This window comes from Lolium perenne, chromosome 3, assembly GCF_019359855.2.
Source record: "Lolium perenne isolate Kyuss_39 chromosome 3, Kyuss_2.0, whole genome shotgun sequence".
In the NCBI taxonomy this organism is placed as follows: domain Eukaryota; kingdom Viridiplantae; phylum Streptophyta; class Magnoliopsida; order Poales; family Poaceae; genus Lolium; species Lolium perenne.
The window spans coordinates 45289687-45357014 of record NC_067246.2 but is presented as its reverse complement, the minus strand read 5'-3'; the positions used below and the strand labels follow the sequence as shown (position 1 = coordinate 45357014).

The 67328-nt window shown below is 45.5% G+C and overlaps 2 protein-coding genes and 2 long non-coding RNA genes across 4 annotated transcripts in view; all 4 read right to left on the bottom strand.

Annotated features, from left to right (window-relative positions):
- Window positions 1-63, bottom strand: part of LOC127341402 (E3 ubiquitin-protein ligase SINA-like 7) — a 3078-nt gene extending 3015 nt beyond the window's left edge. The window contains exon 1 of the mRNA XM_051367235.1: window positions 1-63. This exon is cut by the window's left edge and continues 321 nt beyond it. The gene's annotated coding sequence lies outside the window, so the exon portion shown is untranslated.
- A 22506-nt stretch (window positions 64-22569) lies between these two features.
- On the bottom strand, window positions 22570-25161 carry LOC127341404 (uncharacterized). Its single transcript, XR_007875494.2, has 2 exons — window positions 24098-25161; window positions 22570-23119 (listed from the first exon to the last, which is right to left on the bottom strand). It is a non-coding gene; the product is annotated as an uncharacterized lncRNA (long non-coding RNA).
- A 5782-nt stretch (window positions 25162-30943) lies between these two features.
- Window positions 30944-34020, bottom strand: LOC139838411 (uncharacterized). The gene is made up of 2 exons (XR_011754818.1): window positions 33018-34020; window positions 30944-31082 (listed from the first exon to the last, which is right to left on the bottom strand). It is a non-coding gene; the product is annotated as an uncharacterized lncRNA (long non-coding RNA).
- A 16918-nt stretch (window positions 34021-50938) lies between these two features.
- On the bottom strand, window positions 50939-52744 carry LOC127341405 (E3 ubiquitin-protein ligase SINA-like 7). The gene is made up of 3 exons (XM_051367236.2): window positions 52648-52744; window positions 51998-52186; window positions 50939-51874 (listed from the first exon to the last, which is right to left on the bottom strand). Exons 2-3 carry the CDS (start codon window positions 52154-52156, stop codon window positions 50939-50941), a joined length of 1095 nt encoding a protein of 364 aa, XP_051223196.1. The 5' UTR covers window positions 52157-52186; window positions 52648-52744.
- Window positions 52745-67328: the final 14584 nt, after the last annotated feature.

Genomic DNA, 67328 nt, shown 5'->3' with positions numbered 1-67328 from the left:
GGGTTCGGCGACGGATATGGAGGCAGGCAGTGTGGTGCCGGAGCCTCGGAGGGGACGGGAAGCCGGTGGGCTGGATATGGGCCTGGGTATTGGAAGACTTTGCATTGACCAAATTCACCAGCTTCGCGCAGGGTGAGTTGGCCGTTGGGCTCCCAGGCCCGAAATCTGGCGCTATTTAGCGTTGGATGGATCAGTTTAGCTTAAGGAGGTCCATGAAAATTTTGGACAAATGCTGACAAATTCAGACAAAACAAGACGAAATTCGTTCAAACATAGGAGCATATATAGGCCAAATTCGTAATATATTTGAATTCGGATAGAGGGACATATTAACTAAAATTTAAAAACGGCAATCTACATGCCGAAATATCGGTAGAAGGTAGAAGGCCGTGTAGTCGTCGTCGTCGTTGCTGGAGTTGCCGGCATCCTCGAGCGGCGACGCCTCGTACCAACGGCTTGAACCCTGGCCAGGATCGCCGCGTGGCGGCGTCGCCGATAGAAGTCGTCGCCGCGTGGCGGTGTCGGCCGATAGAAGTCGTCGCCGCTGCTCTCCTCGAGCTTGATGAGCGGCATGGGCGCGACGGGTGCGATCGGTGTGGCGCGGACGGCGCGACGGGTGCGGTCGGTGTGGCGCAGACGGCGCGGCGCCGTGCGGCATCCAAGTCCAGTAGGCGCCTCTACTTCTCCACCTCCTGCCGCTCCCAGTCCCGCCTGGACCAGTCGAGCGCAGCATCCATGGGGAGGGCGTTGTCAGCGGGGACGAGGTCGTTCAGCGACCTGGCGATCGCCTCCGCCACCGCAGCGTCCTCGGCACGCTTGTCCTCCTCCTCGACGAGCTGGGGCGCGGCGGCGTCCGCTGCGGCCTCCTTCTTCGAGGTCTTCCTATTGCGGCCGCGCGAGGGAGACGACGAGCGATGCCCCCTGGCCGCGGATGACGAGGGCGTCACTGCTGCGCCCTCTGGTCGGCGGTGGAGAGGTCGGCTCCTTCTTGATGACGGTCGGCGTCGCAGGTGGAGGAGCCGACCGGCCGGACCTCGACGCGGACCTCAACCCAGACGAGGAGGAGGACGGCGCCATCCGTCATGGCCTCCAGGAGCTACCGTGCCGGCGCGACACGGTAGGCACCACCGGCGGCGGCATCCCCAGAACGGGGGAGTTGCCACCCTCGATGTGCGCGAGCACGTTCTCGAGGGTGCGGCCAGGCCCGCTCCACCAGCGGCGGCGGCCGGCGGCATTGTTTCGCGCGGGATGAGGAGGAGGGCCATCGTACGCGGCTAGTTCTCGCTCGTACCTTTGCCGGAAGAACTCCGTCCAGGCGTTCTAGTTGTCCGGGAAGAAGCGTTCCTCCGCGCGCTACTCATCACCCTTAGTGACGAGCACCGTGTCGATCTCCGCCTCCAGCGCGGCGCGACCGATTGGCGGCGGCGGGATCGGGACGCCGCCCGCGCTTAGGCGCCAGCCTCCGGACGCGCGAAAGTCCGGCGGCGGCATTAACTCGCCGCGTGGAAGCTACGTGTCCAGCAAAGACTGACCGGCGGCAGGCTTTTACAACACGCGGAAGACGATGCGATGAGGACGACGATCGGCCTTTCTCACCGACAAGTCGGGGCCACCAGCCGCGCGGGAAGTTTTCTTGGCGTTTCCCGCGCTTTCGTTTTCTTCGGACTCCCGAGCGCTCCTGGGGGTCGGGGATGACCTGGGCTTCCCGAATGGATGAAAGCCTAAATCCGGACGAAAACGAGGATCCGAAGGCACGACTAGACCGTTTTCGTCCATCCGGATGAAAAAAAAGGCGTTCTAGGAGTCTTCCCGGGGAGACGCTGGAGATGCTCTTAGGCATTCTTTTGGATATATTTAGTATTGCGATTTCTGAAGAAAAAACTATAATTTTAAATACTCTGAGGATTTGTTGGTACAACAAGGTGCTTCCATGGCCGTGATGATTCAGTTATTAATTAAAAAAACGCAATGCAGCATCAGTCACTCGCACATCTGGGCTGCCACAGCGAAAACTCCTTTACAATTCCCTCTTAAATACACGATGAACTAGCAAGATTTTCAGATAAATCTCTGCGGGGCCAAGAGTTAATTGTTCTTAAGAACATCCTTGAGGTCCTCCTCCTAAACTGCTTGACAACGTGACTGTAGCTGTCACGACCCCAGCCACGGGACTCACTCGCCGCCAACGCCGCCACGCTATCGACGAACACCTCAAGTTCTGCCCGGTGCCTGAAGCAAACGAATTGAGGCGATCCAGGAGGGAACGGCGAGTGAACCACCGGATCAACGGTCCAGAATGGACGACGTGAATCGGACGAAGCAGATGGAAAGCGAAGAAGTGGCGCTGCAGGTGGGACCTACGGCCAGCCCGTCCTGGCGTGTCTTAAGCCGTGGAGTTCCTTCTTTTCGTTTTGCTGTTGAGCCAACCCTGTAAAGAACTCTCGATCCCGATCTTGTTCTCATTCCCTCTCTAAGAATTCCTCTATCTCCCTACCCTCCTGCTGTGAATTTGTATCCCGTGCTGTTGAATCGTGTGATCTGGAGATATATCTGAGTGTGGTATAGAGAGGGCGTATCAATTGGTATCAGATTGCCAGGGTTCGAGAGTTCGTGGCTGATCTATGTCGTGATCCCTCAGGATCTCTAGTCGCAGGCGCGGATCTTGAATCTGCACAAAGTTTCACCCTCGAGGGTGGACGCCTCTTCTAGATCGACGAGATTTGGCGAATTTTCTTCCCTTCCAGTGACAGAGCACGGAAGGTGTTCGACACTTGTCCGCACTGGCGACGAAGAAACCACAGACACGGTGGGATACATCGGGGCGCATCGACACCATGGAAGAGCAACTTGAGAAGATGATGAAGATGTTGGAGGCCCAAGAGAAGCGCATGTCATCAGAGATGCAAGAGTTGAAGGCTGGGTTTGAGGATTTCAAACCGGACATCAGGGCGATCAAGGGATCGATGGGCACCATGGGTACGGAGGTGCAAGAAATCAAGGCCAATCTCGAGCTATGGAAGCCTGAGATCGAGTCCAAGGTGAGCGATCTCGGGGCAGCGGTCAAGGACCTGCGCCGGCAAGTGGATCAAATCGCTCGTGGAGAAGGGGTCAGCTTGTTGGGTCGTCCTCCTACTTCACCGGCTGCAGCTCCACCACCGGCAGGTTCATCCCTGTCGGGTGCAATCTCCGGGCCAGATGGCCACCGCGTCGACAACATCACCCGGGGTTCGGAATCGAAAGAACTAACTCTTTCGTTTCCCTCCCCGGTCACAGGTCAGCATGATTTGATCGATCCCTCTCTGGTTGAATTGACTATGAGTGATAAGTATGGCACTGGCAAACCACCACCACAAGCAGAATTTCCTAAATTTGATGGCCTGAACCCACAGTTATGGATCAAAGCTTGTGATAAATATTTTAGGGTCTATTCAGTGTGTCAAGAGTTTTGGGTTGAATACGCCACTATGCATTTTATAGGAAACGCAGCACTCTGGTTTCAAAGTGCTGAAGAAAAATTAGGGAATATTACTTGGGAACAACTGTGTGATACTCTCATTAAAAGATTTGATAGGGGACAGTACCAATTACTATATAGGCAAGTCTTCAAAATTAGACAAGAAACTACAGTGACTGAATATATAGAGAGGTTTGATAGCTTAATGCATCACATGCTAGCTTATAAACCGGATTTAGATCCAACATTCTTTACCACTAGATTTGTGGATGGCTTGCATAGAGACATCAAGGCTGTAGTTTTAATTCAAATGCCCAGCGATTTGGAGACTGCTGTTTCTCTGGCCCTCTTGCAGGAGGAAATTGGCGAGGATGTGGAAATTACTCCTTCACCATACTCTAAAGGTGTCCAAGGTTTTCGCTCCAACTATAAAGCGAACAGCCCTCAGCAGATCTCCAATAATATGGGATCTAAGCAAATTATGATCCCGAGAAAGCGAAGCGCTGATACATCTCGCAATGTTGGTACTGCACAGAAATTGGCTGCTCTCAAAGCCTATAGAAGAGCTAAGAATCTCTGTTTCACGTGTGGTGATAAATACAGTGCAACTCACAAGTGCGCGCAAACAGTGCAACTTCATGTCGTTGAGGAGCTGATGGAACTGCTGGAAGGTAATGAGAGTCCTGAATCATTCACCACAGCAGTGGATGCAGAGGAACAACAGGAAGAATTTTTCTCTCTGTCCCAACATGCATTATTTGGCACAGAAGACAATTCTTGCTTCAGGTTACAAGGTTGTATACAAGACATAGAAGTGATGATCCTTATTGATTACGGATCCTCACGGAAATTTCCTCAACTCGATGACAGCAAGTAAACCCAAGGGGGTTATTAAGTTACCGAACACAGTGAAAGTCAAAATTGCTAATGGTGAGATTTTGCAAGGCAATGAAGCTTTACCTCAATGTCAGTGGTCCTGTCAAGACACACAGTTTGTCACAGATTTAAAGGTGATTCCACTTCAATGTTATGACATGATCTTGGGTATTGAGTGGTTGAAATCCAACAGCCCAATGAATGTGGATTGGCAAGAAAAATGGATGGAAGTGAACCAAGAAGGACACAAGCACGTGTTGCATGGGCTCAAAGCAGATACTTCTTCGTGCTTACCCGTGTCTCTCGTCCCGGATGGAAATGTTGGAATGTCTGGACGCTATCTTATTTCTGGTTCATGTTTGTGCGGTGCAGAAGAAACAGACACCCCCATACCAGGCACCATCCAAAAATTGATTGACAAGTTCGAGGGATTGTTCACGGAACCTAAAGGGTTGCCTCCCAAACGTTTGTATGATCATAAGATCCCCTGTTACCGGAGCGTCACCGGTCAAACAGAGGCCGTACGGATATAACCCAATGCGAGAAAAATGAGATTGAGAAACAAATCAAAGAACTCCTAGCTCAAGGTGTCATTCAGCTCGGTGCAAGCCCTTTCGCCTCCCCGCCTTACTGGTTAAAAAGAAGGATTTATCGTGGCGATTGGTACAGGACTTTCGACACTCAATTCAATCACTGTGAAGAACACTTATCCTCTGCCGATTATTGATGAACTCGTTAGACGAGCTGGCAGGTGCCAAATGGTTCACCAGTCTGGACTTGCGTTCGGGATATCATCAAATCCGGATGGCCGACGAAGACATTCCGAAAACAGCGTTCCAAACGCATCATGGACATTTTGAATACAAGGTGATGCCCTATGGTTTAAGCTGGAGCACCTGCAACTTTTCAAGGGATTATGAATGCCATTTTGGAACCAGGGCTCGGAAAATTCATCTTAGTATTCATTGATGACATTTTGATTTACAGTCCTACTTTGCAACAACACTTGCAACATATGGAGATTGTATTCTCTCTTTTAGAGGAAAATCAGCTAAAAGTGAAGAAAAGCAAGTGTCATTTTGCACAAGCAACAACTCTCTTACTTGGGACACATCATTGGTGCATCTGGTGTCACAGTGGATCCTAGCAAGGTGGCGCCTATAGTTAAATGGCAAGCACCTACCGATGTGAAGCGCTTGCGCAGCTTCTTAGGCATGGCTGGATACTACCGTAAATTCATCAAAGGATACGGTTTTATCGGCAAAAGCATGACTGACTTATTAAAGAAAGGAGTGCCCTTTGTGTGGACATCTGAAACTGAAGCATCCTTCCAAGCTATTAAGAAAGCTTTGGCATCGGCTCCGGTTTTGGCACTACCGGACTTCAAGAAACAATTTGTGATTGAAACAGATGCATCCGATAAAGGGATTGGAGCAGTTTTGTTGCAAAATGATCATCCTCTAGCTTTCATCAGCAAAGCCGTAGGCCCAATGCACCAGACCCTATCCACCTATGAAAAGGAATGCTTGGCCATATGGATGGCAGTGGACAAATGGCGCTCGTATTTCCCACATGCTCAATTTTGCATTAAAACGGATCAGCAGCTTGGTGAATTTGACTGATCAACGTTTGACTACTCCTTGGCAGCATAAGGCCCTTACCAAGTTACTAGGGCTGCAATTCAGATCCAGTATAAGCAAGGGCTGGATAATAGAGTTGCCGATGCTCTCGTCCGAGAAATCCTTCGTTGCAAACCGATCGTATGATGGTGATTGTGCACAAGCAAGCCCGGTGGTTGGAAGCAGTGGCAAAAGGGTATCTAGAAGATGAGCAAGCCAAGAAACTACTCACCAAACTATCTACAACCACGAGACTTTGGCCATTTTACTTATAGAGATGGCATTATTCGATTCAAGGGCCGAGTGTGGATTGGCAATAACAAACCAATGCAACGAAAGTTTTGCAAACCTTGCATGATGGCGTAATGGGTGGTCACTCGGGTTTCTTGGTCACATATCACGAAATCAAAAAGTTATTCTCATGGCCGGGGATGAAGAAGATGGTCAGGGCATGGACAGATAGTTGTGATATCTGTAAAAAGGCTAAGCACGAAAGAGTCGCTTATCCAGGACTCCTACAGCCTCTAAAAGTGCCAAACGGAGCATGGGAAACTATCTCTATGGACTTTGTTGATGGATTGCCGAAATCAGGAGGCTTCAACTGCATCATGGTGGTAGTGGACAAATTCTCAAAATACGCCCATTTTGTTCCATTAGCCCACCCTTACACAGCACAATCCGTGGCTCTGGCTTTTATGAAGGAAATTCACAAATTACATTCCATGCCATTGGCTATTGTATCTGACAGGGATCCTATCTTCACAAGCAAGGTGTGGCAGGAGTTATTCCGATTATCGGGCACACAACTGTGTATGAGCACTGCCCACCATCCAGAAACGGATGGGCAAACGGAAAGAGTAAATCAATGTATGGAGGGCTACTTGCGATGCTTTGTGCACTCATGTCAGACTAAGTGGATTCAATGGCTACCATTGGCGGAATTTTGGTACAACACCAGCTTTCACTCAAGTCTGCAGAAAAGCCCCTTTGAAGCACTGTATGGTCATGCACCCAGATTCTTTGGTGTGGAGGGTGTAGATTCTTGTGCCATACCAAACTTGGCTGAATGGCTACAGGAACGGGACCTAATGAAGAAGCTTTTGAAAATGCACCTGGAGCGTGTGCGTCTACGAATGAAGCATCAAGCCGATAAAGGTCGAACTGAGCGTCACTTTGAGGAAGGGGATTGGGTTTATCTTAAACTTCAGCCGTACCTGCAGTCGTCAGTTGAGAGAAGAGCTAATCATAAACTCTCTTTCAAGTATTTTGGACCATTCCAAATTGAGAAGAAAGTGGGTCAAGTGGCTTATAAACTCATCCTGCCCGAGCACAGTTTGGTGCACCCTGTATTCCACGTTTCCCTACTCAAAAAGTCACTGCCAAGGGAGATTATGGCAGAGGCAACACTTCCTCCTGATGCATCAACAGAGCAAGTTCCAGAGCGTGTCCTAGCTCGGCGTCGCAGAATATTGGGAAACACAACCTTACTGGAAGGGAAGGTGGTCCAGTCGGAGTATGTCGGATAACCTGGCCACCTGGGAGAATTTGCAGGAACTGAAGAAGAGATTCCCGGAAGCACCTGCTTGGGGACAAGCAGGCTCTCAAGGAGAAGGGGATGTCACGACCCCAGCCACGGGACTCACTCGCCGCCAACGCCGCCACGCTATCGACGAACACCTCAAGTTCTGCCCGGTGCCTGAAGCAAACGAATTGAGGCGATCCAGGAGGGAACGGCGAGTGAACCACCGGATCAACGGTCCAGAATGGACGACGTGAATCGGACGAAGCAGATGGAAAGCGAAGAAGTGGCGCTGCAGGTGGGACCTACGGCCAGCCCGTCCTGGCGTGTCTTAAGCCGTGGAGTTCCTTCTTTTCGTTTTGCTGTTGAGCCAACCCTGTAAAGAACTCTCGATCCCGATCTTGTTCTCATTCCCTCTCTAAGAATTCCTCTATCTCCCTACCCTCCTGCTGTGAATTTGTATCCCGTGCTGTTGAATCGTGTGATCTGGAGATATATCTGAGTGTGGTATAGAGAGGGCGTATCAGTAGCTCCTGTCGACATCGGTGTTGTGCATCCCTTTGAATGCTCCTTCGTTTGCTTCCACGTCGCACTGGCTCCCTCATGTGGCTACTCTTCGTTGCCCGAGGTTGTCTCATGAGCACATGGGTCGCCTCTCCGCTGCCCCAGCTTCCCATCCAAGTTAAGTGTAGTAAGAGCATCTCTAGCAGAGCCTCTAAAAGTGCAAATCGAAAAACTCAAGTTCAGTCTTTCGAAAACGTGTTTACGGGTCACAAAACTGCTGGCGCAGAACAGAGCCCGTAAATTAAAACTGAAAAATGGTAAGTCATCATCTTCTTCACAAGAACTGTCCAGATGGCTGCCTAGGTACGTCTCCCCGCGCGACCGCCGCCCGCGCCCCTGGCTGCAACCGCGAGATTGGGGTTCAGGCGGAGACAATCGCGTACACGGAAGAGCCGAGCGCGAGAAGCTGAAGATTCGGGCGGCGCAGCCGAATTTATGCGGCCGGAGGCAGCTAAGATTGATCCGGCCAGAGCGGCCGTGATGCTGCTAGCTAGCTGCCCGCGCGCCTAGCCGCTGCTAGCTGGGCTGCTGCTCATGCGATAGTTGCTATTGCTTGGCTAGCTGCCCACGCGCATAGATGCTATTGCTTAGCTAGCAGCGCGCGCATGTCGGCCGCCGCACTCTTGCCGGCCACCGCTTCGCGCCATGGTCTGGCATGTCCGCCCGCCGCACGCTCCGCCTGTAGCCGTGAGCTGTGTCGTGGTCGCATAATTTTAACAAAGTAGCTAGAAATCGGCGGCTAGAGGTGATTGTACGGACGGCGGCGCGGGTGGCGCGGTGAGAAATCTGTTCAGTTTTGGGCCTGTAAACCACTCTTCGGTCTGTATTAATAGAGGTCGAGTGTGAAATTTTTCGGGCCCCTGAAAAAGTTTTTCAGGCCGGACGGCGAGTTCAGTCTCTATTCTGCGCCACTTTTGACCCGAACCCGTAAATCGGCCGGAAAAATACGGTTTCAGCGTGATTTACGGGCTCTGTTAGAGATGCTCTAAAATAAAGTAAGGTAAAGTGGAGTAACTCAAGGGAGTACGTGTTCAGAAAAAATTCTATTTCATTTATGTGGTTGTCACAATTAGTGAAGCTCAGTATAGTATTTTTAGTGTTTCTTCTAGAGAAGAGCCATAGATAGGTGCATCCATTGATACGAGGAAATACACCTCTAGTGGTTGATCCTAAGACCATATGTATGCGCAAACAAAGGAATTATTAAGACATAAAGTCCAACCACCTATGTAAGTTTAAAGATCCTTATAGTAATACCCCTATTGATTAACCATGAATTAATATAACATGAATATCTAAGAACTGGGACGTGGTTTCTATCAAACTCCATCTGGCGCTCCTCCTATTATCATGCAACAATGACAACCTCATGCATTCCCCAATATATGTGTGCACTCATATATCAGTGCAAGAGATCATCATAGAAGATAACAAATACGTGTATGCAACCAACAACAAACTATATCACAATTGTCATAAACAAGTCACTACTCAAACAAAGACATAAAGACACAATAAATTATGGGAAAACAATAGATTGCATCACACATCATGTTTGCCAAGAGATTATAGTAGGGAGATGATGGAGAGGTGATATGGATGTTGATGAAGAGGTGCAACCCATGGTGGAGATGGCGATGAAGATCCTTGTGGCGGTGGCCCTAGGGAGCAGCTACCCCTTGCCCCTTCTTCTTCTTGGACTTGGTGCTGGTGTAGAGGAGGTTCTCCCCCTCCTTGGCGGCTTCCAAAGAGAGGGATTTTCGTCACAATGGACGGGTGCCTACAAAGTAGGGTTTCCCTCAATATATAGAGGTGGAGATGCAATCTTGGCCATAGGATGGATGCCCTTTGATCCAAGGGTTCTTGGGCGCCTGTAAAACCTCCCAAGGACTCCCCTCTATCCTTTGTTAGTCCATAAAGTTTTGCCTTGGCCGAAATCCCCAAATATGGAAGGAGTTTGAGCCAATCACGTCACATATTATCGGAGTCCCGAAACTGCCTATGTCCTCCGCAGTAATATGGCTGCCCTGGGGGCATCCAGAATCAGATTGGGGCGAATTTCATGTATAAAAGCAACCGCATAAAATTCCCACAACTTTGTCAATTGGCACTTTTGATTTGACGATGTTTTCGGGGCATCGCAGCCATCTTTGAAAAATGTAATTTTTAATGATGAGCAATACAATCTCTTAGGTGAGGTTGAATCAAAGAAAGGTATGCTCTTTATAACCCCTGAACTTATGCATGAAGTAAGAAAATCAATGGAGGAAAAAGATATACCAACTAAGCTGGCAATTGAAGGCAAGTCTAATGAACTACATGCCATGGTAGTTGAAAATGATCTTAACATGGAATGAAAAAAATGTTGGTATCAACAAACTGAGTTCAATGAGTTAATGTTTAGACAATTCACACTCCATAAGAGCGATATAAATGCTTTAGTAGGGATACTAGAAGATTTGAGTCACGCAACTAAGCACTTAAGTAAACATTTTGACATGGTTCAAGTACAATGTGACAAAATAGCTAAGGCTCAAGTTTTAATTTTGAATCAAAAAGATTTTAATAAAGCTATTTCTACTAATGTGGTTACAAGACGATGTACAGAAATGCAGGAACCTACAGGTCCAGTTTGGTATCAAGAAGAGCAAGCTCGTAAAGCTAAAGAACTGGAAAGAATGACTCAAGAGAAGAACGACCTCATCGATCCACAAGATGATATTGATCTTGAAGAACGAAGAAAGAAGAAGAAGCCTCGAGAGAGAACCTGGAAGAAGATATTGAGAATCAAGATGAGGTGTATGATTATGACGCTAAGACGGTAGACCCCAGAGAAGAAGATGTGGTAAGCTGTGAAAAGGAGGAAGAAGAAATAATATAAAAAAAGAAGATAGAAAGGCAGAAGGCCAAGCAGAAGCCGAGAGCGAAGGAGCCGGAACCAGCACCAAAGGTAAGACCAAAGGTACATACTAAGGATCTTCCCTATCCTGATAGAATGAAGGTTGATCATAGTCAACACCTTTATGATGCTTTTGCTGATGCTCTTGGTAAACTTCGTTTAGAACTTCCGTTAGCAGATGCTATATTAGTTCATACCTATATTAAATTCCTTCGAGATATTATTAATAGAAAAAAAGTAACTGCAACTGTCGCCGTAATGACTAGCTATGGAGATAAACTCCCACCTAAACTAGGTGATCCTGGCATACCTACCATTACTTGTGCAATAGGAAAAAAAAAGTATACATAATGCTCTATGTGATCTAGGTGCAGGTGTTAGTGTTATGCCGCATGATCTTTATAAGAAACTAGGACTAGGAGAGTATTATCCTACATCCATTACTTTGCAAATGGCGGATAAGAAAACTAAGAAACCCGTGGGGATGATAGAAGATGTTTTGCTAAGAATTGATAAACACGTCATACCCATTGACTTCATAATCCTCACGATGATAAACTATCTATTATACTAGGGAGACGCTTTTTGAGTACTGCAGGAGCAGATGTTGATTGCACTGGCGAGAAGATAGTCTTTAATTATATGATGATCAGAATACTCGATACTTCCCAAAGAAACTAGAAGAAGGAAAGTATTTGCCACCCGGTAAACGCACACAAGAGGTAAATGTATTTGATAGTGGACAATTTACAAGAAGTTCCACTAATCGAAAGTATACTTGAAACAATGGGTGAGTTTTGAATAAAATGCTTGATGCGAGTCAACCCATCGTTTTCTTTCAACTTAATTTTAGTTCTTATAGTATTTTGTTTATTTCTTTTTAGTCATTAGGTTTTCGCTAATAAAATCTGCTTAGCTTTGAGGTTCTGCAGAAACTCTCGATGAAAAAGACTAAAACTGGAGATTAGAAGGTACACGGACATCGCCGACGTACGTGGCCTCGTCTCCGTCTTCAAACGTCTTCGACCGCCGCCGCCCCGCGTGAAACCTCCTCTTCATGCGCTCGCCCGGCACGTCGTCCTGGTCCCGTCGCCTCGCCAAGGTCTCCGTCCTCGTTTCCGCCCGTGTACCTTCGGCGGCAGTGCTGCGTCTCCGTCGTCGCTCTACAACCATGTCCGCCCTCAGCAGCCGTGAGCGCTCGCTTTTTCTCTCGGCGTCTTCGTCTCCAATTCCCTCCGGTTTCTCCAGGACGTGGCGCTCCACGCCATCCTTCACAGTGAGCAGCTCTTGCCCAATCCAGCTTTATCCCTCCGTTTGTTTTCGTCCCGTGCATGGTCGTCATGGAAGACGAGTTTGATCTCGTGTTGATGTTGCTGTTGTATTCGCGCATGCAGCAGGCCAGCAGCGTCCGCCAGAATCCAAGCCACGCCGCGGCCAAACGCAGTCCGCCGCCGACGCCTCCATCCGGCCGGCTCCGGTTTCTCCCGTCGCTCCTCCATCCGTCAGCATCGCGTGCAACAGGCAAGGAGCTACTTGTTAGTTCAGTTCGTTGCAGTACGCCACTTTGACATGATCTGAAGCTAGCTCTGCTGGTTCGTTCCATTGTTCGCAATCAATCTGATCATGTCTTCAAATCCTGTGGGCGGCCCAATAATCAACCATTTTGGTTTTTTACCATGTGTACAGGCGGTCCCATCTGTCATTGACCTGGGCTAGCCCTGTCTCCGGTGAGAAAACCCGCCTAGCATCGCCACATCAGTGCACCCAGTCAGCACCCCTCTGGCCCGCTTGTCAGTCCCTGTGGCTACTTTCCCCTGGGTATATAACGACCTTCTTCTCTATTTTCTGAAAATTACAGGAATTTGCTAAAACTTGTAAAATCTATATCTTTTAAATGGTAACTCGAAATAAAATGTTTTATATATGAAAAATGTCCAGAAAAATGCAAGCAACGTGAATATGACATCCTTATATTTGTTTGCATCTCGCATCATGTCGTGAAGTGATAGTTTGTGCATATCACCTAACATAATATGCGGAGTATTTTGGATTCCCAATTAGGGATTCCCCGCTCAGTTTAACTTTGAAGTAGCGCACCCCTGCCATGATATGCCATGCTAATCAACACTTAAATTTGCCGGTAGAAATGCAACTCTAACCTAATTTGTTTGTCCGGGGTTTCCGATCCCGCTTAAATTGGATAACTGCATTGCATCATCTTTGCCATGTCATGCATATCATCTTGATCATGCCGGTTCTTCTTCCATAGTAGTAAGTTTGCACCCGTTGTTTGTTCCAGCATTTGCTTCTTCCCGGATAGGATCGCGAAGTGGTGTTGTGAGATACGGCAAATTCTCCGGATGTCCCTCGGCAAGCTCCAACAGGCAAGCATTTCCCTTATACTCCTGCCCCTGCAGAAGTCACTCACCTATTTTATTTTGCCTTCTCCCTCATGCTATCCTTAAGTTGCGTTCTTGTCACGTGTCCCTTCCACTTGTTACCTCAAGCAACCTATATTGCCTCCACCAACCACCTACAGCTATTGTTTGGTTATCGGGTCTGCCTTGCGAGTCGTAGTGCATGCTAGTGTTGTTTATATCTCGTTACCGTTACTGCTATCTTATCGGGTTATCTGTTGGGGAACATGACACATGGTTTATGGATATATCTGTTGAGGGTATCATGGTTACATGTTAATAGTTGTTAGCGGAGGCATCGGTGGGTCAGTTGCTCGTTTTATGACGGGTCACTTATGTTTCTTTAAACCAAGGACCCCGAGTTCTTGTTACCGGTTCCGAGACTGAGCGCTCTAACCACACGTGGGTATGCTTATGGGTCTCCCCTCGACCACTGCCGGAATCTACAGCTTTGTCCAGTAGCCACAACTAGTTTGCAATGTTTTACCATTTGTTGTTGCGTGCATGCCAGCTTGTTACTTATTTATTTTGGGAAGCCCCTAGGTGCCTTGTATCCCTTGTTTCTGGTATGCACGTATAGGATGCGGAGCCGCTGCGAAGTGGTTTATCGCCCCAGTGTGTGCTTAAACCACCTAGTACGCTGGCGCAACAGCTAGGTCCGCTTCGGAGATTCGGCCGGACTTGGATACGGGTTCAACTTAGTTAGGTGGCTTCCTAGACATTGTTGTAGTGAAGAAGAGTGTGAGCCGTGATATCCACCTGTCGTAAGTGGGTCGAGCAGTGCGTGTGGGTATATTTGGGCAACCCCTGCAGGGTGTACATCTTATCGATAAGCCGTGTCCGCGGTTATGGACGACTTGGAGCTGTACGACTCGACCATAGACAACTTACACCTGCTGTTTCAATCATAATAACTTGCGTAGTAAGTTAGCACAACTCTAATAATAAATTGTTAAAACTTGACAACCGTGTGAGTGCCTTTGTAAGTACTTCTTGGCGAAGGGGGAACACATCGGGTGTGTTATGTTTGCAGCGTATAGAACTGTTAGTTTATGCGCTCTCTCACCTCCTCTGATAGACGACTGTTGTAGAGTGTCTCTATAGGTTTTTAGTGCTTGCGCGCTGCCGCTTAACCCCACCATATTGCCTATGACGTTCCTCTTGCGTTCTCTAAGTCCCCTGCGTGCCTCAAGTACAAAGGACGACTGGTTGACGAATTCTTATACGTCTTGAAGTCTTGTTAAGTACGAACCCGTACTTATTGCTGCTTCTACGGGACATAACCGGGCAGGTATGAAGATATGTTCGATGAAGACGACGCTAGCAAGGTTACCCTTCCGGCTTGGCCTGGGCAGGGTTATGGACGCCACTAGTTATCTTCAGGACTCTTAGTCCAATTTTGTATCTTGTCCGTACTCGGATGTATTTGATCTTCTGTATGATTTGGATCTTATGTTGTATATTTGTATCTTGACTCGTTGGAGTCGTTGTTGTAATATATATGTTTCTTGTGGGCTCTATTGTAATCCTGTTGTAATGTTACCGCTCGTGATTGATTCCACCCACATCGCGTGCATGCTTCGGCGTGTACGAGGCGCTTGGTGGTGCGTCTCCTAAAATCGATATCGTGCGGATTTTGGCAGATTCGCTGGGATCCTCATGGTACCGGTTTTGGGGCGTCACATTCTTCGGGTGCTGTTTCTGAAAGTGATCGACTCCAGCGTACGAAGGATCGGATCGCGCAGATGGAAAAGGATTTGCGCACTACCTATGCCTTGGCTGCCATTATCAAAAAGAAGAGCGAGATTGCGGCTGACGTAGAGCGCTATGCTCTTACTGAATTACATAGGGCCACCGAAAGTTTAAACTGTAAGCCCCCTTGTCCTTTTGCTCCTTGTTTTTCTTCAAAATGCATGATCTGAACTTCCCTTGTTTCCTTTGCTAGTCATAGCCCTGCACCGTGCTGAAGAGAACAAGCGGATTCACGAGCGTGTGAACGCAATGACCCAGCTATCATCAGCAGATGAGGTTTTCTGGAAAGAGCACTCGAAAGTTTCGGCTGTCGCAAAGTTCCAAGATCGGGTCCAGCAGGTCCATCGCTTCTTCGACAAGTGCTACAAAGGGCTAAGAGTAATATGGAAGACGATGTTCCCTTTGAACGCGGTCCCTCCCACACTGTTGACTCTAATGTCGGAATTTAGTAACACCAAAAAGATTCGAGACTTGGTGCGAGCTCAAGTTTTTGCAGGAGCCAGATTTACACTTGCCCTCGTCCTTGCACGTTATCCTTCGGCAAACCTGCTAACAATTGCCAATGCAGTGGGTGGTTTGGATCCGCTGTACCCGAAGGTGGTACTGCCTGCCAATAAAATTGTCGACATGCTTGAAGAAAAATCGAAGACACCTAAAGAGAAAGAAACTCCACAAGAGTAATTCAGAGTCATGCTCCTATTGTGAATAGAAGATTTGGTTATTACATCCAAATGTTTGGATTGTTAAGTTTAAACTATTTTTTCGGTAGGTGCATATATATGCACGTTTACCGTGTTAATGCCGTTGGCAAAAAAAAATTGGAAGGAGCAAATCTTAATTACTCGTTTAAGCGTATGTGTGTTCGTTGGTCAGCAAATTATTTGAGTGATCAGCTCGTGTTGCGGGTCTTGCTAAACCCGTTGTATGCGCAACTTTGCTTTCAACCGATGCATGTCTTGACAGCAGCTCCCGAATATATCGGAAGCACTAGCTCTGCCGATAACCCCGTCGTTCTTTGATACTTCCATCAGTAAAGTACCGAACGTGGGTCGTTAATGTACGTATTTCTTCATCCTTGCTATTTGCGGCACTCTTTGAGGCATCTATAGCAAAGGAAAAGAGCAGGGTCCTCGTTGTTTTCGCATTCTTTAGCACTCGTAATTTCAGAGGCTTTTTGATGCACAATCTTCGGACGTGTTCTTCATCGCCCCAGCGTTCGCCGAAATATGCAAACGAGGCTCATGATGATGTGGTTCGGGTGTTCCGAATTACTGCAATGCTTTTCAAGGAAATGAAACTTAAGTTCTCATTAATAAAGTAAGCAAGGAACTAAGGGGCGAAGAAGGGCCCTATTTGAAAAGAAAGGAAAAGACTAAATGCTATCCGTCCGCTTAAGAAAGGGGAGGGTTCTTCTTATCTTTTGTCTTGTCCACCGCGTCGGCGATTTTGGAGGCGTCATTGATTTCGCCAGGGGTCCCAGCAGTGATTGCCAGCGTTTTGTTTTCTCCTATGGCCGCTGTGCCATCGGCTGCCGAAGTTTTCACTGTCGAAGCTTCTAAAGTAAGATCGGCTGGCTTCTTCTTCGTCTTCCTGACGCGTTCATCTTCCTTACTATCGTGTGCCAACGATTTTGAAGGGAGGTCAACAACGTCCTGCATGAGCCCAAATTTTGCAGCGATCCTCTGGAAATCGTGATCACAATTATCCGAGCGTGAAAAACTTCCATAGACTGTGATGTTTGTCCCATTGTTCCCAGGCATTTTCAGCTTGAGGTATGCATAGTGCGGCACAGCCATGAACTTGGCATAAGCTGATCTTCCGAGTATAGCGTGGTACTGTGATTCCCAATTTACCACCTCGAACTCGATCTTTTCCTTCCTGAAGTTGTCGGTTTAGCAAAGACAACGTTCAGATAAACTTTGCCAATAGAGTACGCCGGCGAGGTGGGGAGGATCCCGTGGAAACAGGTATCTGTCTCTTCTAGCATCCTCATCGTGATTCCCATACTTTTGATCGTGTCGAGGAATATCAGGTTTAGTCCGCTTCCACCATCCATGAAAACTTTGCTCATCTTAAATCCCCCAATTTGCGCCTCAACTACTAACGCAGCATGTCCTGGCTTTGGAATTGTCATCGGGTGATCTGCTCTGCTGAACGTAATGCTCTGAGATGACCAGTCGATGTATTTAGGGATATTGGCCATGATGCTTTCTGCCAGGTTGATTTCTTGGGTGAGCTTCTTCATCTCCCTTCTCGAAACACCAGTTCTGTGGATCATGCTCGTCTGCCCTCGTGGTGGCGGAAAGGACTCGTTGGTGTTGTGGGGCTGAACTTGCTGAACTTGGTGCTGAGGTGGAGGCGGTGGTGGTGGCGGTAGCTGCTGCTGCTGCTGAATGAGCTTCTGCATCTCGATGAACTGTCGACAGTCTCTGAGCAGGTGACTTGACTTCTTCTTATTGTCTTTAGAGTCGATGTACGCGTGCAAGTAGCAAGGAGCGTTAATCTGCTCAGCGAAGGGTAACTCGGGGGGTCCTCTGAGGTCATGGTTTGTAGTTGCCGCGGTTCCCAGAGTTGCTCTGATTGCCATCATGCCGACTGATGTCTACGCACGCTTCTATTCCTGTAGACAATGTTGGGCCTCCAAGAGCAGAGGTTTGTAGAACAGCAGCAAGTTTCCCTTAAGTGAATCACCCAAGGTTTATCGAACTCAGGGAGGTAGAGGTCAGAGATATTCCTCTCAAGCAACCCTGCAATTAAGATACAAGAAGTCTCTTGTGTCCCCAACACACCTAATACACTTGTCAGATGTATAGGTGCACTAGTTCGGCGAAGAGATAGTGAAATACAAGTAATATGGATGAATATGAGTGGTAATAGCAATCTGAAATAAATATGGCAGCAAGTAAACATGTAGCAGAACTTGTTGGAAACGGTGCCAGAAAATAGCTTGCTGGCGTGGGAGGCAATTCTTGTAGGATAACGTAGCATAGAAAACAAAAAAATTCCTACCGCGAACACGAAATCCAAGCCAAGATGCAATCTAGAAGACGGTAGCAATGAGGGGATTGTCGAGTCTCACCCTTGAAGAGATTCCAAAGCCTACAAGATGAGGCTCTTGTTGCTGCGGTAGACGTTCACTTGCCGCTTGCAAAAGCGCGTAGAAGATCTTGATCACGGCGCCACGAACGGGCAGCACCTCCGTACTCGGTCACACGTTCGGTTGTTGATGAAGACGACGTCCACCTCCCCGTTCCAGCGGGCAGCGGAAGTAGTAGCTCCTCTTGAATCCGACAGCACGACGGCGTGGTGTCGGTGGCGGTGGAGAATCCCGGCGGAGCTTCGCTAAGCGTGCGGGGAAGAAGCAGGAGTGGGGCGGCTAGGGTTTGGGGAGAGGGGGGCGCCGGCCATCTAGGGGTGCGGCCACTTTGTGGTGTTTTGGGTGGCCGGCCCCCTCCCCTTGGCCCCTCATTATATAGGTGGAAGCCCCAAGTGTTGGACTACAAGTCTCCGAATAAGACCCGAACCCAAAACCTTCCATGTGATAGGGAAACCTACCCAAGGTGGGAATCCCACTTGGGGTGGGATTCCCCCCTTCCATGTGGGGGGGTGGCCGGCCCCCATAGGGGAGTCCACTTGGGACTCCTCCCCCTTAGGGTTGGCCGGCCATGGGAGGTGGAGTCCCTCCGGGACTCCGCCTTCCTTAGTGGTTTCTTCCGGACTTTTCTAGAACCTTCTAGAACCTTCCATAGAACCTTCCGGATCATTTTAAATCACATAAAATGACTTCCTATATATGAATCTTATTCTCCGGACCATTCCGGAACTCCTCGTGATATCCGGGATCTCATCCGGGACTTCGAACAAATATTCGAACTCCATTCCATATTCAAGTTCTACCATTTCAACATCCAACTTTAAGTGTGTCACCCTACGGTTCGCGAACTATGCGGACATGGTTGAGTACTCACTCCGACCAATAACCAATAGCGGGATCTGGAGATCCATAATGGCTCCCACATATTCAACGATGACTTAGTGATCGAATGAACCATTCACATACAATACCAATTCCCTTTGTCACGCGATATTTTACTTGTCCGAGGTTTGATCATCGGTATCACTCTATACCTTGTTCAACCTCGTCTCCTGACAAATACTCTTTACTCGTACCGTGGTATGTGGTCTCTTATGAACTTATTCATATGCTTGCAAGACATTAGACGACATTCCACCGAGAGGGCCCAGAGTATATCTATCCGTCATCGGGATGGACAAATCCCACTATTGATCCATATGCCTCAACTCATACTTTCCGGATACTTAATCCCACCTTTATAACCACCCATTTACGCAGTGGCGTTTGATGTAATCAAAGTACCTTTCCGGCATAAGTGATTTACATGATCTCATGGTCATAAGGACTAGGTAACTATGTATCGAAAGCTTATAGCAAATAACTTAATGACGTGATCTTATGCTACGCTTAATTGGGTGTGTCCATTACATCATTCATATAATGATATAACCTTGTCATTAATAACATCCAATGTTCATGATTATGAAACTAATCATCTATTAATCAACAAGCTAGTTAAGAGGCTTACTAGGGACTCATTTGTTTGTTTACATAACACACATGTATCAATGTTTCGGTTAATACAATTTTAGCATGGTATATAAATATTTATCATAAACATAAAGATATATAATAACCACTTTTATTATTGCCTCTTGGGCATATCTCCAACAGTCTCCCACTTGCACTAGAGTCAATAATCTAGATTATATTGTAAGGTACCTAACACCCATGGCATTCTGGTGTTGGTCATGCTTTGCCCTAGGGAGAGCTTTAGTCAACGGATCTGCTACATTCAGATCAGTGTGTACTTTGCAAATCTTTACTTCTCCATCTTCGATGTACTCGCGAATCGAATGATAACGTAGCTTGATATGCTTCAGCCTCTTGTGTGACCTTGGTTCTTGTGCATTGGCGATGGCACCCATGTTATCACAGTAGATGACTAGTGGGTCCAATGCACTAGGAACCACACCGAGCTCTACAATGAACCTCTTCATCCATACCGCTTCTGATGAAGCCTCTGAAGCCGCTATGTACTCCGATTCTGTTGAGGATTTCGCCACCGTGCACTGCTTCGAGCTTGCCCAGCTTACTGCAGCACCATTCAATATAAACACGTACCCGTGACCGTGACTTAGAGTCATCAGGATCAGTGTTCCAACTTGCATCGGTGTAACTTGTTACAACGAGCTCTTGGTCACCTCCATAACAAAGAAACATATCCTTAGTTCTTTTCAAGTACTTCAGGATATTCTTGACCGCTGTCCAGTGTTCCATTCCTGGATCACTTTGATATCTGCTAGTTAAACTAACAGCATGTGCTATATCCGGTCTTGTACATAGCATGGCATACATGATAGAGCCTACTGCCGAGGCATAGAGGATCTGACTCATCCTTTCTCTTTCTTCTACCGTAGCCGGACCTTGAGTCTTACTCAAGACCTTGCCTGGTAACATAGGTAAGAATCCTTTCTTACTTTCGTTCATTCTAAACTTCTTTAGAATCTTGTCCAGGTATGTACTCTGTGATAGCCCTATTAGACGTCTTGATCTATCTCTATAAATCTTGATGCCTAATATATACGCTGCTTCACCAAGGTCTTACATTGAAAAACTATACTACAAAAAACCCATTACACAGCTTAATAGCTCTATCTCATTCCCAATCAATAATATGTCATCTACATATAATATCAGGAATGCTACAGAGCTCCCACTCAATTTCTTGTAAATACAGGCCTCTCCATGACACTGTATAAACCCGAAGTCTTTGATCACCTTATCAAAACGTCGGTTCCAACTTCTCGATGCTTGCTTCAGTCCATAGATTGAACGCTGAAGCTTGCATACTTTGTCAGCATTTTTAGGATCGACAAAACCTTTGGGTTGTACCATATACAACTCTTCCTCAATGTCTCCATTAAGGAACGCCGTTTTGACATCCATCTGCCAAATCTCATAATCGAAAAATGCAGCTATTGCTAACAAAATCCTCACAGATTTTAGCTTCGCTACAGGTGAGAAAGTCTCATCGTAGTCAACACCTTGAATTTGTCGGAAACCCTTTGCGACAAGTCGAGCTTTATAGACAGTAATATTACCATCAGCATCTGTTTTTCTCTTGAAGATCCATTTATTCTCGACAGCCTTTCGGCTATCAGGTAAGTCTACCAAAGTCCATACTTTGTTATCATACATGGATCCCATTTCGGATTTCATGGCTTCTTGCCATTTGTTGGAATCTGGGCTCATCATCGCTTCTTCATACGTCGCAGGGTCTTCATCATTGTTATCCACAATCATGACATTTAGACAAGGATCATACCATTCAGGAGTGGCACGTTCCCTTCTCGATCTGCGAGGTTCAGTAGTTATCTCATTTGAAGTTTCATGATCATTATCATTAGCTTCCTCTGTTGCCTGTGTAGGCGGCACAGGAACAACTTCCGGTACTGTGCTACTCTGATCAACGAGCAGAGATTCTTCAATCTCATCGAGTTCTACTTTTCTGTAATATCCCAGGTATTGGGGTTACAAAAATAGAGGAAACAGATGTGTGCATTGCATTCATGCATAGAAAATCTGGGGAATTTTCGCGCTTTTGTTTAAAACTGTCAAAGTGATCGAGATTTCTCTTGTATCGGTGGAATTGAGTTAGTCATCGATGTGAGTGCGACAAATTTCGACATGACTTTGTGAATTCATGTGTTTTGGGAGAACCAATTTGAATTCAATCAAATATGGATAATATGAATTCAAATAGAAATTGAATTGAATTTGAATTCCAAACTACAACAAGAAATACAATGTGTAAAAGTAAACACATTTGATAATTCCAAAAGAATAAGTAATTTAAACTTTACTACAAATATCATTACCAATTATTTACAAGTCACATAAATATAAATAGAGAATGATTACAAAAGGAAAATAAAAGAAGACCTAAATCTAAATCTTCTCGATCTTCCAATCTTATTCTTTATCTGCAAAACAAACAACAAAGAAAAAGGAAATTGTTGGGTGAATATTAAAATGTTGCCATCATCCATGATGAGGCATTTTAATGTTGGAATCTAGCTAATGGGAGTCAAGAACTAATCTTGATCCCCAAATAGTGATTAGAGGGAGGAATATTTTTCTTAGGCAATAACAGGGACAAATAGAATACACTTGGATCAGGAGAGGCAACACTGATCACGAGACAAAAATGAGTAATTGAAGGCAACAAAGGACTAGAGGCAGCACCAAATCTAATTTATCCTTAGGCAACAATATTATTTCCCTCTAATCTAGCAAGAATCCTCTAAAAGCCCACAAGGTTATTTATTTGAATCAGTCTTGACATTGAGAAGTCAATATGATTCTAGTCCATATATTAGAAGCCACTTGCTAATTAAGCAAAGTCTTAATTAACATAATAGTCACACTTGATCTTATTAAGCTCACATATATTATACACTTGGCAGTACCAAAAATAAAGGGCAGCACTAGATAAGCACAAGCCAACCGTATGCCTTGCACTATGAGGCAAAGAAGATCAGGTTGGATACACACAGGCAGCACAGTCACTAGAAACAGGACACACACAGGCAGCACAGTCACTGCATGCACATCATGTGCTGTCACTTCCCCAGCAAACCCCAGCACTACAAAAGCAAAGCAGTAGCCAACCGCATCACACTTTGCTCACATTCACCTTAGTCACCAGCAGCCCAGCTAGCCATCGTTTGCACTAGCAAAAATCCACTCAAATATCAAGAAGAACATCAATAGATCCTCTTGCCAGCCTTGTGCATGATCTACCAGCAAGATCACATCCACCGCCATAAACAAACACCACCGATGATTTCTTAGAAGAAATAGGAAACAAATCAAGAATCTAGGAGGAGCAGGCTGACCACAAGAAGAAGATCAATTAACAGTCCAGAAGGCCAAGATATCTACAAACAGTAGGTTAATCCATCAACTTAATAAAAGCATGTGTTCTTAGCCTTTGCATCTCAGGGAAAATAAAAGGGTAACATGCAAAGTAAATAAATCCAACCACCCTGCAACTAGATCTGGTCTAGGAGGATCAGGAGGAATTATTTCTCTCAGATCTGCATTGAGGTGCTATGCCAGCTCATCACTGAGAATTAAAAGCCACAATAGCATCTGTTCTTATCAAGAAATTGTGCCTCAGCCTATTGCATCATTGGCTAGGCCAAGAAGTAAGCATAGTAATGTTCTTATCAGTTTCTATTCCGACAAAAGAGAAACCATCTGTAAAGGCAGCAAGATCCATAAATACAAGCCAGCCATCAAGTAAATCATCAAGCACCAATACCTCTACCTTGTTGCTTAAACTCAACCCATAAATGCAACATCAAATTATTATACCAAGATAATTATGCCTGGATGAATAAACCATCCAAACAGGGGCACCACACCTACACATCCACAATAGAGTGTCCATATAGATAAACTTCAGGGAATTACTTGGGGTCCAGGTAATGTTTCCAGGCCAACACAGTTAACTCCAAGCAGAACCATAATTAACGCAATCATTTAATTACCACCCAGCCAACAAGCATCATGTATTGCCCAAGCAGCACAAGTACTAACCATGAATTGCTTTTCCAGCATATTTGAGCTCAATAAGGACTTAATAATAGCAGAACTGAACTTCTTCAGTTAACAATACAGTGTATATGCAGTAGATAAGAGCTATATCATTATCACAACAAGCCAACTGTGTCTGAATGATTAAACCATCCAAAGTGAGATACCAACATAATAGAGACAGCTAGCATGCAATTAAATCAACACAAACTGGTTTAGCTCCAGTACATCATCACCAGGGGCATCATATGCTCAGCAATATTGCATCACATAGCACTATGACCATAGGCAGAGGAGTAAGGAGGTAGTTAGCTCACCATGTTGTAGGGTTGCAGACAAAGTCGACGCCGGGGTTGCGGTCGCAGACGCCATCCGACTGGCGTCAAGGAGGAAGTAATCACCAGCATCACAACACCATGCCACCACCAGCAACATCACCACACCCACGTCTCATCAGCAGCTCCACCACTACCGCAGCACCTTCCCGCCGACGCCAAAGGAGATGTTGGTGTTGCAGCAACAGCAGCTCCATCATGCCAGCCCCACCACCACAAATCATCACCAACAACCAGCATAGCAACGCAACAGCTGCGGGTCGATGATGCCGGGGTTGCAGAGGATGCCGTCCTGCCGGCGTCAAGATGCAGGTAGTTCACGAGACGAGCAGCCGGAGGCGTGGCAGCTGGGGCCATGCCGACGGAACTGAGCCACACCGGCTTGGATTTCGCGTGGCCGCGCGCGCAGGAGGGGCTGAACCTCGTGGCGGCCGCCGAAGCCATTCCAAGCAGCAGCGACGTCAGAAGCGTCCGACGGCGAGCCAACCCGAAGGGATTGGGGATTCCGTCCAGCGCGGAATCAGAGGGCGTCGAAGTGGAGTTAGATGGTGAAGAAGGCCGGAGCGGTTAACCATCGATGCGCGGCGGCGCTAATGGTCGCCGGCGACAGTTGGAACCACGGACAGCGGCTAGGGTTTTCGAGTTGGGGCGGGGGATCAAATCCAGTAGGGCATAAGATAGATCAGGAGGAGGCGGAGCCTCGCCGGCGAACGGCGGCGCCGGAGATGCCCGGCGACGGCCGAATCGACCAGCAGTAGCTAGGGTTCCCGGAGGTGAGTACACGCGCCAGAGGCCTCAAGGAGAGGGGGTTGTTGGTGGAGGCGAGCGAGGAGAGGACGGGGAGGCTGTGCCTGGCAACGGCAGCGCCGGAGACGGCCGGCGGTGGCCGGGGCAGTAGGCAGCGGCGGCTGCATCACGAACGCGTGCGGGAACAGGGGCGAGTGGTTCGTGCGACGGGAGCGAGGACAGAGAGACGTGCGAGCTAGACTGTGACATTACATGTGTGCGGGTATCACCCGACTATCTACGTACGTGAATGCTAGTGGCCCAATCAGTGTTTACGTGCTACTAAACTAATTAGATCCAGCCCAAAGGATTCAATCTACTAGAGTACTTGTGTGTCTAGTCTATTTTTCTAAAAATAAAATTAAAAAAAATATAAATCGTAATCAACTCTCAATTTGATGTTAAATATTTAAGAAATCAAATTAGCTCAATTAAAAGCATGAGGATTTCTAATATAAATTTAGTTACTATAAAATTCCTAAAATCAAGTAAAATAGCAACAAGCACCTAATAATCCGAACATCAATAATCTAATTTTTATCTTAGTTCTAGAAGATTATTTCTTCAATTATTTTAAACTCCTAAGAATAAGGAAAAATCATAACTAAGTATTGAATCACATTAGAAGGTCATTTGTATTCCTCGTTAGCCCTTATAGTTGTAATATCATTGTTAAATTGTATTTAAAAGTTGTTTCTTAAATCAAACCCTTATTCAACAAAGCATTTCCTTAAATACTAAATGAGATAAAATAAAACCCTAATTCCATCATGAACAACCCTAATTCTATTTTTATTGAAACCCTAATTTAGTAAAACCCTAGGAGCTTATGAATAGAAACACATTATCTTACCAAGTAAAATACATCCTCAAATTCAAACAAGAGTTGTACATGTACCAAAGAATTATGAAAACATCTTGTTTCCATCTTGTTTAGAAACTAACTATTACTTATTTATTGAATCAATTGAAAGTCATAGTAAACCCTAGAAGAACATAACTTCTATTTGAAATAATTCTTTTTCATTAGTGAACATGTTCTTCAAAAGTTATTCTTTTGAAATATATAATAAATAATCATCAACCATGCACTATAGGACTTAAAATTGACAACTGCTCTTTACTTATTATACAACCACTATTCCTTGATGTGTATAATTGTTACTATGCATTTCACCACTTGTTTATGATTCTAAAACAACACAACCCTGAATAAGAACCTTGTTTGTGAACCACTCTAAAAGTGCAACACACCCTGAACTAATCATTACCACTCACTAATCCTAAATCATCGGGGTTAGGTCACGCTTAGAGCGATTGCATCTCATACTTATGCATTAATTGCATCCTTGGCAATCTTTTAAACATCGTCCTTACCGGACGATGATGATATTTCAGAATTTGGAGTTATTGCGTATCGAAGACCTTGTCTGCATAATCTTGCAGTCAAGAAAGGCAAGTTCATCACTTGCTCATGTCATTTGAGTATTTCTATCAAATTACTTGCAAAGTACTATGGTTATCACTATTGCATAAAAAACCAAAACCACTACTTTCATAACTATGAATATGACTATGTGGTGGGCAATGGAACCATGGATTGTGTTGATATGGTGGAGGTTCCATTGCAAGGGTTTATATCCATCTAGGATTAAACAACAAATGTCGCCAGTGATTCTTGTGCCGTAATACCCGTGTTAACCATAAGATCTGGAGTGGGACGGAATAGTCAATTGTATTTCCACCTCTTGTACATCAACGGATGCGCTTTACCGTAGACCCTTGATCCAAGAGAGGACAAGTGGTACCCTTGATCCAAGAGAGGACAAGTGGTAGGGTGGGGGTCCCGATAAAGTCCCCACGGTAATTGCGGTCTATGATGGGTTGCAACTTGCCGTGAAGGAGTTCATGGTAGAGACCTGAACTGTTGTCGTGGTCGGGGTCCACCCGTAAGTGGGAATAATGGGACCGGCGAGGACCCAGGGTCGGAGTTTGCAACAACGGGTGGGTGTATGAGGCAGCGGAGGAATATGATTGGCTATGACCTTATACCGGGCCTCACACCATAGGAAGTGTGGACAAGCCTGCAGCTTGGTTGGCACCAAGGTTAAGATCTCTTATGGGTAAAGCAACACACCTCTGCAGAGTGTAATGAATCGTGACCTGTCACTCCCTGTTCCGGGATATGGAATCGCGATGACGCGGCCGGAAAGGAGCTCCATGAAGTTCTAGTAAACCGGTGAAGGCCGACGGACATAGTTCTTCCGAATAAAAGCAACCTCTTGAAGAAATGATTATGAAAACCTGCATTGGTATTAGACTTTACGGTCTAATGTCGTAGCTAGTGCATTAAACACCTCTTTCCTATAATGAACTTGTTGAGTACGCTCGTACTCATCCCACTCTTAAATCCCCTGCTTAGATATGGAGGCCACGATGGAGGATCTACAGTGCAACTCGAAGACCGAGGAGTCAACAACTACTTCAAGAGACAGGACCATGTCAGAGGAGTCAGATACCACGTCCAACAAGGAGAAAACCTAGTTTAGCCATAGAAAGGAACTAGCTTCCTAAACCTAGCTCCTATTTAGCTAGAATCTATTCATAGCCCCCTACTAGTCAAATACTCTACAAATAGAGTTCGTGATAGGATTAGACTACGAGTCGTTCTTCTGGAGTTTATTTGCAGATTTACCTCATTGTAAAGTAGGAGGCTGTGATGATCTTATGTAACAGAGTAAATGTTGTAATTCTATAGACATGCCTTGGACCCGCATATGTTTCTGTTGTACCACTCTGAGCGATATAATACTAGTGGAACTGTGTTTCATTGGTGTTATATCAGACTTGCATACTACACCATGCAGTGGTATGCCGGGTCACCACAGTTGGTATCAGAGCAAATGCTTTGACCCTAGGATTAAAACCCTTTAAAGGAGACCTATAGGATTGGCAGTGTCAATAGGAAGTTGACCTAGGGAAACCAAATATTTTTATGACTTGAGATGGGTATTCATTTGTGAATAATCCTGACACACTTAAGTCAACATTTCTTACCTAGCTTACTAAGATAAAGTAAAATTAGTCAGCTAATCCCAAATATGTAGTATACCATTAAGTCCTCAAAACAAAAGATGAGTAGATCACAGTTGGTATACAATACATGGTAGTCCAAAGAGAGGATACGACCATAAGGAAACTATCCTATTGGAAGATGTGTACCAACTCAAGTTATGATTAAGTAAGAATTACTCAGACCTGCACTAGAAGTAATGTCAAATGATGAAGATAATTAAGAAATCCTAATAGAAGATGTAGACCAAGTTAAGTAATGAGTAATTAAAATTATTTAGACATGTGAAACAAATGATAGTAAGTGATAATTCGGAGTTATATGAGGTAGTATAGACCATGATGAGTCAATCATGGGAGGTAAGGAGGAGAGATAGAAATAAAACATGTCTACTTACAGATTAGAGGTAGTAATCATATGTGATTCACCTGAGAATCGTTATGTGATGGATTAGAACATCATCAATACTTAGAAGAAGTACAATAAGAAGCCAGACAATAGTGCATGAACAGTGTTCCAAACCATGGGAACTGGGTCAAGTACATCAGAACCCTAGTTATATGGTAAGAACATATGGAAGTATGTGAGCTATATTTCCATAGTTATGTGTTTAGAGTAGGAATGTTAAAACCTAGACATATCATGTGAGATAGTCCTCAATAAAATAAAAGTTAAGTAGTACTTCCAAACAAAACTAGGTTAACCTTAGCTATCCTAGACCACTTTGTTTCAAGTTTATCACATTGCAAATGTGCAATTACGGTAAATGTTGAGATAAATAGTAGAAATCCCCATATTCGAGCTAAGTATCACGATATAAACCTATCTTATGTGGTGTTATATACTACACATCAGAGCCTGATGTTTAGAGATGTATTACTCAACTATTATTCAGGCTTATGATGGTGTGTATTATAAGCACAAAGCTGAATCTTCCTGGATTTTATTGGATTTTCATTGTTTGACTAGATCCATACATGAAGTTTGACTTTGATATGCAAGTGCATGTTGCAATATCAAGCTTTTACTTGATGTTAAAGATCTAGAGGGTAATGGTATTCGTGTGAGGAAGTGACGAAATCTGAAGATTCCGAAGACAAGATGAAGCTTCATTAGAAAAAGGAGCAAAGTTGTGGGAAGTAACCACAATACTCAGAAGGAAGTACCAACCAAAACTCATGCTTTACCTCAACAGAGGAGTACTTTGGTACATGAGAAGCATGAAGGTGAGAAATATGATGATTATAGTGAAGCTGAAGCAGATCCATAGACATTATAGAAGAGGTAATGTATGAGAATCACTCAGGATACTATATTCATAGTGGCAGCTAGTGGTTTTCTTGCAAAAATAAATCCTCGAAAAAAAAAGACCTATGAAACCATAGCAGATATAAGAAGACCATAGCTGGTATCTGAAGACCACAATTGGTATAGGATCAATACTGGAAGATAAAGTAGATGATGTCCTGACCAATTGGTCAAAACCTATAATAGAGTACGCTTGTAGATAACAAATAGCCACAATTAGTATCAAGTAGTCCATAATTGGATTATTCGTACCAAGAAGTTGTGAACAAATAAAATTTTGTCAGCCATATAACTATGACCGATAAACCTTTAGTCGAAGGATTCACATTGGATGTCCATAAATTGAGTGGATACACCACAAACATTCTAGGCGAGACCTTAGAAGAAGTACAAACCATAATTTAAACCCAGACCAATATTCTAACCATAAGTCCAATGGTTGGAAGAAAAGGAGTTGAAGACCATAAGAAAACTCTAAGGGGTAGAGTAAAGATTGAGTTGGATGTACAATAACTCAATATTTTGAGCAAGATAGAGGAAGAAGGTCTGAACTGAGAGGAAGTTCGGTCTTATTTTCATAAGATTATTGAACAATACTTTCAGAAGGATGTCAGACCAGAAGCCGAGGTTATACCTCGAGGAAGTAAGAAGTGGATTATAAATTGAGAAAGTGAGTAATATTTACTCAGAAGTACGGAAGCTCAAGTAAGCCAAGGATAATGAAGTTGGAAGAAGAAAATACCGGAGATCAAATAGAGCTCAAGAAGGCCAAAGACCGAAGGAGATTGACTATACCAAAATTAAAGTCCATTTGAAAGATTCCTTTCATGGAACCTAAAAGAACCAAAAGAGTTATAGGTATCAACCATAATCTTGGATTGGATAGACTAAGTGAGTCTAAACCATTCTTAGGGAAATAAACCATCACGACCATTTCTATGATAAGTACCTTACCAAGTACCATTATTGCACTTTTGGTAGTAAGGGAAAACAAAGACCTACTCACGAATCAGGAGTATGTTATCCAATTAGTCTTCAAATAAGACTAGCAGCACCAGAATAAGTCCCAATCATTGAATCTTCAATGGGAAAGGAAACAAGATTATGATATTAAAAGAAATCATGGAATTGAAGTAAGGAGTCATGGTTCAGAGATAGACACTAATGGATTACAGGAAGAATCTGGACAAGGGATATATTCAATAATATCCAGTAAGATCAATACGGAGTTCGAGAAAAGTCGTAGTCTGCACAAGTCAGATCCACACTCCGAAACGTGAGAGAGTTCAAACTTCGAGGACGAAGTTTAGTTTAAGGGGTAGAGACTGTAATATCCCAGGTATTGGGGTTACAAAAATAGAGGAAACAGATGTGTGCATTGCATTCATGCATAGAAAATCTGGGGAATTTTCGCGCTTTTGTTTAAAACTGTCAAAGTGATCGAGATTTCTCTTGTATCGGTGGAATTGAGTTAGTCATCGATGTGAGTGCGACAAATTTTGACATGACTTTGTGAATTCATGTGTTTTGGGAGAACCAATTTGAATTCAATCAAATATGGATAATATGAATTCAAATAGAAATTGAATTGAATTTGAATTCCAAACTACAACAAGAAATACAATGTGTAAAAGTAAACACATTTGATAATTCCAAAAGAATAAGTAATTTAAACTTTACTACAAATATCATTACCAATTATTTACAAGTCACATAAATATAAATAGAGAATGATTACAAAAGGAAAATAAAAGAAGACCTAAATCTAAATCTTCTCGATCTTCCAATCTTATTCTTTATCTGCAAAACAAACAACAAAGAAAAAGGAAATTGTTGGGTGAATATTAAAATGTTGCCATCATCCATGATGAGGCATTTTAATGTTGGAATCTAGCTAATGGGAGTCAAGAACTAATCTTGATCCCCAAATAGTGATTAGAGGGAGGAATATTTTTCTTAGGCAATAACAGGGACAAATAGAATACACTTGGATCAGGAGAGGCAACACTGATCACGAGACAAAAATGAGTAATTGAAGGCAACAAAGGACTAGAGGCAGCACCAAATCTAATTTATCCTTAGGCAACAATATTATTTCCCTCTAATCTAGCAAGAATCCTCTAAAAGCCCACAAGGTTATTTATTTGAATCAGTCTTGACATTGAGAAGTCAATATGATTCTAGTCCATATATTAGAAGCCACTTGCTAATTAAGCAAAGTCTTAATTAACATAATAGTCACACTTGATCTTATTAAGCTCACATATATTATACACTTGGCAGTACCAAAAATAAAGGGCAGCACTAGATAAGCACAAGCCAACCGTATGCCTTGCACTATGAGGCAAAGAAGATCAGGTTGGATACACACAGGCAGCATAGTCACTAGAAACAGGACACACACAGGCAGCACAGTCACTGCATGCACATCATGTGCTGTCACTTCCCCAGCAAACCCCAGCACTACAAAAGCAAAGCAATAGCCAACCGCATCACACTTTGCTCACATTCACCTTAGTCACCAGCAGCCCAGCTAGCCATCGTTTGCACTAGCAAAAATCCACTCAAATATCAAGAAGAACATCAATATATCCTCTTGCCAGCCTTGTGCATGATCTACCAGCAAGATCACATCCACCGCCATAAACAAACACCACCGATGATTTCTTAGAAGAAATAGGAAACAAATCAAGAATCTAGGAGGAGCAGGCTGACCACAAGAAGAAGATCAATTAACAGTCCAGAAGGCCAAGATATCTACAAACAGCAGGTTAATCCATCAACTTAATAAAAGCATGTGTTCTTAGCCTTTGCATCTCAGGGAAAATAAAAGGGTAACATGCAAAGTAAATAAATCCAACCACCCTGCAACTAGATCTGGTCTAGGAGGATCAGGAGGAATTATTTCTCTCAGATCTGCATTGAGGTGCTATGCCAGCTCATCACTGAGAATTAAAAGCCACAATAGCATCTGTTCTTATCAAGAAATTGTGCCTCAGCCTATTGCATCATTGGCTAGGCCAAGAAGTAAGCATAGTAATGTTCTTATCAGTTTCTATTCCGACAAAAGAGAAACCATCTGTAAAGGCAGCAAGATCCATAAATACAAGCCAGCCATCAAGTAAATCATCAAGCACCAATACCTCTACCTTGTTGCTTAAACTCAACCCATAAATGCAACATCAAATTATTATACCAAGATAATTATGCCTGGATGAATAAACCATCCAAACAGGGGCACCACACCTACACATCCACAATAGAGTGTCCATATAGATAAACTTCAGGGAATTACTTGGGGTCCAGGTAATGTTTCCAGGCCAACACAGTTAACTCCAAGCAGAACCATAATTAACGCAATCATTTAATTACCACCCAGCCAACAAGCATCATGTATTGCCCAAGCAGCACAAGTACTAACCATGAATTGCTTTTCCAGCATATTTGAGCTCAATAAGGACTTAATAATAGCAGAACTGAACTTCTTCAGTTAACAATACAGTGTATATGCAGTAGATAAGAGCTATATCATTATCACAACAAGCCAACTGTGTCTGAATGATTAAACCATCCAAAGTGAGATACCAACATAATAGAGACAGCTAGCATGCAATTAAATCAACACAAACTGGTTTAGCTCCAGTACATCATCACCAGGGGCATCATATGCTCAGCAATATTGCATCACATAGCACTATGACCATAGGCAGAGGAGTAAGGAGGTAGTTAGCTCACCATGTTGTAGGGTTGCAGACAAAGTCGACGCCGGGGTTGCGGTCGCAGACGCCATCCGACTGGCGTCAAGGAGGAAGTAATCACCAGCATCACAACACCATGCCACCACCAGCAACATCACCACACCCACGTCTCATCAGCAGCTCCACCACTACCGCAGCACCTTCCCGCCGACGCCAAAGGAGATGTTGGTGTTGCAGCAACAGCAGCTCCATCATGCCAGCCCCACCACCACAAATCATCACCAACAACCAGCATAGCAACGCAACAGCTGCGGGTCGATGACGCCGGGGTTGCAGAGGATGCCGTCCTGCCGGCGTCAAGATGCAGGTAGTTCACGAGACGAGCAGCCGGAGGCGTGGCAGCTGGGGCCATGCCGACGGAACTGAGCCACACCGGCTTGGATTTCGCGTGGCCGCGCGCGCAGGAGGGGCTGAACCTCGTGGCGGCCGCCGAAGCCATTCCAAGCAGCAGCGACGTCAGAAGCGTCCGACGGCGAGCCAACCCGAAGGGATTGGGGATTCCGTCCAGCGCGGAATCAGAGGGCGTCGAAGTGGAGTTAGATGGTGAAGAAGGCCGGAGCGGTTAACCATCGACGCGCGGTGGCGCTAATGGTCGCCGGCGACAGTTGGAACCACGGACAGCGGCTAGGGTTTTCGAGTTGGGGCGGGGGATCAAATCCAGTAGGGCATAAGATAGATCAGGAGGAGGCGGAGCCTCGCCGGCGAACGGCGGCGCCGGAGATGCCCGGCGACGGCCGAATCGACCAGCAGTAGCTAGGGTTCCCGGAGGTGAGTACACGCGCCAGAGGCCTCAAGGAGAGGGGGTTGTTGGTGGAGGCGAGCGAGGAGAGGACGGGGAGGCTGTGCCTGGCAACGGCAGCGCCGGAGACGGCCGGCGGTGGCCGGGGCAGTAGGCAGCGGCGGCTGCATCACGAACGCGTGCGGGAACAAGGGCGAGTGGTTCGTGCGACGGGAGCGAGGACAGAGAGACGTGCGAGCTAGACTGTGACATTACATGTGTGCGGGTATCACCCGACTATCTACGTACGTGAATGCTAGTGGCCCAATCAGTGTTTACGTGCTACTAAACTAATTAGATCCAGCCCAAAGGATTCAATCTACTAGAGTACTTGTGTGTCTAGTCTATTTTTCTAAACATAAAATTAAAAAAAATATAAATCGTAATCAACTCTCAATTTGATGTTAAATATTTAAGAAATCAAATTAGCTCAATTAAAAGCATGAGGATTTCTAATATAAATTTAGTTACTATAAAATTCCTAAAATCAAGTAAAATAGCAACAAGCACCTAATAATCCGAACATCAATAATCTAATTTTTATCTTAGTTCTAGAAGATTATTTCTTCAATTATTTTAAACTCCTAAGAATAAGGAAAAATCATAACTAAGTATTGAATCACATTAGAAGGTCATTTGTATTCCTCGTTAGCCCTTATAGTTGTAATATCATTGTTAAATTGTATTTAAAAGTTGTTTCTTAAATCAAACCCTTATTCAACAAACTGTTCCTTAAATACTAAATGAGATAAAATAAAACCCTAATTCCATCATGAACAACCCTAATTCTATTTTTATTGAAACCCTAATTTAGTAAAACCCTAGGAGCTTATGAATAGAAACACATTATCTTACCAAGTAAAATACATCCTCAAATTCAAACAAGAGTTGTACATGTACCAAAGAATTATGAAAACATCTTGTTTCCATCTTGTTTAGAAACTAACTATTACTTATTTATTGAATCAATTGAAAGTCATAGTAAACCCTAGAAGAACATAACTTCTATTTGAAATAATTCTTTTTCATTAGTGAACATGTTCTTCAAAAGTTATTCTTTTGAAATATATAATAAATAATCATCAACCATGCACTATAGGACTTAAAATTGACAACTGCTCTTTACTTATTATACAACCACTATTCCTTGATGTGTATAATTGTTACTATGCATTTCACCACTTGTTTATGATTCTAAAACAACACAACCCTGAATAAGAACCTTGTTTGTGAACCACTCTAAAAGTGCAACACACCCTGAACTAATCATTACCACTCACTAATCCTAAATCATCGGGGTTAGGTCACGCTTAGAGCGATTGCATCTCATACTTATGCATTAATTGCATCCTTGGCAATCTTTTAAACATCGTCCTTACCGGACGATGATGATATTTCAGAATTTGGAGTTATTGTGTATCGAAGACCTTGTCTGCATAATCTTGCAGTCAAGAAAGGCAAGTTCATCACTTGCTCATGTCATTTGAGTATTTCTATCAAATTACTTGCAAAGTACTATGGTTATCACTATTGCATAAAAAACCAAAACCACTACTTTCATAACTATGAATATGACTATGTGGTGGGCAATGGAACCATGGATTGTGTTGATATGGTGGAGGTTCCATTGCAAGGGTTTATATCCATCTAGGATTAAACAACAAATGTCGCCAGTGATTCTTGTGCCGTAATACCCGTGTTAACCATAAGATGCAGAGTGGGACGGAATAGTCAATTGTATTTCCACCTCTTGTACATCAACGGATGCGCTTTACCGTAGACCCTTGATCCAAGAGAGGACAAGTGGTACCCTTGATCCAAGAGAGGACAAGTGGTAGGGTGGGGGTCCCGATAAAGTCCCCACGGTAATTGCGGTCTATGATGGGTTGCAGCTGCCGGCGAAGGAGTTCATGGTAGAGACCTGAACTGTTGTCGTGGTCGGGGTCCACCCGTAAGTGGGAATAATGGGACCGGCGAGGACCCAGGGTCAGAGTTTGCAACAACGGGTGGGTGTATGAGGCAGCGGAGGAATATGATTGGCTATGACCTTATACCGGGCCTCACACCATAGGAAGTGTGGACAAGCCTGCAGCTTGGTTGGCACCAAGGTTAAGATCTCTTATGGGTAAAGCAACACACCTCTGCAGAGTGTAATGAATCGTGACTGTCACTCCTGTTCGGGATATGGAATCGCGAACGCGGCCGGAAAGGAGCTCCATGAAGTTCTAGTAAACCGGTGAAGGCTGACGGACATAGTTCTTCTGAATAAAAGCAACCTCTTGAAGAAATGATTATGAAAACCTGCATTGGTATTAGACTTTCTGGTCTAATGCTGTAGCTAGTGCATTAAACACCTCTTTCCTATAATGAACTTGTTGAGTACGCTCGTACTCATCCCACTCTTAAATCCCCTGCTTAGATATGGAGGCCACGATGGAGGATCTACAGTGCAACTCGAAGACCGAGGAGTCAACAACTACTTCAAGAGACAGGACCATGTCAGAGGAGTCAGATACCACGTCCAACAAGGAGAAAACCTAGTTTAGCCATAGAAAGGAACTAGCTTCCTAAACCTAGCTCCTATTTAGCTAGAATCTATTCATAGCCCCTACAGCTAGTCAAATACTCTACAAATAGAGTTCGTGATAGGATTAGACTATGAGTCGTTCTTCTGGAGTTTATTTGCAGATTTACCTCATTGTAAAGTAGGAGGCTGTGATGATCTTATGTAACAGAGTAAATGTTGTAATTCTATAGACATGCCTTGGACCCGCATATGTTTCTGTTGTACCACTCTGAGCGATATAATACTAGTGGAACTGTGTTTCATTGGTGTTATATCAGACTTGCATACTACACCATGCAGTGGTATGCCGGGTCACCACATTTTCTTCTAGTCACTTCTTTAGTGAGAAATTCTTTCTCAAGAAAGGTTCCGTTCTTAGCAACAAAGATCTTGCCTTCGGATCTGTGATAGAAAGTGTACCCTATAGTTTCCTTAGGGTATCCTATGAAGACGCATTTCTCCGCTTTGGGTTCTAGCTTGTCCGGTTGTAACTTTTTCACATAGGCTTCGCAACCCCAAACTTTCAGGAACGACAGCTTAGGTTTCTTATTAAACCATAATTCATACGGTGTCGTTTCAACGGATTTTGATGGTGCTCTATTTAAAGTGAATGCGGCTGTCTCTAATGCATAACTCCAAAATGATAACGGCAAATCAGTAAGAGACATCATAGAACGAACCATATCTAAGAGAGTTCGATTACGACGTTCGGACACACCGTTTCGTTGTGGTGTTCCCGGCGGTGTCAATTGTGAAATTATTCCGCATTTCTTTAAATGTATGCCAAACTCATAACTCAGATATTCACCTCCGCGATCAGATCGTAGAAATTTAATCTTCTTGTTACGTTGATTTTCTACTTCACTTTGGAATTCCTTAAACTTCTCGAAAGTTTCGGATTTATGTTTCATGAAATAGATATACCCATATCTACTCAGATCATCTGTGAAGGTTAGAACATAACGATAACCACCGCGCGATGCTACACTCATTGGTCCGCACACATCGGTATGTATGATTTCCAATAAGTCAGTAGCTCGCTCCATAATACCAGAGAATGGAGTCTTAGTCATTTTTCCCATTAGACATGCTTCGCATCTATCAAGTGACTCAAAGTCAAGTGATTCAAGTAATCCATCGGTATGGAGTTTCTTCATGCGTTTCACTCCAATATGACCAAGACGACAGTGCCACATATAAGTAGAATTATCATTCAATTTAATTCGCTTAGCATCAATGTTATGTATATGTGTATCACTACTATCGAGATCTAACAGAAATAAGCCATTCTTTTCAGGTGCTCGACCATAAAAGATATTATTCATAAAAATAGAATAACCATTATTCTCTGACTTGAATGAATAACCGTCTTGCATTAAACAAGATCCAGATATAATGTTCATGCTCAACGCAGGTACAAAATAACAATTATTGAGGCTTAAAACTAATCCCGAAGGTAGATGTAGAGGAAGTGTGCCGACAGCGATCACATCGACTTTGGATCCATTTCCAACGCGCATGGTCACTTCATCCTTTAGTAGTCTTCGGTTATTCTTTAGTTCCTGTTTCGAGTTACAAATATGAGCAACCGAACCAGTATCAAATACCCAGGTACTAGTACGAGAACCAGTAAGATAAACATCTATAACATGTATATCATATATACCTTCTTTCTTCTTCTTGACAAGGCCGCTCTTCAGATCCGCCAAATACTTGGAGCAATTACGCTTCCAGTGTCCCTTCTCCTTGCAGTAATAGCACTCAGCATCAGGCTTAGGGCCAGTCTTAGGTTTCACAGGAGGCGTGGCAGCTTTCTTGCCACTTTTCTTGTTCTTGCCTTTAGACTTGCCCTGTTTCTTGAAACTGGTGGTCGTGTTGACCATCAACACTTGGTGCTCTTTCTTGATCTCAATCTCAGCAGATTTCAGCATGGAGAAGAGTTCAGGTAACTCTTTGTTCATGTTCTGCATATTGTAGTTCATCACAAAGTTCTTGTAACTAGGTGGCAGTGATTGAAGGACACGATTAATCCCCAGTCTGTTAGGAATCACTATTCCCAAGTCACTGAGTTTCTTCGCAAGCCCGGTCATGGCGAGCATGTGCTCACTAACGGAGCTGCCTTCTTCCATCATGCAGCTGAAGAAGTGTTTCGATGCTTCATAGCATTCCACGGCCGCATGAGTCTCAAAGATAGTTTTCAACTCATTGACTAACTCATGTGGATCGTGGTGCTCAAAACGTTTTTGAAGATCGGCTTCTAGACTGCACAGGATGGCACACTGAACTTGAGAGTACCGAGTTTTCCGAGTCGCGTAAACATTCTTTACTTCATCGGTTTCAGTTTCTGCAGGAGGGTCACCTAGCGGTGCATCAAGCACATATTGCAGATTTCCGCCATTGAGGAAGATCCTCACATGACGGAACCAGTCGGTGAAGTTGCTACCGTTGCTCTTAAGCTTTTCTTTCTCTAGGAACTGGTTAAAATTGATTGGGGACGCCATATCTACAACATTTTTGCAATAGTTTAGACTAATGTTTATGACAAATTGAGTTCAAATTTTAATTTAACAAAATTAAAAACTAGGTGAACTCCTACTCAAAACAATATCCCTTGAATTGTCTTAGTGATCACACGAACCAAATCCACCACACCAAGTCCGATCATCACGAGACAAGATGTAACTTCAATGGCGAACACTCAAAGTGTTCATCATATCAATCATATGATTCATGCTCTACCTTTCGGTATCACGTGTTCCGAGACCATGTCTGTACATGCTAGGCTCATCAAGGCCACCTTAGTATCCGCATGTGCAAAACTGGCTTGCACCCGTTGTATGCACCCGATCATCACGAGATGCTTCGAAACGACAAGTCTTGGCAACGGTGCTACTAAGGATGAACACTTAATTATCTTGATATTTTAGTGAGAGGGATCATCTTATAATGCTACCGTCGCGATCTAAGCAAAATAAGATGCATAAAAGGATTAACATCACATGCAGTTCATATGTGATATGATATGGCCCTTTTGTCTTTGCGCCTTTGATCTTCATCTCAAAAACACGGACATGATCTCCATCATCAACGGGCATGATCTCCATCATCGTCGGCGAAGCACCAAGGTCAATGGCGCCGTCTTCATGATTGTCCTCCATGTAGCAACTATTACAACTACTTTGAAATACTACTCAACATGAAATTTTAAAGACAACCATAAGGCTCCTGCCGGTTGCCACAATACAATAATGATCATCTTATACATAGTCATCATCACATTATGGCCATATCACATCACCAAACCCTGCAAAAACAAGTTAGACGTTCTCTAATTTGGTTTGCATATTTTACGTGGTTTAGGGTTTTCGAGTAAGATCCAATCTACCTACGAACATGAACCACAACGGTGATACTAGTGTTGTCAATAGAAGAGTAAATTGAATCTTCACTATAGTAGGAGACACAGACACCCGCAAAGCCACTTATGCAATACAAGTTGCATGTCGAGCGTGGAGCAAATCTCACGAACGTGGTCATGTAAAGTTAGCCCGAGCCGCTTCATCCCACTATGCCACAAAGATGCAAAGTACTCAAACTAAAGACAACAAAAGCATCAACGCCCACAAAACCATTGTGTTCTACTCGTGCAACCATCTATGCATAGACACGGCTCTGATACCACTGTAGGATAACGTAGCATAGAAAACAAAAAAATTCCTACCGCGAACACGAAATCCAAGCCAAGATGCAATCTAGAAGACGGTAGCAACGAGGGGATTGTCGAGTCTCACCCTTGAAGAGATTCCAAAGCCTACATGATGAGGCTCTTGTTGCTACGGTAGACGTTCACTTGCCGCTTGCAAAAGCGCGTAGAAGATCTTGATCACGGCGCCACGAACGGGCAGCACCTCCGTACTCGGTCACACGTTCGGTTGTTGATGAAGACGACGTCCACCTCCCCGTTCCAGCGGGCAGCGGAAGTATTAGCTCCTCTTGAATCCGACAGCACGACGGCGTGGTGTCGGTGGCGGTGGAGAATCCCGGCGGAGCTTCGCTAAGCGTGCGGGGAAGAAGGAGGAGTGGGGCGGCTAGGGTTTGGGGAGAGGGGGGCGCCGGCCATCTAGGGGTGCGGCCACCTTGTGGTGTTTTGGGTGGCCGGCCCCCTCCCCTTGGCCCCTCATTATATAGGTGGAAGCCCCAAGTGTTGCACTACAAGTCTCCGAATAAGACCCGAACCCAAAACCTTCCATGTGATAGGTAAACCTACCCAAGGTGGGAATCCCACTTGGGGTGGGATTCCCCCCTTCCATGTGGGGGGGGGGGGGGTGGCCGGCCCCCATAGGGGAGTCCACTTGGGACTCCTCCCCCTTAGGGTTGGCCGGCCATGGGAGGTGGAGTCCCTCCGGGACTCCGCCTTCCTTAGTGGTTTCTTCCGGACTTTTCTAGAACCTTCTAGAACCTTCCATAGAACCTTCCGGATCATTTTAAATCACATAAAATGACTTCCTATATATGAATCTTATTCTCCGGACCATTCTGGAACTCCTCGTGATGTCCGGGATCTCATCCGGGACTTCGAACAAATATTCGAACTCCATTCCATATTCAAGTTCTACCATTTCAACATCCAACTTTAAGTGTGTCACCCTACGGTTCGCGAACTATGCGGACATGGTTGAGTACTCACTCCGACCAATAACCAATAGCGGGATCTGGAGATCCATAATGGCTCCCACATATTCAACGATGACTTAGTGATCGAATGAACCATTCACATACGATACCAATTCCCTTTGTCACGTGATATTTTACTTGTCCGAGGTTTGATCATCGGTATCACTCTATACCTTGTTCAACCTCGTCTCCTGACAAATACTCTTTACTCGTACCGTGGTATGTGGTCTCTTATGAACTTATTCATATGCTTGCAAGACATTAGACGACATTCCACCGAGAGGGCCCAGAGTATATCTATCCGTCATCGGGATGGACAAATCCCACTATTGATCCATATGCCTCAACTCATACTTTCCGGATACTTAATCCCACCTTTATAACCACCCATTTACGCAGTGGCGTTTGATGTAATCAAAGTACCTTTCCGGCATAAGTGATTTACATGATCTCATGGTCATAAGGACTAGGTAACTATGTATCGAAAGCTTATAGCAAATAACTTAATGACGTGATCTTATGCTACGCTTAATTGGGTGTGTCCATTACATCATTCATATAATGATATAACCTTGTCATTAATAACATCCAATGTTCATGATTATGAAACTAATCATCTATTAATCAACAAGCTAGTTAAGAGGCTTACTAGGGACTCATTTGTTTGTTTACATAACACACATGTATCAATGTTTCGGTTAATACAATTTTAGCATGGTATATAAACATTTATCATAAACATAAAGATATATAATAACCACTTTTATTATTGCCTCTTGGGCATATCTCTGTGGTGTAACTTTTCTATTCGGAAACAAGGCCTAGGGATCCTACTTTCACTAGTGGACACTCTCAACAATGATCACATAAATAAATAACTTCTCTTCCTTTGTGCTACATACACTCTTTTGTTGGATAACAAACACCATTCATTGTGTAGGGCTACAAGAGCTCCCTCAAGCCGGAGTTAACAAGCGCCACAACATTCGGTGTTCATATTTAAGTAACCTCTAGAGCATAATAGACCGTTGCAATTTAGACCAAGTACTAACATAGCATACACACTGTCACCTTTAAGCTATGAAAGGGGGAATAGATCACATCAATACTATCATAGTAATAGTTAACTCCATAATCTACAAGAGATACAATCATAACCTACGCCAAGAACTACATGATGCACACACTGTCACCTTTACATCATGAAGGAGGAATAGACTACTTTAATAACATCACTAGAGTAGCACATAGATTAATAATGATACAAAGCTCATCATATTGATCTCAATCGTGCAAGGCAGTTCATGAGATCATTGTATTGTGGTACATGAGAGAGAGATTAACCACATAGCTACCGGTAGAGCCCTTAGCCTCGAGGGAGAACTACTCCCTCCTCATCATAGGAGACAGCAATGGCGATGAAGATGGCGGTGATGTCGATGGAGATGCCTTCCGGGGGCAATTCCCCGTCCCGGCGGCGTGCCGGAACAGAGACTTCTGTCCCCCGAACTTGGCTTCACGATGGCGGCGGTTGCGTAACTTTTCTCGTCCCATGGCTTACTCCTTTAGGGTTTTCGCGACAGAGGCTTTATATAGGCAGAAGGGCAGCCTCGGAGGAGACCTGGTGGTCCCACACCATAGGGGGCGCCCCCCCTTGGCCGCGCCGCCCTGTGGGGTTGGGCCCCCAGGGCTCTCCTCTGGTGCCTCTCTGGCTCTCTGGAAGCTTCGTGGAAAAATAAGATTCTGGGCGTTGATTTCGTCCAATTCCGAGAATATTTCCTTTGTAGGATTTCTGAAACCAAAAAGAGCACAAAACAAGAACTGGCACTTCGGCATCTCGTTAATAGGTTAGTTCCGGAAAATGCATCAAAACAATATAAAGTATGAACAAAACATGTAGGTAATGTCATAAAACTAGCATGGAACATAAGAAATTATAGATATGTTGGAGACGTATCACCGATCATCTCGCCTGTCATCATACCGATCATCTTGTCGATCGGAATATCCAGCGGCTACCAGATTGCTGTCGTCATAGCTGCGGTCTTCCCTTTTCTTGTGGTGATCCCTGCGTCCACCCGAATCGTTCTTCGTCTGGTCGTCGTCTTCGTCGTCGCTACACTGTCGTGGTCTCCGTACGTTATCTTCGCCATCAGCCCAGCTGTTGGCGATTTCCATTAGTTTGGTGATGGTTTTTGGCTTCTTACGCCCAAGTTCCTCTATGTACGTTTCACGTCGGATGCCGTCGCTGAAAGCATCGATTGCTCTGTCGACAGAAACGTCTTCGGCGGCGTTTAAGAGTTTGGTGAATCTGCCGATGTACGCGCGCATCGACTCTTTCTGCTTCTGGTGGCAATGCCGTAACTCCTCGATCCCAATGGGCCTTTTGTACGTTGCTTGGAAGTTAGCGACGAAAGCGTCCACCAGGTCGTCCCATGATTTGATGGATCCCTTCGGCAGGCCTCTCAGCCAGGCCCGTGCCGAATCTTTCAGGTAAAGCTGCAGGCACTACATCGCTGCTATCTGGTTTCCTTTGTGTAGGATCACAGTCTGCAGGTAATCGTCTATCCATGACCTCGGCTCCTGCTGCCCGTCATACTTAGGGGCGTCAGTAGGGGTAGGTTTGAACTTTTTGGGTGGCATTGTTTCACGAATCTTGTAACTCAAGCAATCAGCCCCCCTTAACTCGCCGTCGTACTCCTGGCTTTCTTCTGAGGCGTCGCTATCGTCTTCTCCCCTCGCGGCCCGCCGTCGCCTAGCTTTGTCGATCCTGCTCTGGGTAATCTCGTTGCGGGCGTCCCTTGAGCGGTGTTTTGATCCGCTAGCCTGGAGCGTGGTCTTCTCCTTTCGTAGGACCAGGTTGTCTCCCAGGATTGCGAGGCTTTCCAGGGCGCCCCGATGAGCTTGAGCCATAGAACCTTCGGGTCGCTGGTTGATGAGGTACGCCGCGAGGTTGGCCGTTGCTCCCTCGACGGTTTTTGGCCTTAGCATTCCTGCAGTGTCTGTGGTCATGAAGGACTTGGATAAGTTTGATGTTATCTCCCTAGCGTCATCTTCCGAGAGTCTTGATAGCCTTGATAGGTGTTTTCCTGCGCCTTGGATACTTCGGGAAGCGCTCCCCCGCGAGCCCCTTCGTTGCTCACTAGATTGTTCTACCGCGGGTAGGCATCTCTCGAGGGTGGCTTGCTCTTTTGATAGGCGCTCCCGATTCTTCTCCAATATTGAGCGATAGGCATTGAGTGTTCCGACCGAAGTTCCGGCGGGAAGCGGTGTGTTGTTAAGCACGGCTGCCCTGGCGGCTACCCACTCTTCCTCCGCGATGGTGTAATCGCTATCGTTATTACTAGCACTGTTTTCAAAACTACGTCGCCTTCTAGAGCGAGGGGTGTGATCTCCGCCTCCCCCGTTCCTTGTGTTCCCTGCGTTGTTGGCAGCATAAACTTGGTGGCGCGCTGCTCTCCAGGTGACTTCCTTGGCAACGCTGTCGACACTGTCCTCTCCCGATGAATACTGGGCGCTGCAGATGAACGGCGTGTCGCTCGATCCCAGCCCGTGCCTGGTGTCGCAGTTCAAGCAGTAGTATGAGGTCATCTCTGAAGGCGCGGGGTTATCGGATCCAACCGACATTGAAGACGTCGACCGAGGGGTCGACGGTGGGGATGAGTTTGTCGAGTCCGTCAGGCCAGCCGAAAGATCGACTGATGATGACATACTTGGCCCCGCGGCCGATGGTGGTGATTTTCTTGCTGATCTGGGGGCGCACGATTCTAGCAGTCGGAGGACTCCTTCTGCATTGACGTTGTAGTGGACGCTGCTGAACGTCATCTCCATATTCCCTTGTAGATATGAAAAATTCGAGCGAGAAGAGTCGCTGTGCGGGGTGAACTCATAGGAGCCGAATCGAATCGGGCTTCCTAAGATTGGCGATGACGATGATGATGGTGCCGACGAAGTTGCCGACGACATGACTGGATCTGCCGATGACGGGTGTTGTGCCGACAGGGTTCCCACAGACGGCGCCAATTGTCGAGGGTACTCCTCGGCAATGCCCTCCGATTGGGGCTTAGGGTTGATGGAATCCTGTAGGCTAACACGAGACATCGGTTGACAGACAAGCGGGAAGAACGATTTACCCAGGTTCGGGGCCCTCGATGAGGTAAAATCCTTACGTCCTGCCTGTCTGATCTTGATTATGAAAATATCGGGTTACAATAGGGTGCCAAAGGTTTCGGCTGTGATTTCGTCGAGAGGCTAAGTGCTACAGGGACCTAGCTCTGGACTTATGGTGGCTAAAGTTGCTAAGATTGATTGTGTCCCTCGGCAGCCCCTCTCCTGGCCTTTATATAGGAGGCCAGGTCTCAAGAGAACCGTCCGGGTACGACTAGGTTTACAAAAGACCTAGCTCTAAACTTTCCTTCTTCGGCTCCTCTTCGTCTTGTGCTTCAAGGAATCTTCCGCCACACCGTCCTAGTGGGCCACCTTGCCATCGGGTACCTTCATGGGCCTCCAGTTGGGCCGTACAGGATAGGGCAATGTCGGTTACCCGAAGGGTAATGCCCACGTCAGGGGTCCTACAGGGAGAGGCGAACCAGAGCGGAGGGGTTGGACAACGACATGCCGGTTGGAGGGGAGGGTGAGGCCGCCGCCGGCGTGGGAGGAGGGGAGGGGCAGGCGCGGTCGCCTCACCTGGGAGCGCCATTGTAACCGTATCTACGCACTCTTTATATAGTCTATTTTGTTTCCAGAGTTTTGCTCTTATTGGTATAAGAGCATTTCCACCGGCGCCCCCGATAGCGGCCCTGATAGCTTTTTGGGTGTCGGGGGCGGAAATGGGCTCGCACCGGCGCGCCCCAAACGGCGCCGGCCAATTTTCGAGCCCAATAGAATCGCCGGCAACCCCCTTCCAGCCCCTTCGCTAAGGGCGCGAATCGGACGCGCCGGCACCTCGCGAGGCTGAAAATTTTGGGCATGGGAGCCGCCTATCAGCCACACATCCGAAAAGTCGACGCCATCGGTAGTGGCGGGGCCGACGCGTCAGCGGCTCATTCAATTTTAACCTAGTCGTCGCCTAACTCGCGACGGGAGTTAATTGGGGCGCAGCGGCGGTGCAGTTTCCGCAGACGCTCAGGAAACCGTCCCGTCGCGCGCGCCTTGCCATTCGTGACACCATTAGTGAGCGCCACCGCTCCCCCACCTCGCTCCGGCCTATAAAAAGGGCCGCCTCTCATCGTCCCTCTCACACACAAACCGTAGCGCATCTCTCCCCAACTCTAGCCACCACCATCTGAAAAGAGGACGCCATGTCTGGTCGAGGCCGAGGTCGCGGCCGTGGTCGTGGCAACGGCGGAGGTGCACGCACGCCGTCGCCTGCAACGCCGTCGTCTTCATCGTCGGACATGGACAAGGTGGGCCCGTGTTGTTCGAGTTCGTCCTCGTCCTCAAGGGCGACCCACGGGGCATCCAGCGGCTGCCTGACACCTTCGCCGGCGACGACCGCCCGGGCACGCTGCATCTGCGGGAGGCTGCGTGCGGATACTACCGGTGGATTGTGGACATGATCTACGACGCGCGCTGTAAGATGTACCTCCACATCGGCTGGGAGAATTTCGAGCACCACCACCGCCTCCAAGTCGGCTTTGTGCTCGTGTTCTCCTACTTTGGTGACAGGGACATGAGTGTCAAGGTGTTCAACGAGACGCGTAGCTGCCACCACTACCACGGCGATAGCGCCGAGGAGGACGACGACTGAGTGTTGTTGCTTCTCAGCGAATATCGGCACGCATGTTTTCGGTTGTTCTTCGTCGAAAGAACCAATAGGGACACCATCACCAGCTGGATTTTCCAGTTTGGGTGATTGGGTGTGCCCTCGAGTGTTCTTTCTTTCTTTCTTGATAAAGGAAATATATTAATATCAAAAGATACTAATTACACCCAGCCTCTGCAACAACGCACCACCCTAATGGTACTACGGATGCACACGGCAAAAAAAACTAAGAAAGAAAAGCCCCGCTACAGTATCTCGAGCCTAACAACAGCAATACATCCACCACCAAGACAACACCTGAAATACAGACTCTCCAAAAACGACGCCTTCAAGAAGGGAACAATGCTCTAACATCATCGTCGCCCGATCAAAGATCTTAGGTTTTCACGCTGAAGATAGTCCCCGCTCTCAAAACAATGCCTCCAACAAGATCATTGCTAGGCACAACCAGTTAAGACCGGACCTTGAGTTTTCACCCTGAAAGGTAGGACTCTGAACTTCACCTGTGTTGTCGCCCCCACTTTCATACCGCTGCTATGAAGCCCGGAAGACCAAGCAAGTCCCTCAACAGCGCAGAGACTTGAACCTCCCTTAGCTAGTCCTCCCATCTGGCCTTCATGAAATTCTCTTCTTCCGACTTTCATCATGGATCCATAGTCACTTGACGTCAACACAGAAAAAGAGCTTCGCGCCGCTCCCTCCAGAACCAAACGGTCGGAATAAAAGAATGGGTGCGCGCGACCGAATACCACCCGATCCAGTGAACTCCAGACATAAGATGCACTGTTCCATTCGCCGGCGGAGCCTTCCGGAATTCATCACTCCGGCTAGAAGATCAACCTCCAGAAGGTCTTCATCTTGGCGCGTGAGCAACCCTAGGACCACCGCCCTTACACAGGCCGAGCCCCCACGCAAACGGCCATCCTCGCCGCCTGTCACACCGAAGATCTGGCAAGACGAACGACCCTGGGGTGCGGGAACCAGCAGGCTACACAACCGCGATCAAGTCTTGGTCGCGCCGCCATAGGCTGCACTGAGGCCACCGCCGGCAGCAACCACCGAGGACCGCCGCTGCCGTAGCGCCTTCTCTGCAACCCTCCACCGACTGATCCACCGCCCTACACCCCTCCGCGCCTCCACAGGACGTTGGGCCTAGGTGGGGGACCTAGACCCGCAGCGAAGCCGCCGCCATCCAGCGAGTAGCACCGCCGCCGTCAGGCTGGGGACGCCGTCCCAACCTCTGCCAACGCCGAAAGTCGTCGGTGTCGCCCCAGCCACACCGAAGAAACGCCGCCACTCCTCCACCCCAGAACCTTCGGCGCCAGGGGCCGCCGCCACCGCGGCAGTGCCGGCGGCAGCGGCGGAAGGGAGCCTGCTCGAGGGAGGGGGTGCGGTGGTTGGGCTTGGCCCTCCGGCGGCGCCCTGGGGAGCGCCACGGGAGGGAGGTTAGGGTTAGGGACGGGCCTTCGAGTGTTCTTTCTTGGCAGCGAACACACGAATCCTGCGATGACCGGCCTAGTTAGGTTTAGTTTTTTTGCAATATTTTATTTATGTCAACCATGGTTCAAACTATGTATTAGTTTGTGGAAAACTATGTTCCAAATTATATCTTCATGTAAACCACGTTCTCAATTATGTATTAGTTTGTGGAATAAAATATTTCGTATTTAATTTTCTATGCATACATTTATGATTTTAAATCAAAACATCTATTGGGGCCGCCGTTTTGGGGGTGCCGGTGTGGGAACAGCTCCCCCAAATAGAGGATGCAGTGCCGGCGTCCTCCAAATGGAGGTGCCGGCGCCTATTTGGGGGCTGCCGGTGGAGATGCTCTAACCTGCATGTTGACAGTTACTTGGCAATCTTATTGTAATTATGCTAAGCCTCACAACAAGCTCCGGGTCCCAAGTTTGCATCAAAACAAATATTCCAATGATTGTTTCATTTGTATGATAGTACATCACGGTTTGCCATCTAGTGATATTAATCTAGCTATGCGTTGGTGTACAGGCTGCAGGGCTCTCTGCATTTGTTTTTTTTTTGAAACGGCTCTCTGCATCTTATTGTGTTTGTCATGAGAAACATTATAGCAGAGGTTGTCTGCTATGGATCAGCATGTGTCATTGGTAAGTATTTGTTGTTAGATAGGTGTTTACACTGTGCTTTGTTCATATGCTGAACTAAGATCGATGGCTAGCTTGCAGCCCAACCAGAACTGTTGGTTTTTATCATGTGAAAATGTACGTGAAAGTCAGTTCACGAAGGGATTGTTTATACGTATTCCAAGCAAGGCTGCAGATTAAAAGCCGTGTGCCCAAGGTTTCCAACCATCTCACATCGAGATCTTATTCAGCTGCCGTGTTAACATGTGTGCAGTTTATATGCATTTTCTCCTTTTAGTGATTGAATGCACATGCCACCAGATACTGCTTGTTGCAGTAGGAGAAAGCTCTGTTGTGGAGATGGTGTTCAGTGGTAATGTAGCACAACACTTGGTCGGTAAAGGTGTCGATATTCTAGCTTTGGTGTCTTTTGCACCTACAAAGACATCTGGTTTGATTGGGAGGAATTGTATCATGGACATCACCGTGTCACGGTATTCGCTCTGCAGAGACGACATCTGTTTTCAAACCTTGAAGTTTCACCATGTAGCTGGCACTATTTCTTGTTTCTTTGGGTCAGCTGGATCCGATTCAGGAAAAACAGTTTGTCGCTATTGAGGTTGGGAGTCCAGTAAAAAAGGTAAGTGCTCTTCTAGCATGCCTGGAACACATGTTTTTCTAGGATCAAATAATGTTCACTAGAAGCTGGGCAACCAACTGGTGGGTGGTGACAAAGGGTCGGAGTCACTTCTGACTGAAGCTGCACTTATTTTAGGATCTCACACTCCGTCTCCTCCTACATTGTTTTGTATGGAAGCAACTGCAAGTTCACAAATTTTCATCCTACGTACAAATCTTCATTATATATTTGTTTCGGGAATCCTCTGCCAAAGAAGCTATTGCAACAAGCATGAAGGCCGATGATTTAACTGATGACCAATTCATGCCATCTGACCCCGCTATTAAAGAATGGCAACACCTCTCTGTAGGCTTGCTTCACGTTTGTCTTATATGGTTTGAAGCTAGCTGAGAATGCAGCAGAGTGGAAGACCAGAAGCTTTGCTACCATCCGCTTATAGATACTCTATGGTTGCTGGATTTCAGGGCGACCAAAATTCCATCTAGCATTAGCTGGCATATTTTATGGTTCATGAATTTGTTGGTAATGCTCGCATCAATTATGAATGTATTGCTTTCGTGCTTTCTTGAGGTGCCCTAAGAGCGGACAGTGAAAAACCTGAGGTCATGCTACTATGAGAAATTGGCCCACATGTTTTGCTTGTGGGGTGTCTCCTATAAGCATTGCTCAATCAGGTATTGAAGCAAACAAACATCTCGGTTGGATGACATACAAAACTCGGGATTATCAAAAGAGCAGCTACCTACATAGTGATTCTAACAAACATGCATTGTCTCAGACTTATTTTGTTTCGGCATTTACATGCAGCACTTAACTAAAGGAAAAATATATATAGTAACTGTGATGTGGCCGATGGTGACACGGCACAAAACACAAATGGCCTGAACACATGAAACCCATTGCACTTACCACAAATTGTCCAGCGTGTTGTAGGTGGCGCGGCAAAACGTGCATGCCCTCCTAGTATATATCCGTGTTTAAACTTCAACAAGTGATCTCATAAATAAATGATGTAGTTTTAAGCCAGTAATGTTTAGTTTATGAACAAATTTGCACTACTATGACTACTCAATTAGTTCTGAAACTAATACTGTAGTAGTTGATAAGCCTAATGAATAAGGAGGGAATTCACACACAATGACACACTGATCATCTAGTCTATCACATAAGTTAAATGAGAGCATGGGACTAAACCAGGACCAAAATCCAATGCAAGTTTGAGACGGCATAATCTCTCTGGAGTATCAACAACACTGACAACAGTGCAACTCAATATCATGAGGCACCAAACAGCCCAAATTCCAGAAAAATCTTGCACATCCATCATATAAACATGGACAGGAGATGATACCGTCGATGCGTGAGACAAATGCATCAATCGTCATTGTCATTGCTCACCTTCTCCCAACTGTCCTTGTCGTCGTCATCATCATCGCCCTCCTCCTCCTCCTCCTCCTCCTCCTCCTCATCCTCATCGCCCTCCTCCTCCTCGCCGTCCTCATCCTCGTTGTCATTATCGCCCTCCTCCTCCCCCTCCTCCTCGTCATGGTCGTCATCACCATCCTCCTCATCGTCATCGCTGTCATTGTCATCATCCTCCTCCTCGCTGTAGCTCTCATCCTCGTTATCCTCCTCCGGCTCATCCCCGTCGCCATACACCCCCTTCGTATCGATGGTTACCCGCATCACGACACGGGCACCACCTCCACGACACGCCTCAGGAACAGTGAGGAAGTAGTCTGTCGGCAGCCCATCAGACAATGACGTGCTTCTGATCTCATCCAACATCGAGATCTGGTAATGGCCCTTGAACCACGAGAAGCCGACAGAGCACCAAGACTTGGATTCGCACGCGTGCGGCTCGACGCGGACCAGCGAGACCCCGTGCAGTGGAGAGTCCAGCCACACCATGCGGAGCAGGAAGAGGTGCCCATCTTTGCTGCCACGCAGGACGTGCACGCCGGCCTTGACTTGGATGTCGAATGGCATGTAGTACTGAAACCTTGTCATCGGCCAGTCGTGTGTGCCAACGAAGTGGTCGAGGAGCGCCTCCGTCGTGCCTGCAAAGCCGCAGCCTTTCTCCGGGCAGAAGCACGGTGCGCGCGGGCATGCCTCCTCGTGCTCCCTCTTCTGATGGTAGGAGATCATTTCAGCGCACCCGTGATCGGCGTAGGTGCACGGCACGACGATGGAGTCGACCACACGCTCCATGCCATGGCAGCGGTTCAAGATGGCCCAGGAGCACACGCTGCATGCCTTCTTCGGGAGCTTGTCGCGGCAGGACGAGCAGACGAAGTGCCCCATTGAGCACTGCAAAGAATCGGAATTAGCTTTCATCATATACAATAAGGACATACTTAGTATCAACATGAAGAGACCAGCACAAGAATTTCAATGTGAATAATCAGGGCAGGAAACATCGCAATCCATTACCTGGAAGATGGGAGGCCTGAGGGGCGTGGAGCAGCCCGGGCAGTCCAGGACGTCCATCCCCATGGCGACATTCTGCTTCTTGACCACGATGCCCTCTCCCTCTTGCCGGCCATCTCCTCCTTCCTTGACCAACTTGCTGCCTTTGCTGACCCCCTCCATCACCGTGGTAGCCTGGGCTTCGGGTCAGGCCTGCAGATTAAAACCAACTGGTCAATTCCATCAGTAGAACCTCCCTGATTTGCTGGGGGGTTATGGCGGCGATTAGCAGCGAAGAAGCAACAATGCAACCTTTATACTACGTATTAAAAAGAATCGAAAATTTCGTGTATAGAAAAAACCAACAATTTCGTGGGCGAGTATGGGGATGAAACGAGGTTTTCGCCAAGATTTTTTGGGGCCTCCCGTAACGATCAGAGGGCGAATCAATCTATGAGGCGTCAAGAACACATAGACAAAGGGTGCGGAAAATATCACACGGACTGTACGATTTAAGCGAATAGCGTACGGACGGATTGTCGGAAACCCCAACAATGGCGGCGGCGTCCAAGTAAGAGAAGAAACGCTGAAAGAAAAGAAAGAGAACCGAGGCGGGCAGGCGGCTGCCTGAAAGGCTCGGCCGGAGGGGAAGCGGGCGGCGGAAGCTGACTAACCTGGCTGGGCGGCAGGCAGTGGAGAGCCGGCGGGTCGAGCAGAGGAGCGCGGCGCCTGACTGCTGCGTCTGTCTGCCACCGCCGAAACAGAGGTCCGTGAAGGCAGGGGAGGAATCGACGCTACCTCTATAAATGGGCCTTCTCGGCACCAGGCCGGACCATGGACGAAAGCTCACACGGAGCCTAGCCCAGAGCCAGTGCATTCCCCACGAAGCTTACACAATATTTCAACTTCTCAAAAAAAAATACTCCCTCCGTCCATTAATAGATGTCTGATGATTCATTTAAATTTTTGACATCAAAAGATGGACAGAGGTAGTACAAAAGATTTCTAAAAGAATGCTTACAAGTTGTGGCTCCGTGTTGAAAACCAAAGCATGCCACGCAAGACGTAAATTGATTCCATATTTATAGCATGGAAAGACATGCCAAAATTAAAGAAAACTTCACTTCGAGGGGGTGGCTTTGGGTATAGCGCTTGCACCATGTGAAAAGTCTCTCGAACTCGCGATGTAGTTTATTCAAATATTTTAAAACTTTGGTTTCAATACGTCTTATTTATTTTAGACATTTTCTTAGTTTCATCTGAAAGCTTGAACTTCACGAATTCAGGCCAGTGATCTTTTATCTTCTCATTCGCACCAGTGAACAATTTTTTAGGACATAGTCACACAACAATCTTTTCTTGTGGTTCTTGAATTGTTCGGCCATCTTCTTAACATCTCGGCCTTGACTTTCCCCTCTATATTTTTGAATTGGGGATCCTCCTCTGGTGGTAGGGTGAAATGTGCCATGAGTTCACTCCAAAGGTGGTCTTGTGACTATGTCCTTTGCCTTTGGCTTGTGCCAGTCTCGAACGGTGATCGGGATGCAGTCCCTAACAACAACTCCACATTGATTTACAAATTTTCTTGCATGATTGAAGGGAGCAATCGATCGGCCATCGGCAGCGACTTTGACGATGCCGAACCTACCATTATCGCTCAATTTTTTGTCTGGTCCTCGCTTCGACTTTACAGAAGATTGGCTCGATCCGAAGGGCTAAAAAAGAAAGAATTCATCGTCAATATATATATATACAAATAAATTAATGCATCGCTCAGTAGCGGCTTAATTATATACCTCGATGGACTTTGAAATAACTAAGGTTCCAGAACCGTCATCTTCTCCTTCACCGGAGCCATCATCTTCTCCATCACCGGAGCCATCTGTTGCCTGCCAAAACCCACCGGCGGGCAGCGGCGAGCAACACGAAGAGCCGGGAGGCTGCCAAGACTGCTGGTGGGCCCTGGTCCCTCGACGTCGTCCCGCAAATGCTCTGGCACACGTCCTGACGGTCGTAAGGGCGTGCCACCTGACCTATACCTGGTCAGGGAGGTGTTGGATTGCTTCGACTAGCTTCCTGCATGGTAGACACGTAAACATTAAATACGAGCCCGATCGGCTCTCAGGTTGCCCTGTGGATCGGCTCGAAGAGCCGATTGCCCCATGGTTCACGTTGGATTTACGATGACATGGGGATCCTGCTTGATCAAAACAAAGCTAAACCAATCTACGACAGTTTAGGGTTTTTACCGCATAACCGGAACATCCTACGCGTAGTTGAGCCTAACAGATACGAAAGATGATGGAAAACTACTCCTAAAAGAGGCCTAAAAACCAACGTTAAGTCAATTCCCGGAACATCCCTTCTAGGAACGGCAAACCACACCTTACGCACTACCGGATCATCCAACCCCAGCGTAAGGCCTAACCATACGGATATCAAACTAATCCTTGAAGAACAAGGAGCAACTATAACAGATTGGATCTACTAAGTAAAGAACAAGCAAGGTGCTGCCCTTACACCTAAGATAGGTGCAAGGACAGCTAGATATCGAGGGACGGCATAGCTAAGCTGAAAGGATCGTATGCCGCACCTAGAGGGGGGGGGGGGTGAATAGGTGCTAACCAATTTTTAGTTCTTTTTCAATTTAGGCTTGACACAAAGGTAAATTCTCTAGATATGCAACTAAGTGAATTTACCTATATGACAAGGTTATCAACTAAGCAAGATATAGCTACGCAATATATAGGAGATAGAATGGGATAGAGGTAACCGAGAGTGGAGCACGCGATGACACGGAGATGATTCCCGTAGTTCCCTTCCTTTGCAAGAAGGTACGTCTATGTTTGGAGGAGTGTGGTTGCTACGCAAGCCAAACCAACAGCCACGAAGGCTTCACTCAGATCTCCTGTGAGCAACGCCACGAAGGCCTAGCCCACTTCCACTAAGGGATTTCCTCGAGGCGGAAACCGGGCCTTTACAAGGTTCTTGGGGCACACATCCACAACCGAATTGGAGGCTCCCAAATCTGTAACAATACAACAATCAACAACAACACATCAACACAAATCAACTAGGGAACCAAATAGGAACACTAGCATGAGATCCCTCAAACAAATGAGGGGGAAATGAAAATCGCTTCGGTGAGGATGTAGATCTGTGGCTTCTCCTTCGAATCTCCAAAGATCAAGAGCTTTGGTTGGGGGAGGAAGGAGATCTTGCAAATCTTGTGTTTCTTGAGGTGGCTCTAATGGAGGTGAAGCTTGGCAGATTTCTTGTGCAATGATTGAGCAAAGGGGGAAGGAAGAAGAAGAGGGGTATAAATACCCCTCCCAAAAATCCAGTCGTTGTGCCTTCCGGGGGGCCGGATAATCCGGCTTAAGTTAGGGCCGGATAATCCGCCCCCCCCCCCCCGGATTATCCGGCCCTGGGACAAAACCAGGACAAAATCCGGGCAAATGTCCGGCCCCTATACTGAGCCTCATTTCCCCAAGTCCTTAGCCGAAATTCTGGGGGCCGGATATTTTGGAAATATCCGGCCTGGATTATCCGGCCTGATGAACATTTCTGCAAATGCTTTTTGACAGCACTGACCACATCCAACACACATACAAATGTATCTATGTAATCCCTGTACCACTTAAACAACCATTAGTGTATCACATACATTGACATCAAACACTCAAAACATAATATGAGAGATGTTCTTTCAATCTCCCCCTTTTTGGTGTTTGATGACAATATATGGATTTGCAAGAGAATAACTATAGAGGCAAACATGATGGCAAAAACATAGAGGCACTCCCCCTACATGTGTGCATATAAGTAATTTGCATTTGAATACAAATACACAACACATAGGATTGAGGTGCCTCAACACTAGAGGTATCCATCATGAGCTCTAACAAGAGACATATACAAATATGAAGTTGAGATAGGATGCAAGAAATCATACCCATGTGTAGATATAAGATACGGAGATATAGCATCACACATAATATAGTATCCTTGATCTCAACATATAGAAATCCGAAAACCATAACAATGTCTCACACCACATAGCACATAGTTTTAAACGGGACACAACCAAAGCAAATAGTTCAAATAAGAGGGAACACAAGCAATAAAGGAATGATAAACGCATATGCTTGTGCCCAAACCATGCAAATCCCCGAGAGAGTTCCTAATAGAACGCTTCTCCCCCTTTGGCATCGAGAAGCCAAAAAGGGGACAAGCGCGATGCTACTCGCCCCATGGGGATCACTCGGAGGCATCATCATCATCGGACTCTTGCGCCTCTTCTTCTTCTTCTTCTTCTTCTTCTTCTTCTTCTTCTTCTTCTTCTGCTTCTTCATCAGTGTCAGGTGCATCCGGAGAACGGCGAGTGAGACTGGACCTCTGAATGCAACTGTCAAGATCACTCCACGGAACCTGTGCAGAATGCCACCTACTGTAACCTGGGTGAGCTGGAGGCTGAGGAGGGGGTCCTTGCTCACCACTGAGCTTGTGCAGAATAACCGCCTGAGTATGCTTAATCTCAGAACGCTCCCGGCTGGCCGCATAGTTCTCCTTATGGATCTCAATGTTCATGCAAAGGATGTAACGCTGAAACCAACTGAGCCTGTTCACTTGTTTCTTCATAGCAGGGAGGTCAGGATGGCGAGCAGGAGCAACTCCACTAGAACGAGCATCACCCATGAATGAGTCAGGTGGAGGTACAGCAGACGAGACAGGCTTAAGCTTGTAGGCCTTCTTGACAGAGTGATTCATCATAGGGTACCCGCTCAAGTCTTCACCACTCACGCCCGCAGTGTTGTTGATGAGGAGCTGGATGTAGGGCGCATAAGGTATAGTGGTGCGGGAGACCATGGCATCATGAATCTCATGGAAGATGTAGTCCATGATATCAATAGTGTAGTTACGTTCCTCATTCTCATCACAAGCACACCGAAAGCTGAGGTACATGAGATCCACAAGAGTTCCCCGGAGAGCATCATTGTTACCACCACTAGGAGCGATGGTGGACCGAAAGAACCTGAGTAACTGACTATAAATGCTAAGCAGCCCCTTGGTCTCTCTCACTTTTCCAGCAGATGTATAGAGGTCAAACAGTGCATTCTTATCTGCCTTCTGAGGTCCATGGAGACGACGGCCTCCTTCTGCAGGAACTCCAAGAATAGCAGCAAAGCGGCGCAAGGTGGCAGTACAGTGAATGGAGCCAGACATCCATTCCATAGTACGGTCATCATCTTTCTGGATGGCCAAAGTAGCAAAGAACTGCTTCACCAACTCTGGACTATAGTCACACGAATCTTCATCAAATCCTTCAAGCCCATCCTACCAGCCACCCAGATGGCATCTGCAAAGTGATCGTTGACTGCCAGAACGTCCACATCGATAGCTTGCATGGGACGTACTTTCTTCATGGGCTCATAGATATCCTTATAGATGAACTCCTGTTCCATGCACCAGTATTTTCTGCCCTCTGTCTCCTCATCCCTTGGGAGGTCTTCATACCAGTTCTTCATGCGGATAGCAGAGTAAGAAATAGGGTCCATGGTCTTGTAGTTTTCCCTTGATGCCTTGTTCTTGTGCCTAGATGAGGTTGACTTGCGAGGAGCGTTGGACACGAACTCATCACTTGACCGATCAGCCCTTGCGCGTCTCCGAGAAGTACCCCGAGAAGTACGACCTGTGAATAGCAAAGATGGATAGCAAAGAGAAGATAATGCTCATAAGTCATGTATGATATGGCAATGTACTCTAGGAACATACTATAAGCTGGTACAAGACTAAACAAGATAGATTGAATCAAAACCGCCGCGGCGATGAAGCTCCAGGCCGGATAATCCGGTGCCCCAAGGGGGCGGATAATCCGGCCAGACCGGATAATCCGGTCCTCGCGGGGGCCGGATAATCCGGCCCTGCGAAACTAGCAGATTTTGCAATCACAAACTTGTCTAAGAGCAGATCAGCCTTATAGCATGCAAGAGGAGTACACTACAAACAATTTGGAACAACTAGACACCAAATCCACCAAGAAAATAGCACACATAAATCACAACACCTAGGGTTAGGGATTGTGATTCATACCCGCATCCATTGCGAAAACCGCTTGGAGGAAAAGGTAGCTAGGAGGGAGGAGCACCCGATCCACCCAAGAACTCCGGGAGGGAGTGGATGGGGCGACTCCGGCGAGGAGGAGAAGCTCCGGCGATCTTGAGAGGAGAGAGAGGAGAGAGAGGCGCGTGGGGGTGGTCTGAACCGTCCCCCCTCCCCCACGGCCTCGTCCTCAGCTCTTTCAAGATCTGCCCAGGCCAGATAATCCGGCCCTAGTTTAGGGCGGATAATCCGGCCGGGCCGGATTTTCCGGGTCGCCTGGGGGCCGGATTATCCGGTGTTCTGGAAAATTTCAGAACACCGTCAATCCCGCCTATCTTTAGTTGGTTATTTGCGAACCCATATGTGGTGCAATAAACTATCACCTCACATATAAGATGCATATTTACCAATAAGATGGGGCAACCTAGATCATCCGACCGAGAAACCTCAAACTCCAAGTTTTTTATCAAACATGACAAATGAGCAAGATGGAAATGGCTTATAGATGAGTATAGGCTTAGGTTTAGAAAACTCAAAGTGTTAATGGTACATGATCACTCAAGTTTGCAAGATATGAGCAAATAAGGCCAAACTAGAGTGATTTCCCATAAGAACATGGAGATGTCAAATAAGAGGCGATAAGGTCCAAATAACTCCAACTCTTCACAAGGAACAGTGTGGTGGCCTAGGCCACCATATATGAGTGTTGTGACATGGCACCGCGAAGATATATCTTGGGTCCAAGCCACTACTCATCATTGAAGCTCACATATCAACATATGATATTAAGAGAATGATTTCTTAATGTTGGCATTATGGGGGGAGGGATAGCTCAATAATTTAAACCGCACTCCCCCTATTTCCATGCCCACATCTAAACCAAATAAAGTTTTGAGACAAAGGTGTATTTGCAAGATGGTCAAGCTATACTCCTTGAATCAATGATATTTAGCTCATTCCTCAAATAAGAGAACCTTGCTTCATCAAGAGGCTTCGTGAATATATCGGCAAGTTGATCTTTGGTAGGAACATAGATAAGCTCAATATCACCACGGGCAACATGATCCCTTATGAAATGATTCCGGATCTCAATATGCTTCGTTCTTGAATGTTGCACCGGATTGTAGGCAATCTTGATGGCACTTTCATTGTCACATAATAGAGGCACTTTGTCACAAATGACACCGTATTCCTTTAAAGTTTGCCTCATCCATAACAATTGAGTGCATCCACTTGCCGGCGGCAACATATTCGGCTTCGGCGGTGGAGAGAGATATGCAATTTTGCTTCTTAGAAGACCAACACACCAAGGACCTACCAAGGAATTGGCAAGCCCCGGAAGTTGATTTCCTATCATCCTTGTCACCCGCCCAATCCGCATCGGTATATCCATTGAGAATAAAACTTGAGCCTTTGGGGTACTGATGTCTACGCCCCCCTCCTTTTCCTGTAGACAGTGTTGGGCCTCCAAGAGCAGAGGTTTGTAGGACAGCAGCAAGTTTCCCTTAAGTGGATCACCCAAGGTTTATCGAACTCAGGGAGGAAGAGGTCAAAGATATCCCTCTCATGCAACCCTGCAACCACAAAGCAAGAAGTCTCTTGTGTCCCCAACACACCAAATAGGTGCACTAGTTCGGCGAAGAGATAGTGAAATACAGGTGGTATGAATATATATGAGTAGTAGCAACGGTGCCAGAAAATAGCTTGCTGGCGTGTAGTTGATGGTGGTAGTATTGCAGCAGTAGTAACGCAGTAAACCAGTAAACAAGTAGCAATAGCAGTATTTAGGAACAAGGCCTAGGGATTACACTTTCACTAGTGGACACTCTCAACATTGATCACATAACAGAATAGATAAATGCATACTCTACACTCTTGTTGGATGATGAACACATTGCGTAGGATTACACGAACCCTCAATGCCGGAGTTAACAAGCTCCACAATTCAATGTTCATATTTAAGTAACCTTAGAGTGCATGAAAGATCAATTCGACTAAACCAAGTACTAACATAGCATGCACACTGTCACCTTCATGCATATGTAGGAGGAATAGATCACATCAATACTGTCATAGCAATAGTTAACTTCGCAATCTACAAGAGATCATGATCATAGCATAAACAAAGTACTAACACGGATGCACACACTGTCACCATTACACCGTGTAGGAGGAATAAAACTACTTTAATAACATTGCTAGAGTAGCACATAGATAAATTGTGATACAAAACACATTGCAATCATAAAGAGATATAAATAAGCACTTCACTATGCCATTCATAACAGTGAATAAGTATTCTGTGAAATATAGCCTAAGAGACCCACACGGTGCACACACTGTCACCTTTACACACGTGGGACAAGGAGTCTCCGGAGATCACATAAGTAAAATTCACTTGACTAGCATAACGACATCTAGATTACAAGCATCATCATATGAATCTCAATCATGTAAGGCAGCTCATGAGATTATTGTATTGAAGTACATAGGAGAGAGATGAACCACATAGCTACCGGTACAGCCCCGAGCCTCGATGGAGAACTACTCCCTCCTCATGGGAGCAGCAGCGGTGATGAAGATGGCGGTGAAGATGGCAGCGGTGTCGATGGAGAAGCCTTCCGGGGGCACTTCCCCGTTCCGGCAGCGTGCCGGAACAGAGACTCCTGTCCCCCAGATCTTGGCTTCGCGATGGCGGCGGCTCTGGAAGGTTTCTGTGGGTTTCGTCGAACGTCCTAGGGTTTTCGCGACGGAGGCTTTAAATAGGCGGAAGGGCAGTCTCGGAGGGGGCCTGGGGCCACCACACCATAGGGCGGCGCGGCCCCCCCTCTGGCCGCGCCAGGGTGTGGTGTGGGGCCCCCAGGGCTTCCCTCTGGCGGCTCTCGGGTGTTCTGGATGCTTCCGGGCAAAATAGGAACCTGGGCGTTGATTTCGTCCAATTCCGAGAATATTTCTTTACTAGGATTTCTGAAACCAAAAACAGCAGAAAACAGGAACTGGCACTTCGGCATCTTGTTAATAGGTTAGTTCCAGAAAATGCACGAATATGACATAAAGTGTGCATAAAACATGTAGATAACATCAATAATGTGGCATGGAACATAAGAAATTATCGATACGTTGGAGACGTATCAGCATCCCCAAGCTTAGATCTGCTCGTCCCGAGCAGGTAAAACGATAACAAAGATAATTTCTGGAGTGACATGCCATCATAACCTTGATCATACTATTTGTAAAGCATATGTAGCGAATGCAGCGATCAAAACAATGTATATGACATGAGTAAACAAGTGAATCATAAAGCAAAGACTTTTCATGAATAGCACTTCAAGACAAGCATCAATAAGTCTTGCATAAGAGTTAACTCATAAAGCAATAATTCATAGTAAAAGCATTGAAGCAACACAAAAGAAGATTAAGTTTCAGCGGTTGCTTTCAACTTGTAGCATGTATATCTCATGGATATTGTCAACATAGAGTAATATAATAAGTGCAATATGCAAGTATGTAGGAATCAATGCACAGTTCACACAAGTGTTTGCTTCGTGAGGTGGAGAGAAATAGGTGAACTGACTCAACAATGAAAGTAAAAGAATGGTCCTTCAAAGAGGAAAATCATCGATTGCTATATTTGTGCTAGAGCTTTGATTTTGAAAACATGAAACAATTTTGTCAACGGTAGTAATAAAGCATATGTATCATGTAAATTATGTCTTACAAGTTGCAAGCCTCATGCATAGTATACTAATAGTGCCCGCACCTTGTCCTAATTAGCTTGGACTACCGGATCATCACAATGCACATGTTTTAACCAAGTGTCACAAAGGGGTACCTCTATGCCGCCTGTACAAAGGTCTAAGGAGAAAGCTCGCATTGGATTTCTCGCTATTGAGTATTCTCAACTTAGACATCCATACCGGGACAACATAGACAACAGATAATGGACTCCTCTTTTATGCATAAGCATGTGGCAACAATTAATAATTTTCTCATATGAGATTGAGGATATATGTCCAAAACTGAAACTTCCACCATGAATCATGGCTTTAGTTAGCGGCCCAATGTTCTTCTCTAACAATATGCATGCTTAACCATAAGGTGGGAGATCTCTCTTACTTCAGACAAGACGAACATGCATAGCAACTCACATGAAATTCAACAAAGAGTAGTTGATGGCGTCCCCAGAAACATGGTTATCGCACAACAAGCAACTTAATAAGAGATAAAGTGCATAAGTACATATTCAATACCACAATAGTTTTTAAGCTATTTGTCCCATGAGCTATATATTGTAAGGTGAATGATGGAATTTTAAAGGTAGCACTCAAGCAATTTACTTTGGAATGGCGGAGAAATACCATGTAGTAGGTAGGTATGGTGGACACAAATGGCATAGTGGTTGGCTCAAGTATTTTGGATGCATGAGAAGTATTCCCTCTCGATACAAGGTTTAGGCTAGCAAGGCTTATTTGAAACAAACACAAGGATGAACCGGTGCAGCAAAACTCACATAAAAGACATATTGAAAACATTATAAGACTCTACACCGTCTTCCTTGTTGTTCAAACTCAATACTAGAAATTATCTAGACCTTAGAGAAACCAAATAAGCAAACCAAATTTTAGCATGCTCTATGTATTTCTTCATTAATGGGTGCAAAGGATATGATGCAAGAGCTTAAACATGAGCACAACAATTGCCAAGTATCACATTACCCAAGACATTAATAGCAATTACTACATGTATCATTTTCCAATTCCAACCATATAACAATTTAACGAAGAAGAAACTTCGCCATGAATATTATGAGCTAAGAACACATGTGTTCATACGAACCAGCGGAGCGTGTCTCTCTCCCACACAAGCATGATGTAATCCAATTTATTCAAACACAAACAAAAACAAAAGCACACAGACGCTCCAAGTAAAGTACATAAGATGTGACCGAATAAAAATATAGTTTCAAGGGAGGAACCTGATAAATTTGTCGATGAAGAAGGGGATGCCTTGGGCATCCCCAAGCTTAGACGCTTGAGTCTTCTTGATATATGCAGGGGTGAACCACCGGGGCATCCCCAAGCTTAGAGCTTTCACTCTTCTTGATCATAGTATATCATCCTCCTCTCTTGACCCTTGAAAACTTCCTTCACACCAAACTCGAAACAAACTCATTAGAGGGTTAGTGCATAATCAAAAACTCACATGTTCAGAGGTGACACAATCATTCTTAACACTTCTGGATATTGCCCAAAGCTACTGGAAGGTGATGGAACAAAGAAATCCACCCAACACAGCGAAAGAAGCAATGCGAAATAAAAGGCAGAATCTGTCAAAACAGAACAGTCCGTAAAGACGAATTTTAAAATGGCACCAGACTTGCTCAGATGAAAATGCTCAAATTGAATGAAAGTTGCGTACATATCTGAGGATCACTCACGTAAATTGGCATAATTTTCTGAGTTACCTACAGATAATTAGGCCCAGATTCGTTACAGCAAGAAAACAGTTTCTGCGCAGTAATCCAAATCTAGTATTGACTTTACTATCAAAGACTTTACTTGGCACAACAAAACACAAAACTAAGATAAGGAGAGGTTGCTACAGTAGTAAACAACTTCCAAGACACAAATATAAAACAAAGTACTGTAGCAAAATAACACATGGGTTATCTCCCAAGAAGTTCTTTCTTTATAGCCATTAAGATGGGCTCAAAGAAGTTTTAATGATGCACTCGCAAGAAATAATATTTGAAGCAAAAGAGAGCATCAAGAGGCAAATTCAAAACACATTTAAGTCTAACATGCTTCCTATGCATAGGAATCTTGTAAATAAACAAGTTCATGAAAAGCAAAGTAACAAGCATAGGAAGATAAAACAAGTATAGCTTCAAAAATTTCAGCACATAGAGAGGTGTTTTAGTAACATGAAAATTTCTACAACCATATTTTCCTCTCTCATAATAACTTTCAGTAGTGTCATGAGCAAACTCAATAATATAACTATCACATAAAGCATTCTTATCGTGAGTCTCATGCATAAAATTATTACTACTCCCAACATAAGCATAGTTATTCTTATTAATTGTAGTAGGAGCAAATTCAACAAAGTAGCTATCATTATTATTCTCATCAAGTGTAGGAGGCATAGTATTATCATCATAAAAATTACTCTCCATAGTAGGCGGCACTAAAAGACCAATATCATTATAATCATCATAAATAGGAGGCAAAGTATCATCAAAGAAAATTTTCTCCTCAATGCTTGGGGGACTAAAAAGATCATGAAAACCAGCTTCCCCAAGCTTAGAACTTTCTATATTATTATCAACAATGGTGTTCAAAGCGTTCATACTAATATTACTACCAGCATGCAAATAAGATTCCATAGGTTTTTTAAATTTCGCATCAAACAATCCATGTTTTAAATCAGGAAATAGAATAAGAAGCTCATTCTTGTCCATTATGCCAAACTAGTGTAAACAAGAAACAAAAAGATGCAATTGCAGGATCTAAAGGAAATAGCTTCGAGTACTTACAACGGCGAAAATAGCTTAGTAGCCGAGATCCGGAGTGTGAGTACCTTTTACCTTTCCTCCCGGCAACTTGCGCCGAGAAAATAGCTTGATGTCTACGCCCCCCTCCTTTTCCTGTAGACAGTGTTGGGCCTCCAAGAGCAGAGGTTTGTAGGACAGCAGCAAGTTTCCCTTAAGTGGATCACCCAAGGTTTATCGAACTCAGGGAGGAAGAGGTCAAAGATATCCCTCTCATGCAACCCTGCAACCACAAAGCAGGAAGTCTCTTGTGTCCCCAACACACCAAATAGGTGCACTAGTTCGGCGAAGAGATAGTGAAATACAGGTGGTATGAATATATATGAGTAGTAGCAACGGTGCCAGAAAATAGCTTGCTGGCGTGTAGTTGATGGTGGTAGTATTGCAGCAGTAGTAACGCAGTAAAACAGTAAACAAGTAGCGATAGCAGTATTTAGGAACAAGGCCTAGAGATTACACTTTCACTAGTGGACACTCTCAACATTGATCACATAACAGAATAGATAAATGCATACTCTACACTCTTGTTGGATGATGAACACATTGCGTAGGATTACACGAACCCTCAATGCCGGAGTTAACAAGCTCCACAATTCAATGTTCATATTTAAGTAACCTTAGAGTGCATGAAAGATCAATTCGACTAAACCAAGTACTAACATAGCATGCACACTGTCACCTTCATGCATATGTAGGAGGAATAGATCACATCAATACTGTCATAGCAATAGTTAACTTCGCAATCTACAAGAGATCATGATCATAGCATAAACCAAGTACTAACACGGATGCACACACTGTCACCATTACACCGTGTAGGAGGAATAAAACTACTTTAATAACATTGCTAGAGTAGCACATAGATAAATTGTGATACAAAACACATTGCAATCATAAAGAGATATAAATAAGCACTTCACTATGCCATTCATAACAGTGAATAAGTATTCTGTGAAATATAGCCTAAGAGACCCACACGGTGCACACACTGTCACCTTTACACACGTGGGACAAGGAGTCTCCGGAGATCACATAAGTAAAATTCACTTGACTAGCATAACGACATCTAGATTACAAGCATCATCATATGAATCTCAATCATGTAAGGCAGCTCATGAGATTATTGTATTGAAGTACATAGGAGAGAGATGAACCACATAGCTACCGGTACAGCCCCGAGCCTCGATGGAGAACTACTCCCTCCTCATGGGAGCAGCAGCGGTGATGAAGATGGCGGTGAAGATGGCAGCGGTGTCGATGGAGAAGCCTTCCGGGGGCACTTCCCCGTTCCGGCAGCGTGCCGGAACAGAGACCCCTGTCCCCCAGATCTTGGCTTCGCGATGGCGGCGGCTCTGGAAGGTTTCTGTGGGTTTCATCGAACGTCCTAGGGTTTTCGCGACGGAGGCTTTAAATAGGCGGAAGGGCAGCCTCGGAGGGGGCCTGGGGCCACCACACCATAGGGCGGCGCGGCCCCCCCTCTGGCCGCGCCAGGGTGTGGTGTGGGGCCCCCAGGGCTTCCCTCTGGCGGCTCTCGGGTGTTCTGGATGCTTCCGGGCAAAATAGGAACCTGGGCGTTGATTTCGTCCAATTCCGAGAATATTTCTTTACTAGGATTTCTGAAACCAAAAACAGCAGAAAACAGGAACTGGCACTTCGGCATCTTGTTAATAGGTTAGTTCCAGAAAATGCACGAATATGACATAAAGTGTGCATAAAACATGTAGATAACATCAATAATGTGGCATGGAACATAAGAAATTATCGATACGTTGGAGACGTATCAGGTACCAAATACCATATCTTGGGGTATCAACCAAATATCGAAAGATTCTTTTGAGAGCCATCATGTGGCTCTCCTTAGGAGAAGCTTGATACCTTGCACACACACCAACACTCAACACTATGTCCGGTCTAGATGCACAAAGGTAAAGCAAGGATCCAATCATGGAGCGATATACCTTTTGATCCACCTCTTTACCATTGGGATCTAGTGCAAGATGACATTTGGTAACCATAGGAGTGGCCACACCCTTCAACTCGGTCATCTTGAACCTCTTGAGCATGTCTTGGAGATATTTTGCTTGATTGATGAAGGTTCCTTCCCTCAATTGCTTGATCTCAAAACCGAGGAAGAACTTCATCTCTCCCATCATAGACATCTCAAACCTATCGGTCATAAGCTTTGAGAATTCATCATTGAAAGCTTTGTTAGTAGAGCCAAATATAATATCATCAACATATAATTGGCAAACGAAAAGCTCCCCATTGACCCTCTTAGTAAAAAGAGTGGGGTCGATTAGCCCAACATCAAACCCACGGTCTACCAACAATTCCTTAAGGTGCTCGTACCAAGCTCTAGGAGCTTGTTTGAGACCATAAAGTGCTTTATCAAGCTTGTAGACATGGTTAGGAAAGTTGAGATCCTCGAACCCCGGGGGTTGCTTAACATACACCTCTTCATGCAAAGGACCATTAAGAAAAGCACTTTTCACATCCATTTGTTGTAACTTAAAGTTATGATGCGATGCATAAGCAAGAAGGATACGGATGGACTCAAGGCGAGCCACGGGAGCATAGGTCTCTCCAAAGTCAATTCCTTCAACTTGAGAGAAACCTTGAGCCACCAATCTTCCCTTATTCCTCACAATATTTCCAAACTCATCTTGCTTGTTCTTGAATATCCATTTAGTGCCTATAACATTG

What these genes read in the sequence shown, in the direction of transcription:
- LOC127341405 (XM_051367236.2), bottom strand. Translation starts at nt 52,156, where the DNA reads ATGGAGGGGGTCAGCAAAGGCAGCAAGTTGGTCAAGGAAGGAGGAGAT. An exon ending in TCAGGCCTCCCATCTTCCAG is followed by an intron (nt 51,875 to 51,997) that starts GTAATGGATTGC and finishes GATTCTTTGCAG; the next exon opens with TGCTCAATGGGGCACTTCGT.